The 72,089-nt window shown below is 34.3% G+C and overlaps 1 protein-coding gene across 1 annotated transcript; it reads left to right on the forward strand.

Annotated features, from left to right (window-relative positions):
* Positions 1-17,559: 17,559 nt before the first annotated feature.
* Positions 17,560-17,967, forward strand: LOC141519269 (endogenous retrovirus group K member 25 Pro protein-like). The gene has a single exon (XM_074231587.1). It carries the CDS (start codon positions 17,560-17,562, stop codon positions 17,965-17,967), a length of 408 nt encoding a protein of 135 aa, XP_074087688.1.
* The last annotated feature ends 54,122 nt before the right edge of the window (positions 17,968-72,089 follow it).

Genomic DNA, 72,089 nt, shown 5'->3' on the forward strand with positions numbered 1-72,089 from the left:
TCATCTAATTGGATTTTGGTGATGTTCTCCAAATCTTCCTTAGCCATAAACTTCTCCCCTTTCCATAGATCTGACAGGCAATCTAGTCCTTGATCTTCTAATTTGCTTATAGTATTGTTTTTTAAGTCTAAGTCCTGTAAACATTTAGAACTTAACTTGGCAAAGGTTGTGAGGTGTTGGTCTAATCAAAGTTTCCATACTAACTTTCAATTATACCAGCAGTTTTTATCAAAGATGGAATTTTTATCCCAATGGCTGGACTCTTTGGGTTTATCAAACAGCACATTACTATAATCATCTCCTGCTTTTACACCTAGTAGATTCCACTGGTCCATCACTCTATTTCTTAACTTGATGACGGATGCTTTATAATATAATTTTAGATCAAGTAGGGCTAAGCCACCTTCTTTTGCATTTTTTTTTCATTAAGCTCCTGGCAATTCTTGACCTTTTATTTCTCCATATGAATTTACTTATAATTTTTTCAAACTCATTAAAGCAATTTTTTGGAATTTTGATTGGTAGGACACGAAACAGATAGTTTAGTTTTGGAAGAAATGTCATTAATATTATACTAGCTCTACCTATCCATGAGCAGTTTATATTTGCCCAGTTATTTAAATCTGATTTAATTTGTGTGAGAAGTGTTTTATAATTGTTTTCAAAAAAATTCTGAATCTGCCTTGGCAAATAGACTCCCAAGTATTTTGTATTGTCTGAGGTTACTTTGAATGGCATTTCTCTTTCTAGCTCTTCCTGCTGTATCTTCCTAAAAATATAAATAGAAAAGTTGAGAATTTATGAGGGTTTATTTTATAACCTGCAACATTGCTAAAATTGCTAATTGTACCCAGTACTTTTTTGGATGATTTCTTGGGATTCTCTAGGTAGACCATCATATCATCTGCAAAGTGAGAGTTTTGTCTCTTCCTTCCCAATTCTAATTCCTTCAATTTCTTTTTCTTCTCTAATTGCTGGTGCTAACATTTCTAATACAATATTGAATAGTAGTGGTGGTAATGGGCACCACTGTTTCATCTCTGATCTTATTGGGAATGCCTCTAGCCTCTCCCCATTGAATATAATGCTTGTTGATGGTTTCAGATAGATACTGCTAATTATTTTAAGGAACAGTCCATTTATTCCTACACTCTCTAGTGCTTTTAATAGGAAGGGATGCTGTATTTTGTCAGAAGTTTTTCAGCATCTGTTGGTATGATCATATGATTTCTGAGAGGTTTGTTGTTGATATAATTGAGTATACTAACAGTTTTCCTGATATTGAACCAACCCTGCATTCCTGGAATAAATCTACTTGATCATAATGTATTATCCTAGTGATAATTTGTTTTGATCATTTTGCTAAGATTTTATTCAAGATTTTTGCATGTATATTCAACAGGGAAATAGGTCTATAATTTATTTCTCTGTTTTAATTCTTCCTGGTTTAGGTAACAGCACAATATTGGTTTCATAGAGTTAGGCAGAATTCCATATTTCCCTATTTTCCCAAAGAGTTTATATAGAATTGGAACCATTTGTTCCTTAAATATTTGGTAGAATTCACTTGTGAGTCCATCAGGCCCTGGAGATTTTTTTTTTAGGGAGTTTAATGATGGCTTGTTGAATTTCTTTTTCTGAGATGGGGTTGTTTAGGTATTTAAACTCTTCTTCATTTAACCTGGGCAAATTATATTTTGTATATATCCATGCAATTTACTTAGATTAACAAATTTATTGACATAGAGTTGGGCAAAATAATTTCAAATTATTACTTTAATTTCCTCCTCATTGGTGGTGAGTTCACCTTTTTTCATTTATGACACTAGCGATTTGGTTTTCTTCTTTGATTTTTAGTCAAACTGACCAGAGTTTTATCAATTTTATTGGTTTTTTCTTAATACAAACTTTGGGTTTATTCATTGTTTCAAAACTTTTTGCTTTCAATTTTATTAATTTAACCTTTAATTTTTAGAATTTCTAATTTGGTATTTAATTTGGGATTTTTGATTTGTTCTTTCTCTAATTTTTTAGTTGCATGTTTAGTTCATTGATTTCCTCTTTTGCCAATTTGTTCATGTAAGCATTTAAAGCTATAATATATCCCCTGAGAGTGGCTTTGAATGCATCCCATAGGTTTTGGTATGTCGTTTCATTATTATCATTATCTAGGATAAAATGGTAATTCTTTCTATAATTTGTTTTTTTGTTCCACTCATTTTTTGAAATGATGCTATTCAGTTCCCAATTTGTTCTGAGTCTATATCTCCTTGGCCCAGTATTGCATATGACTTTTATTGCATTGTGATCTGAGAAAGATGTATTCACTATTTCTGCCTTTCTGCAGTTGATCATTAGGTTTTTATGTCCTAGTACATGGTCAATTTTTGTATAAATTCCATGTACTGCAGAGAAAAAGGTATATTCCTTTTTATCCCCATACAGTTTCCTCCATATCTAATTTTTCTAACAATCTATTTACCTCCTTAACTTTCTTGTTTATTTTATGATTCGATTTATCTACATCTGATAGCGGGAGGTTGAGGTCTCCCACTAGTAGAGTTTTGCTGTATGTCTTCCTGTATTTCTTTCAGCTTCTCCTCTAAGGATTTGGGTGCTGTCTCACTGGGTGCATATATAGTCAGTATTGAAATGACTTGATTATCTATGGTACCTTTAAGGAGGATAAAATTTCCTTCCTTATCTCTTTTAAGGCTATCTATTTTTGCTGCTGCTTTGTCTGAGATAAGGATTGCTACCCCTGCTTTTTTTTTTTTATTCCAGCTGAAGCCAAATATATTTTGCTCCAATCTTTTACTGTTACTCTCTCTATATATATCTCTCTGCTTCAAATTAGTTTCTTGTAAGCAACACATTGTAGGATTCTGGTTTTTAATCCACTCTGCTATTTGCTCATGTTTTAAGGGAGAGTTCATCCCATTCACAATCAAAGTTATGATTACTAATACTTTATTGCCCTCCATGCTATCTTCCCTCTGTTGGTATTTCCCCCCTTTCCCCCCCTTATCCATATCCCCCAGTATTTTCTTTCTGAGTACCACCCTCTTCAGTGTTTGCCCTCCTATATCACACCCTCCCCTTTCTTTCCACTTTCCCTTTTCACCTCGCTTGCTTTTGTTATTTCCCCTTATTTCCCCCACTCCCCTTCTCTTTCTCCACCCCCCCATCCACTTTTCCCCTCTTAATACTTAAAAGGTTAGAAGTTTTATAAGTTAACTGTGTAGGTGTAGGTTGACTTTAAGCCAAGTCTGATGAGAAGAAGATTCAGGTCTTTCTCATCTGCTCCCTTCTTCCCCTCTATTACCATAGGTTTTTTTGTACCTCTCAATCCCCTCCCTCCTCCCATCTCTTTCTTCTTCTCCTTTTTAAGGAGGTAGTATTTTTTAGATCATTCTATCTAAGTCATTGAAAATTCTGAGTGTCTGTCCCTTCTAGTTCAGTATATTCTATTGAATAGAGTCAAAATTCCTGAGAGTTATTAGAGTCTTTCTCCCAAGTGGGGTTACAGCAAGTTACATCCCATTAGATAGAAGTCTCATGGATAGGTCATGAATGTCCATCATTTTTGGGTAGGTATACTCTCTCTATTAGAGTTACATTTCTCAAGATTTATGAGAATATTTTCCCCCATGCTGGGATATAGCCAGTTTCAACTTACTGAATAGCCGTTTTTTTCCCTTTTACCACCCCACCTTTTATACCTTTTCATGTGTCTCTTGAACCTCCTGTCTGATGTCCAAATTTTCTGTTTAGCTCTGGTCTTTTCATCAGGAATTTTTGGAATTTTTCCATTTCTTTAAATGTCTATCTTTTTCCCTGGAAGAGAAGGCTCAGCTTTGCGGGAAAGTAGATCCTTGGCTGCATTCAAATCTCCCTTGCTCTTCAAAATATCTTGTTCCAGGCCCTTCGATCCCTTAATGTTGATGCAACCAGGTCCTGCATGATCCTTACTGTGGCTCCTTGATATTTAAATTGTTTCTTTCTGGCCCTTTGCAGGATTTTCTCTTTTATCTGATAGTTCTGGAATTTGGCCACAACATTCCTTGGTGTTTTCATTTTAGGATCTTTTTCTGGTGGGGATCAATGTACTCTTTCAATAACTACCTTGCCCTCCAATTCCATGACATTAGGGCAGTTTTCCATCACTAGATCCTGTAATATTAAGTTCAGGCTTTTTTTTTTCTCTTCAATGTTTTCAGGATGTCCTATGCTCCTTTCTCTATTCTCGAGGTCAGTGGTTTTGTTGATGAGGTATTTTACATTTTCTTCTATTTTTTTCTATTTTTTGATTTTGTTTAACTGACTCTTGCTGTCTCATGGAGTCATTAGTTTCTGTAGATTCCATTCTTTTTTTGGGGGGTGGGGAGTTTTCTTCATTAACCTTTTGCAACACCTTTTCCAATTGGTCAATTCTACTTTTGAAAGAGATTTCCATTTGACCAGTTGAGGTTTTGAGAGAATTATTTTCTTTTTGCATTTGCCCAATTGAAGGTCTGAGAGAATTATTCTCATTTTGTATTTGTCCAATTGATGATGTGAGATATTTATTCTCCTTTTCTATTTGTCTGGTTTTGCTTTCTAAGGATTTGTTTTCTTGTTGCAAGGTATTAATTGTCTCTCCCAAATTTTTAAGCTCCTTCCTTATTTCTTCAAGGAAGTCTTTCTGTGCTGAAGACCAGATCATATTCTCCTCATAGGTTCTAGGTCTTTCTGAGTTAGGGTCTTTCCCTTCCAATAATTCTATGGATCCACTTTTCCTCTGACCTTTCTTCATTTTGCTAAGACCTTGAGTTGGGGAGGGGCTAGTTCACAGGGGCTTGGGATCCCCAAATGATTTACTCACTGAGTGCAATTTCAATAGCTGGCCAGTAGGAGGTGTTGGTTTCTTTCTCTGGAGTGTCTGTGACCTTGATTGAGGCCTTCTCCCTTTGCTTGAAGGGATGAGTTGGAGCTATTGAATTCTTTTGCTTTCAATCAGTGGTGCTCTTTACCCTGGTCTGAGGTCATTTCTCAGCTGGGCTGGTTCTTCTGCTCACACATCTGGGCCTTAGGGAGAATTAGTTTGCATTTGTTTGTTCAGGAAGAGGTCTGAACTGTAATGGGATTCTGAGTTCCTCAGAACAGAGGAGCCCAGGGATGGTGTCTACAGCTCTCCTGCACCAGAACTCTCCTCCCTGCCCTGTCCACAAGGTCCCCGGGGGACAACACCAACACCAGTGCCTCTACTCCCTAGTTGACTCAAGCCCCTGCCATCTAGCCCCACCACTGATCCAGCAGGTCTGGCTCTCAGGCCCTCAGACTCCCGGTTCTAATTCAGCTGTTAATCTGGTTGATTGGGGCTGATCTCCCTCTGATCCCAGACGCACCTGCCCAAATTATTGCAGTGCTGCTGGTGGGGACAAATTCTGAGGTAGATGTTCTTTCTCCTGGCTTTTCTTTCTTTTGTTTTGTGGTTGGGATTTCTTTTAAGAGGTTTGTTTCATATGATATATAGGGGGAAAGATCAGGAGACTTTAGAACTGTGCCTGTCTACTTTCTGCTATCTTGGCCGGAAGTCGACTTTGTGCATTTTTTTTTAAATTGATGTAATCAAAATTATCCAGGTTATTTTTCATAATTATTGCTTCTTTGGTTATATATTACTCCCCTTTCTATAGATCTTACTAGCAAACTATTCCTTTTTCTCTCTAAACTACACCCATTTCAAACTTACCTTGGTAGAGGGGAGTGAGATATTGGTCTATGCTTAGTTTCTACCATAGTGTCTTCCAGTTTTCCCAGCAGTTTTTATCAGAGCAAATTTTATCCAGGAACAGGGACCTTTGGGTACATTAAACAGTAGATTCCAATAATCATTTAATGCTATTTCTTTGGTATTTACTCTATTACATTGATCCAAAACTCTTTTTCTTATCCAGTTACAAAACAATTTTGATAACCTATGTTTTATAATAGAAATTTGGATGTAGTATGGGTAGGCTACCTTCCTTAGCATTTTTCCTAATATTTTCCAAATTACCATGATATTCCTGTCCTTTAGTTCTTCCATATGAGTCTAGTTGTTATTTTTTCTAGTTCTGTGAAGTAATGCTTTGGAAGTTTAATTGGTATAGATAACACTGAATGCACAATTTATTTTATGTAGAATTATCATTTTTATTATATTAGCTTGATTTACCCATGAACATTTGACATTTTCCCATTGATTTAGATCTGATTTTATTTGTGTGAATATGTTTTATAGATGTTTCATAAAGTTCCTGGTTCTGCCAAGGTAGAATCCTGGATCCTGTAATATTAAGTCATTTTATATTGTCTGCAGTTATTTTAAATGAGTTATTCTATTTCTTGCTGCTGCATATTGTTAGTAATACATAGAAATACATAGTATTTCTTACATAGTAATACATAGAAATACTGAGGATTTAGGTGGGATTATTTTATATTCTTGGACTTTGCTGAAGTTGCTAATTTCTTCCAATAGTTTTTAAGATGCTTTTCTAGGTTTCCCTAAGTATACAATCATATCATTTGCAAAGACTGAGAATTTTCTTTCTTCAATACCAATTCAAATTACTTCAATTTATGTTTCATCTTTTATTTCTAAAGTTGACACTTATAATACAATATTGAACAACAATGGTGATGATGGACATACTTGTTTCATCCCTTATCTTAATGGGAATGCTTCTAGCTTATTCCCTACATATGTTAGTTGATGGTTTTAGATAGAAAATTTTTATCATTTCAAGGAACATTCAATTTATTCCTATACTCTGTAATGTTTTTAATAGGAATGAGTGCTGTATGTTGTCAAAATCTTTTTCAGGATCTTTAGAGATAATCATATGTTGTCTTTTAGGTATGGTCAATTAAGCTGATAGTTCTCCTAATGCTACACCGACCCAGACTTCCTGTAATAAATTCTGCTTGGTCACAATGTACTATTCTAATGATAATTTGTTATAATCATGTTGTTGATTTTTATTTAAAATTTTGCATCCATATTCACTAGGAAAATAGTATATAATTTTCTTTCTTTGTTTTGATTCTTGCTGCCTTAAATATAAGTAGAATAATTAATGTCATAGAAAGAATTTTTTTAAAAAAATCTTGCATCACCTCTTTTTAATTGCTTTATATAGATATGGATATAATTGTTACTTGAATATTTAGTGGAATTCACTTGTGAATTATTCTGTCACAGGAAAGTTTTTCTTAGGGAGTTCATTGATGGTTTGTTCATTTTTTTCCAAAATAGGGCAAATCAAGTCTTTAGTTTCCTCTTCTTTTAATCTGAATAGTCTATATTTTTAAAAATATTTATCCATTTCACTTAGATTTTGAAATTTATTGGCATACAGTTGGATAAAAAAATACTGAATTAATATTTTAATTTCCCGCTTATTGGTGAAGAATTCACATTTTCATTTTTGACACTGGTTCTTTGGTTTTCCTCTTTTTAAAATCAAATTAATTAAAGGTTTATCCATTTTATTGTTTTTTCATAAAACCAATTCTTGTTTTTGTTTATTAGCTCAATAGTTTTCCTTCTTATGATTTTATTAATTTCATGGTTAATTTCCAGAATTTTCAATTAGGTATTTAATTGGGAAAATTTAATTTGTTCTTTCTCTAAAATTTATAGTTGCATGTTCAGTTAATTGATCTTTTTCTCTATTTTATTCCTGTAAGTATTTAGAGACATAACATTTATCTTAAAAAGTGCTTTGGTTATTTCTCATAAATTTGGTATGCTGCCTCATTATTGTCATTGTCTTGAATAAATTATTAAATCTTTCTGTGACACATTTTTTATCCACTCATTTTACAAAACTGAGGTATTTAAGTTTTCAATTACTTTTAGGCAATCTCTTCATGGCCTTTATTGCACATGATTTTTAGTATATCATAAAATAATTGTATCTGAAAAAAGATGCACCCCTTTTTATTTTTGATACTTTGTTGCTCCAGATGAATTTCATTACTATTTTTTTCTAGTTCTGTAAACTAGGTATTTAATAGTTTGACTGGTTTGCTATTGAATATGAAACTTATTTTTTAGCAGAATTGTCATTTTTTATTATATTAGTTTGACCTAGCAATGATCAATTAACAGTTTTTCCTAATTATTTACATCTGACTTTATTTGTGTGAAAAATATTTTGTATGAGTGTTCATACAGTTTCTGGTTTTGTCTTGGGAGGTAGATTTCCAAGTATTTCATTCTGTCTGCAGTTACTTTATTTTTATTTTATTTTATTTTTTTTAGTTTTTTTGCAAGGCAAATGGGGTTAAGTGGCTTGTCCAAGGCCACACAGCTAGGTAATTATTAAGTGTCTGAGACCTGATGTGAACCCAGGTACTCCTGACTCCAAGGCCGGTGCTTTATCCACTAGGACACCTAGCCGCCCCCCATTACTCTATTTCTTAACCTGTATCAGGCAGTTTTGATGACTACTACTTTATAGAATAGTTTTAAATCTCTTAGAGCTAGGCCACCTTGCTCTACTTTTTTTTTCAACAGTTCCCTTGCTATTCTTGCCCTTTTGTTACTCCAGATGAATTTACTTTTTTATAGTTTGGTAAAGTAGTTATTTTGATAGTTAGATTGGGATGGAACTGAATAAATAATTTAATTTGGGTAGAATTTTCATTTTTATTACTTTAACTCAATGTGTCCATAAGCATTTGACATTTTCCCCATTATTTAGACCTGATTGTATTGGGGGGGGGGGGGCTTTATACTTCAGTATTCAATGTTGTCTACTGTTATTTGTTGTCTACAGAATTTCTCTATCTCTTGTACTTGAGCTTTGTTGTTCCATATAGAAATGCTGATGATTTTTGTGGGCTTATTTTATTTCCTGCTACATTGTTGAAGTTGTTACTTGGTGCAAGCAGTGTTTTAGATGATATTCTCAGATTCTCTAGGTAAACCATCGTATTATCTGCAAAGAGTGAAAATTTGGCTTCCTCATTGCCTATTTTGATTTCTTCAATTTTGTTTTCTTCTCTTATTGCTAATGCTAGTATTTCTAATATTATATTGAATAGTAATGGTAATAATGGACATCCTTTGTCCCCCCCTGAATTTACTGAAAATGCTCTGAGTTTATTCCCATTAAATATAATATTTGTTGATGCTTTTAAATTGAGCCTATTCATTATTTTAACTAAAATTCCATTTATTCATATACTTTCTAGTGTTTACAATAGGAATGGATTTTGTATTATATCAAAGGCTTTTTCAGCATCTATAGAGATAATCATATGATTTCTGTTGGTTTATATTGTTGATATGTTTAATTATGTTGAGTGTTTTCCTGATGTTAAACCATCCCTCCTTGCCTGGTGTAAAATCAACCTGTTCATGGTGTATTATCTTGGTAATGCCTTACGCTAGTCTCATTGCTAAAAATTTATTTAAGATTTTTGCATCAATATTCATTAGAGAAATTAGTCTATAATTCTTTTTTTTTTGTTCTGGTTCTTCCTCATTTAGGTATCAGCACCATGCTGGTGTGATAAAAGGAATTTGCCAGAACTCCTTATTCCCCAATTTTTTAAACAGTTTATGTAGAATAATAATTAATTGTTCCTTAAATGTTTGGTAGAATTCACTTGTAAATCCATCTGAATCTGGAGACATTTTCTTGGGGAGTTTATTGATGGTTTCTTCAATTTCTTTTTTTGAAATGGGGTGATTTAGGCAACTCATTCCCACTTCTGTTAATTTGGATAGTTTATATTTTTGTAAATATTCATCCATTTCACTCAAGTTGTCCAATTTATCAACATACAGGTTGGCAAATCACCTCCCAAATTATTTCTTTAAATTCCTCCTCATTAGTGGTTAGTTCACCATTTTCATTTTTGATACTGTTAATTTCCTTATATTTTCTCTTTATTTTAAATCTGATTAAGCTGAGGTCCGTCTACTTTATTGGCTTTTTTCATAAAACCAACTCTTAGATTTATTTATGAGATCAATAGGCTTTTTCTTTCTATTTTATTTATGTTTCCCTTGATTTTCAGAATTTCTAATTTGGTATTTAATTGGGTATGTTTAATTTGCTCTTTTTCTACCTTTTTATTTACCTACACAATTCACTAATTTCCTCTATCTCTATTTTATTCATGTAGGAATTTAGAGATACAAAGTTTCCCCTCAAAACGGTCTTGGCTACATCTTATAAATTTAAGTATGATGTCACATTATTATCATTTTGTTTGATATAATTATTTATTTCCATTATTTGCTGTTTGATCCAACCATTATTTAAGATAAAGTTATTTAGTTTCCAATTAGTTTTTGGTTTCCTTGACCCTTTATTACCTGTAATTTTTATTGCTTTGTGATCTGAGAAGTATACATTTCTTATTTCTGCCTTTCTGCATTTGATTTTAAGTTTTTTTGTGTCATAGTACCTTGTCAATTTTGGTGAAGTTGCCATGTACTACCGAGAAAAAAGTATATTCTTTTCTATCTAGAGGTCTATCATATCTAAGTCTTCTAAGATTTCTTTCACCTTCTTTACTTCCTTTTTTAAATTTTTTTCTTAGATTTATCTAGGAGAGAGAGAGAGAGAGAGAGAGAGAGAGAGAGAGAGAGAGAGAGAGAGAGAGAGAGAGTTGTGGCCTCCCAATATTAAAGTTTTTCTGTCTATTTCTCCTTGTAATTCACTTGGCTTTTCCTCTAAGAATCTAGCTTCTATCCCATTAGGTACATACATGTTTAGTAATGATATAGCTTCATTTCTAATGGTGCCTTTTAAGAAGATGTCATTTCCTTTTCCTTTTTAATGAGATTGATTTTTGGTTTTACTTTGAGATTAGAATCACTACCCCAGTTTTTTTTTTTTTTAGTTCTGCTGAGGCATTATTTATTTTCCTCCAGCCTTTTATTTTTACCCTGTGTTTATCTTTCTGCTTCAAATGTGTTTCTTGTAAACAACATATTGTAGGATTCTAGTTTTTAATCCATACTGCTGTCTGTTTCCATTTTATGGGACAGTTCATCCCATTCACATATACAGTTAAGATTACTAATTATATATTTCCCTCCATGCTATCTTTCTCCATTTATATTCATCTCTTTTCATTTTCTCTTATTCCTCCTCACCAAAATTGACTACCTTTCCCCCTTTGTTTTTTTTCTTTTAAAAATTTAAATTTCAATTTGTTTTCAGGTATACCTTGCCTTCCATTTTATCAGTCCCTTCTTCCCTTTCCCAGCCCCCCCCCCCAATCCCTGTTGATTAAGTTAGATTTTTAAACCCAAGTGGGAATGTATCTTATTCCCTAACTGGGCAAAATCTATTGAATGGAATTTACTCAGCATTCACACTCTCCCTTCTTTCGCTCTAAAATTATAGATCTCTGTGCCTCTTCCCTTCATTCTCTAATATTACTAATCAGGTATTATCAATCAAAGTTCGATTATTTGATTGCTTGACAAGCTCCTTTTTTATCAAGATGTCATCACTGACTGTTTATTGTTTGATAAGGAGCATTGACTCAAATTGTATCAAATTATAATTATAATCATTTTTTTACCTTACTCCCTTTTCAAGTATCTTCCAAGTGCACTCCATCTTCCTCACAAGCCAAAGTATTCCAAGGCAATATTATTTCTTGGACTATTTGTGCCCCTCCCCCCAGACCAATTGTCTTTCACATTTTTACCTTCCTCCCTTCCTAGTCAGAGTACTTAACTCCTTGTTAATGAAGCACCTGTTAACTCAAACCCTGACCTAATTAGCTGAAAGAATCTTGAAGATCTCTAAGTACTGAGAGGCTCTGGAGGTCTCATCTGAGAACTTTATAAATGATTTTAAATAAGAGAGACACTATCTTAGGCCCTTGCAGTCAATGATGCCCTCATTAGACATGATGCTTAGCACCTTATGATTAAAGTGAGTCAAAATAAAATGAGAAATTTAACTTAACGTTAACAGTCCTGCTTTTTTTTAGGGCTTTTTGTCACAAACATAGTGATGTGATCTTGGACCTCTTAAATTGAGAGACAAGACCCCATTTCTGCCCATATCCTTTAGGTTCATTCCCTTCAATTATATTATACCCTCTAATTATCCTTAGAGAGGTAAAGTTCTAAAGTATTAGAAGTGCTATATCTCCCCTTTTAGGATCGTATACAATTTGATAGTTGACTAGCATTTGTTTAAAACAGTTTTGCTTGTTCAGGACACTTTTTGTTTTCCCTTTTTTATGCAACTCAGTCTTGTGTTCAGCAATTGAATTCTTTGTTCAGTTCTGCCTTTGTGACAGGAAATTCTGGAAGCCCTGTAATTCATTGAACATTCATGATTTTCCCTGACAGTAAATGATGAATTTGGTAGGGTATTACATCCTGGGTTGTAATTCCAGGTCCTTAGCTCTCTGAAATATGTTATTCCAATACTTCTGTTCCTTCAATGGTGAGGCTGATAGGTTCTGTGCTAGTCTGTTTCTTTTATTTGAATTGCTTTCTTTTTGCTGATTGCAGTATTCTCTCTTTTAATTGAGGGTTCTGGAATTTATCCAAACAATCCTAGTAGTTTATATCCTGGAGACTCTTTCTGGAGGGGTCCTCTGGCTTCTTTCAATAGTTATATTGTTATCTTATTCAAGTAGATTGGGGAAGTTTTCTCTTATAATTACCTGCATGTTGTTTTCCACATTCTTTTGTTGGTCCAGGCTTTCTGATAGTCCCATGAGTCATAGGCTGTCTTTCCTGGATTTATGCTCCAGGTCATTTGTTTTCTCTATAAGGTACTTTATATTTTCTTCAATTTTTTATCAGCCTTTTTATTTTGTTTGATGGAATCTTATAGTCTTATATATTCATTGATTTCTAACTGTTCAATTCTGGGTTTTAGGATTTTATTTTCTTCAATTGTCTTTTGTGTTTCCTTTTTCTAGTTGGTTATTTTTACTTTTAACAGAATTGATTTGTTTGGTCAACTTGTCACAATTTTCCTGCATGATTCTCATTTCCTTTTTCCATTTTTCTTCTTCCTGTTTTCCTCTTCTTTCCATTCTTTCTTCTTCCTTTAAATTCCTTTTTAAAGCTCTTCGATGAGCTTTTGTATTTGAGTCAAATTTAGAGATAATTTTGATACTTTCCCTGTGAGTGGATTTTTCACTGATATTTTCTTGACATGGCATTGCTGTCTTCTTTTTCTCTAAAGTAGATTCCAATAGACATTACTCTTTTATCTATTTTGGTCATCTTTGTTGTTGTAGTTCTGGTCCTTCACTTAAGATCCTCCATGATGTCTGCAGTTGAAAACTTCTTTAAATCTTTTTTTCTTGGTGGAATCTGTAGTGTGAGTGTAAGAGTAGAGGCTTCATTTGTCTTTGGTAAGGAAAGGCTGGATCAGTATGTTATCTACATGATACTATCTTGGCTGTACCCTGGAAGTCTCTTATCTCTCAATTAAAGAGGTCCAAGATGACATCCCTATATTTGAGACTAAAAGCCCTGAAGAAATGTCTGGCTGTTACCTTTAAACTTCAGTGTCTCATTATCCTTTGACCCACTTTAATTCTACTGTACTTTGAACTTTATCTAATGAAGGCATCGTAGTCCTGAGTCAGTGTCTCCCAAACTTACAATCATTTGTAAAGTTCTCAGGTGAGACCTCCAGAATCTCCCATTCCTTAGAACCCTTTAAGCATCAAATCAATGTCACTGTAAATTACAAACTTTTGCAAATTTCTCAGGTGAGGCCTCCAGAGCCACCCAGTACATAGAGCCCTTGAAGCATCATAAACTTCAAAGTGCTGAGTTAGTGTCTCTGTAACTTATATCATTTCAAAAGTTCTCAGGTGAGACCTTCAAAGATCTTTAAGATTTTTGCAGTAAATTGAAACAGGGTTTGACTTATCCAGTGTTTCACTTAATAAGGGATTAACGACCCTGGGTGAGAAGTGGGGGAAAGTGTGGGAGAGAGAATAGGCCTTGTTATACTTAATACACATGTTGCTGTTAGGGCGTACAATGTTTTTCTGGTTCTGCTAATCTTGCTCAGATTCAGTTCATACAAATCTTTCCAGGATTCCTTGAATTCCCATGCCTCCTGGATTCTAATAGAACAATAGTGTTCCATGACATACATATACAACAGTTTGTTAAGCCATTCCCCAACTGATGGACATTCAATTAATTTCCAATTTTTTGTCACTACAAACAGGGCTGCTTCAAAAATTTTTGTACAAGTTATGTTTTTACCCTTTTTTATCATCTTTGCAAGGTATAGACCCAGTAGTGGTATTGCTGGGTCAAAGGGCATGCACATTATTGTTGCCCTTTGGGCATAATCCCAAATTGCTCTCCTGAAAGGTTGGATGAGTTCACAGCTCCACCAGAAATGTGTTAGTGTCCCAGATTTCCTGCATCCCGTCCAACATTGATCATTGTCCTTTCTGGTCCTACTGACCAGTCTGAGAGGTGTGAGGTGGTATCTCAGAGATTCTTTAATATGCTTCTCTCTAATAAGTAATGATTTGGAGCAATTTTTTATATGGCTATGGAATGCTGTGATTTCCTCAGATGTAAATTGCCTTTGACCATTTGTCAATTGGGGAATGGCTTGTGTTTTTTGACTCAGTTCTCTGAATGTTTTATAAATGAGTCCTTTGTCAGAAATATTAGTTGCAAAAATTGTTTCCAATTCATTACATTTCTTTTGATATTGGTTACAATGATCTGGTCTGTGCAAAAGCTTTTTAATTTAAAGTAGACAAAATTATTTAGTCTCTGTCTCTTCCTTGGTCATAAACTATTTCCCTTTCCAAAGATTTGACAGGTAAACTACTCCCTTGATCTTCTTGTCTGCTTATTAGATAGTTTTTTATGTCTAAATCCTTTATCCATTTGGATCTTATCTTGGTATAGGGTGTGAGGTGTTGGCCTAATTTAACTTTCATCTCTGCTTACTTCCAATTTTCCCAACAGTTTTTTTTGAAAGTTTTTATCACAGTAACAGGACTCTTTGGGTTTATCAAACAGCAGATTTCCATAATCATTTCCTGCTATTGCACCTAGTCTCTTCCACTGATGCTCTGGACCCAGCTCTGGACCTTGGCCACCTATGGGTTAGGAGACACCTGGGGGTGTGAACCCGCCCACATGGGTGCTGGGAACGCCCCAGTAACAGGAGTGGCTCCGCCCATGAGGGAGGAACAGGGGAGGAGCTCGGGGGAGGAACAGAAGACTAGATAAGGGAGGGGACTGGGGAAGAGGAGAGCTTTTTTTCGCTGCTATGTAAGCAATAAAGACCTGCTTGTTAGACTGCAACCGGGTGTTCTGTCCAGTTATTGCCCTCCTTCCCCAAAGGAGGGTCCGTGCGTCCGAAGACTGATGGGTCCGTGACGTCCGAAGACCAGGGAAAGGTATGTATCCAGGCGAAGGCTCGGGATAGTCCCCGAGCAGCTGGCGTCCCGAACAGGGACCAAGGGAATTTCTGCCTGGCCTCCCTTAACAGGGAGAAGAGCTGGACAGCCTCAGATTAACTTGAGATTAATCTGGGCCAAAGTTATGGGGCAGGGAATGGGTTTTCCCCTTATTAGACCCGAAGAAAAGGCAGTTCTAGCTTGTCAGTTATATAAATTAGGCAAGCGGCATCAATTTAAGCCACATATTAAGCAGTGCCGTGAATTTGTAGATAAGGTGTGGGGGTTCTCCCCTTGGTTAGAACATTCAGGGATTATCAAAGAGAACTGGGAGACAGTTGGGCAACAGTTGGCTTCTTTTGATGAGTCATGCCCTGGAATCTTAACTGACCAGGACTTCTCCTTTTATTCTGTCATAAATACAATGTTACAGGGTGCTTCTTGTCCCTGTGGGTGAGAAACAATTGGCACACAAGTGGGAGAATCATTAGGAGAATCTTCTGAGGAGGAGGGTTGTAATAATCCTCCTCCGATTTATCCTTGGGCAGAACTTAGAGAAACTTATAAGAAACATAATAAATATGGAGCTAGGAAGAATATGGAGGAAGTTAGAATCAGGGCTGTGGCGCAGCAGAAATTAAGACCCAGGACTGTGGCGCAGCAAACATTGAGAAAGGAGGAAGTGTTTAGGCCACACCCACAGGCAGAGACAGATGAGGAAGAAGTCTCCACCTCTCTGTCCGCTATGACTCTGAAACACCAAGCCAGTTTCACCTTTGGCTCTTCTAGGGGTCCTGCTCCAGAAAGTCTCATAGCACGCAGTCTTAAAGCGGCTGCTGAAGAAGGGGAAATTGTAGCTTGGGAAGATTGGGGTATTACTCCAACTCTTTGTCCTGTTTTTGATGATGGCTAGGGTGGCAATCGCCGTCATGAGCCAGTTCCTTTTAAAGTATTGAAAGAACTCAAGGAAGCTGTTGCCAAGTACGGCCCCTCTTCGCCATATGTGAAACATTTATTAACTAATGCCACTGCTGCATGGCCCTGGACCCCTTATGTTTGGCAAGAGGTTGCTGGTGCAGTGCTCACCCCAGGACAAGCAGTTACTTTTACTGCCCTTGTAAAGAGAGAGGCAGAACAGTATATAGAGGAGAGAGGTATCACCAACCCTGATGAGGCTTATGAGATGATTACAGGGACAGGAAGATGGAAAAGACCTGGAGACCAAATACATTTACACCCTATGGTATTCGCAGCTATCCAACTCTGCCATGCCAGAGCCTTTGGGAAGCTAGAAGCCCAAGGGGCAGAAAGGGAGAAATTTATTGGTCTTAAACAATGAGCCAATGAAACCCCTACAGATTTTATCAGCAGGGTACAAGAAACAGTCGTACGTGTTTTAGGACACACAGCTGGTTCCAAACTGCTTATTCCGCAGTTGGTAAAAGAGGGTCTTCGCCCTGAATATCAACAGCTCTTGACTGGTTTGGGCGCTAATCCCTCCATAAGTGATATAATCGAGTGCCTCTTAGAGGCCCCCCCTAAAAGTAGAAAACACCAAGCCATGGTGATAGCCATAGCTCAGGGGATTAGTGAAGGCCTTAAACAATGAAAGGGCGTTTGTTTTAATTGTGGAAAAGAAGGGCATTTTATGGCACAGTGTCGTGCAGGTCAAAAGAAGGGCAATAAACAGCCCACCTGCTATTTCTGTGGAAAAGGCAGACATATGGCAAAGTTCTGTAGATCTAAGAAAACATTGGTTCCGGGAAACGGGAGGAGGGGCCCTCCCCATGGGGGCCCCGGCACCAGAGCCTATCCGATCAGAGTAGCTTCAGAGATGCCCATGGGGCCAGACCCGGAACCAAAAGGGTTACAGGAGCGCTATCAGAGGGAACTACAAAATGAAAGGATCTAGGTCAAACTATTCTAACAGTTGCTGAGCAGGGAAAGGAAGAGGATTCATTAATAATCAACCCCTGGAGTACTGCCTCTATAGAAGTGGTCCCTGCCACATTTCCCCGACTAATAGTGGGTGCTACAGGATATTCTCCTGTACTTGTCCACACCCAACTCCTGCCATCTGGTGACACTACTGTATACCTTACCAACCTACACTGCTACCCAGTAACCCTTCCCCCTGGCATGGCTATTGGCCGAGGAATATCTTTGCCATGGATTGAGAGTGAGAGTGTCCCACAAGTAAATTGGTGCACTGAAGTCCGATCACAACGGCCTATTATACAGATAAATATAGAAGGCAAATTAGTGTCAGGAATGATCGACACTGGAGCTGATGTCTCTGTTATTGATTCAGCACAGTGGGACCCCTCTTGGCCACTTATGTCATCTACCACCCCTATTTTGGGGGTGGGAGGCCACCAAGGGGCTAGAAAAGCAGAGCGTCATTTAAGATGGAGTTATGAAGGACAAAGTGGTTTTATTCGTCCCTTAAAGATTACGGGACTAGGCTCTGCCCTGTGGGGTAGAGATTTGTTACATCAGTTACAATTGTATCTTACCACCCCTGAACATTTGGCAACAAACTCCTAGGGGCTACTGTTATGGTGAGCTGCCCAAAGATTACTTGGAGGAGTGATAACCCTGTGTGGGTGGAACAGTGGCCCCTTTCTACTACGGAGAAGCTCACCGCATTAAAAGATATAGTTAAGGAATTATTGTTACAACACAGAATTGAGCCTACCACCAGCCCTTATAATTCTCCAGTATTTGTAATAAAAAAGAAAGCTGGCACCTGGAGAATGCTTATTGACATACGGGCGGTGAATAAAAGAATGGTTCCTATGGGCCCGCTACAGACGGGTCTTCCTTCTCCTGCCTTTATACCCAGGGAATTTGTTATAAAGATAATAGATATTAAGGATTGTTTTTATAGCATTCCCCTTCAATAAATTTGCATTCTCGGTAACATCAAAAAATTTTCAAAGCCCATCAATCAGGTATCAGTTTACTGTATTACCTCAGGGAATGTCCAATAGTCCAACTATGTGCCAAGCATATGTTGCAGCTATTGTTCACCCGCTGCGCAGTAAGTACCCCAAGGCCATCATAATCCATTATATGGATGATATTCTCATGGCTACTAAGCAAGCCACAGAGCTAGAAGGATTAACAAAAGAAATGCTCCTTTCCTTGAGTAAATATGGGCTTCAAGTGGCTCCTCATAAGATACAAGATACTAGCCCTTATCAATACCTTGGTCACACCCTTAGTGAAGGGAGGGCATCTAGAATGCCCCCAAAGGTGAATTTAGAGAAATGTAGTACCCTTAATGATTTCCAGAAACTTATTGGTTCCATACAATGGATACGTTCTACAGTTCCTATTCCTGATGATTTGATGTATCCTCTTTATGATATCCTGAAAGGAGATTCCACATTGACCTCACCCCGGTATTGGACCCCACAAGCCAAAGAGGCCATGACACAGATTTTGTCCAGGTGTCATGAGTCTATAGTTCAATTTGATCCTGAGCAACCTATATTTGCTACCATTTTAAATCAAAGGTCACATATTGGTTGTCTCTATCAAAAGCAAGGTGTCATAGAATGGCAATATTTCCAGAGAAGTAAAAGAAGCATCCCTTGTAAATTTACGATGCTGGCCAATTTATTCCTAGCTATGTCTGATCGTTGTCTTTGTATGTTTGGAAAATATCCTGTTTTAAATATTTGTGCTTCTGAAGGTGCTCTTCATTATTTTACTGACTCTATCCCTGAATGGGCTGCCCTACTTACTTCATGTGATGTCATCAATCTTCCATTAACCCCAACGCTGCGTGGATGGGACAGTCTTTCATTACAACCCCCACCACGAATTATTTCCCCTACCCCTGTTGATGGACCAAATGTGTTCACAGACGCCACCAAAAATAAACGGGCAGCCTTTTACGTCCCACAAAAGCAAATATTGCGGGTTTTTACCACTGAGTATACCTCAGCCCAGAAAAATGAACTCCTTGCTGTTACACGTGCTCTTGCTTATCTTGCCGACGTGCCTGTTAATCTTATCACTGACAGTCTATATTGTGCTACAGCACTTCGAGAACTCCCTAAAGCTTTTATCAAAATCTTCTCCTCTCTCGTCATTGTCCTGTGTTTGTGCTGCACGTCCATTCCCATGTCTCTACTATTGGGGCCATCTACAGTGGAAATGATATGGTAGATCGAGCATTGACAGGGTACACTACTATCTCATAATGCTTCATCAGACATTCATCAGTTAGCCTTATTGCTTCAAGAACTGAGAAATATTTCGACTGATTTTTCAAATCATCAAACTGCTGCCTTTAATATTGCTAATTATCTCAAACATTTACAATTTTTACAGTGGTTATTCAGCTGGATAGGTCCTGTTGCCATATTATTTCTCCTTTGTATTTTTGGCCCCTGCTTGATACGGTTTTTAATATCCCTAATGAAGACTGCCTTGATCAACATCAAGGCAGATACCATGTCTCTTATTCATCGCACTCCTCGTTCAGCACCAATATAAATATTTATTATCCACCGTTTTGCATCTCATCTTTCCTGGTGAAAGCGACTGCAGGCAGCACTTTCTCTAAGGATTGAGGCCTTCTGCCAGAACTGTCCTATATTACTGCAAAATAGAAAGAAGAATGCACATCACCAGTGCTTGTACTTATAACTACATTTTTGTGTGCTAGAATAGTTAAAATTATATTTTATAGAGTTATTTAAGAATGCATTCAAATTTTATATTAATTGGTTATTTAAAAATTCTTAATAAATTTATATAAGAGGTTCCTCAAGACATTCTAATTGATTCTAAAAGTTATTTTTTCTTGACCGGTCTTAATTGGTTCATTAAAAAAAAACAATAATATGTGTAGTTAAACTTCAATGAGACATTTTCACATCTCTCTACTGGCCTGGAGGGATAGGAAAATGTTCCTATATTCTAGGATTGAAGCCGGCCAGGGCATCAATCACAGCTTGGTTAAAAATGATTGTTTTCTGTGAGTTCGTACATATGTCCGTGTATGTGTGCTTAATTCAGATCTGAAATAATTTTATTATTATAGGATATTAAGACTATGATTATTTCTATCCTGCCTCTTTTGCTACATATGCTTGCTGCAAAAATACGCTATCAAAGGCTGACCCTCGTGCTCTTCTCCAGAATCCCAGAGAACGACCAAAAATGGACACTACCCCTGTCTAAACAAAAAGGGGGAATTGCTCTGGACCCAGCTCTGGACCTTGGCCACCTATGGGTTAGGAGACACCTGGGGGTGTGAACCCACCCACATGGGTGCTGGGAACGCCCCAGTAACAGGAGTGGCTCCGCCCATGAGGGAGGAACAGGGGAGGAGCTCCGGGGAGGAACAGAAGACTAGATAAGGGAGGGGACTGGGAAAGAGGAGATCTTTTTTTCGCTGCTATGTAAGCAATAAAGACCTGCTTGTTAGACTGCAACCGGGTGTTCTGTCCAGTTATTGCCCTCCTTCCCCAAAGGAGGGTCCGTGCGTCTGAAGACCGACGGGTCCGAGACGTCCGAAGACCGGGGAAAGGTATGTATCCAGGCAAAGGCTCGGGATAGGTCCCCGAGCACACTGATCCATAACTCTATTTCTTAGACAATACCAGAGAGTTTTGAGGACCAATGCTTTATAATGTAATTTTAGATCTGGTAAGGTTAAGCTACCTTCTTTTGCACTTTTTTTCAGTGAATCCCTTGAAATTCTTGACATTTTATTTCTCCATTTAAATTTGCTTGCAACTTTTTCTAACTCATTAAAGTAATTTTTTTGGAAATTTTGGTTGGAAGGGTGCTAAACAAGTAGTTTAGTTTTGGTAGAATTGTCATTTTTATTATATTTGTTTGACCTAACCATGAAAAGTTAATGTTTGCCCAGGCATTTAAATCTGATTTTATTTGCATGAGAAGGGTTTTGTAATTGTTTATTCTTTTAAGGTTTTGCAAGGCAGTGGGGACAAGTGGCTTGCCCAAGGCCACAAAGCTAGGTAATTATTAAGTGTCTGAGGCCTGACTTGAACTCAGGTACTCCTGACTTCAGGGTCTGTGCTCTATCCACCTTGCCTTTGTAATTGTTTTCAAAAAGTTTTTGAGTTTGCCTTGGCAGATGAACTCCCAGGTATTTTATTTTTTCTGGGATTACTTTTCATGGAACTTCTCTTTCTAGTTCTTTCTGCAGAATTTTGCTAGTTATATATATATATATATGTATATATACATATATATATATATATATATATGAATGTTGAGGATTTATGAGGGTTTATTTTATATCCTACTACTTTGCTAAAGTTGCTAATTATTTCTAGAAGTTTTTATATGACTTTTTGGGGTTCTCTAGGTATACCATCATGTCATCTGCAAAGAGTACGAGTTTTGTCTCCTCCTTCCTATTCTAATTCCTTCATTTTTTTCTTCTCTTATTGTTGAAGCAAACATTTCTAATACAATAATGAATAGCAGTGGTGGTGATAATGGGCATCCTTGTTTCACTACTGATTTTATTGGGAATGCCCCAAGCTTATCCCCATTGAATATAATGCTTGTTGATGGTTTCAGATAGATACTACTTATGATTCTAATGAACCTTCCATTTATTCCTACAGTCTCTCAGGAATGGGTGCTGTATTTTATGAAAAGCTTTTTTCAGCATCTATTGAAATATCACATGATTTCTGATAGGTATATTAATGATATAATTAATAATTCTACCAGTTTTAAGAATATTGAACCAACCCTTCATTCCTGGTATAAATCCTACTTGATCATAATGTATTATTCTTAGTGGTCACTTGTAATCCTTTTGCTAAGATTTTATTTAAGATTTTTGCATCTATATTCATCAGCATCTATATTCATCAGCATCTATATTCATCAGCAAGATAGGTCTATAATTTTCTTTCTCTGCTTTAATTCTTCCTGGTTTAGGTTTCAGCAGCATATTGGTGTCATAGAAAGGGTTAGTCAAATTCCCTCTTCACGTATTTTTCCAAAGAGTTTATATAGAATTAGAACCAATTGTTTTTTAAATTTTGGATAGAATTCACTTGTGAATCCATCTGTCCCTGGAGATTTGTTCTTAGGGAGTTCAATAATGGCTTGTTGAATTTCTTTTTCTGTGCTAGAGTTATTTAGGTTTTTAATTTCCTCTTCATTTAATCTAGGCAATTTATATTTTTGCAAATATTCATCCATTTCACTTACTTTGGCAAATTTATTGGCATAGAGTTGGGCAAAATAATTTTGAATTATTACATTAATTTCTTCCTCATTAGTGGTGATTTGATTTTTGATTTATGATACTAGCAATTTGGTTTACTTCTTTCTTTTTCTAATCAAATTAAGCAGAGTTTTATTTGTTAGTTCAATAGTTTTCTTGGTTTTTATTTTATTAATATCTCCTTTAATTATCAAAATTTCTAATTTGGTATTTAATTGGGGGGTTTAATTTGTTCTTTCTCTAATTTCTTTTAGTTGAATATTAATTTCATTGGTGTCTTCTTTCTGCAATTTATTCATGTAAGCATTTAAAGCTATAATGTATTCCCTGACAGCCACCTTGAGTGTATCCCATAGGTTTTAAAAGGTTACATCATTATTGTCATTATATAGGATGAAATAATTAATGCTTTATATAATTGTTTCATCCACTCACTTTGTTAAATGAGGTTATTTAGTTTCCTATCACTTCTGGGTCTGAATGTCCCTGGCCCAGTATTGCATATAATTTTTATTGCATTATGATCTGAGAAAGATGTATTCACTATTTCTGTCTTTCTGCAACTGATCATTAGGTTTATATGTCCTAGTACATGGTCAGTTTTTGTGTATGTGCCATGTACTGCAGAAAAAAAAGTATATTACTTTCTATCCCCATTCAATTTCCTCTATAAGTCTATCATTTCTAGATTTTCTAACAATCTATTTTAAAACCTTAACTTCCTTCTTGTTTATTTTATAATATGATTTATCTAAATCTGAGAGCAGGAGGTTGAGGTCTCCCACTAGTAGTTTTGCTGTCTATGCATTTATGTAGCTTTTTCAACTTCTCCTCCAAGAATTTGTATGATATGTCCCATTGGTTGCATACATATTTAGTATTGAGATTACTTTATTGTCTATGGTACCTTTTAGAAGGATATAGTTTCCTTCATTATCTCTTTTAATGCTATCTATTGTTACAGCTGCTTTGTCTGAGATAAGGATTGCTACCCCTGCTTTTTTCATTTCAACTGAAATAAAATATATTTAGCTCCAAACCTTTACTTTTACTTTATATGTATTTGTCTGCTTTAAATGAGTTTCTTGTAAGCAGCATATTGTAGGATTCTAGTTTTTAATCCACTCTGTTATTCGCTTATGTTTTAAGGGAGAATTCATCCCATTCACATTCAAAATTATAATTACTAACTTTTTATTGCCCTCCAAACTATCTTCCTTCTATTTTTATTTTTCACCTTTTATCCCTTTTTTCCCATATTCCAAAGTGTTTTGTTTCTGAATACCATCACCTTCAGTGTCTTTGCCCTCTTATATCAACTCCCTTCCCCTTTTTACCCATTTCCATTTTCCCCTTCTTCCCTTCCTTCTGTTAGTTCCCCTTTATCTCCCCCTCCCTATCCGCCTTCTCCTTTTCCCCTTTACCCCATTTACTGCTTGAAAGGTAAGAGAAGTTTCTTAACTTGATTGTGTCTAAGTTAACTTTCTACCATGTCTGATGAGATTACGATTCAGGTGGTTCTCACCTCCTCCCTTCTTCCCCTCCATAACAATAGGTCTTTTGTACCTCTTGATCTATTGAGATTTACCCCATTCAGTCTCCCTACAAACTCCCTTTTGCTTACTACCTGCCTTTTTATGGAAGTATAGTTTTTAAATCATTCTATCTGAATCACAGAAAAGTTATGAGTGTCCATCACTTCTGGCTATGTATATTCTAATAGAATTACAATTCTCAAGAGTTATGAGACTCTTTCTCCCAAGTGGGTATATAACCTGTTTCATCTTATTCTATAGTAGATTTTTTGTAACCTTTTCATGTGTCTCTTGAGCCTCCTGTTTGATGTCCAAATTTTTATTTAGTTCTGGTCTTTTCATTGTGAAATCTTGGAAATCTCCCATTTCATTAAATGTCCATCTTTTTAACTGGAAGAGAAGGTTCCGCTTTGCCTAATAGTGAATTATTGGCAGTACTCCAAGCTCCCTTGCTCTTCAGAATATCTTCTATCCTTTAATGATGCTGTGGCTGGGTCCTGCTTAATCCTTACTGTGACTCCTTGGTGCTTAATTTTTTCTTTCTGGCTTCTTGTAGGATTTTTTCTTTTATCTGATAGTCCTGGAATTTGGACAAAAGGTTCCTTGGTCTTTTCATTTTAAGATCTCTTTCTGGAGGGCATCGATATATACTTTCCATAACTATTTTCCCCTCTGGTTCCATGATACCAGGGCAATTTTCCATCAATAAATCCTGTAATAATAAGTCCAGGCTATTTTTCCCTTCAATGTTTTCAGGAATGCCAATTATTCTCAGTTTGTCCATTCATGATGGGTTCTCATGCTTAGTGGTTTTGCTGATGAGGTATTTTACATTTTTTTCTATTTTTTTCAATCTTTTGTTTTTGTTTAACACAATCTTGTTGTCTCATGAAGTTATTATTTCCACCAATTCCATTCTTCTTTTTAGAAGAGAATATTTTTCTTCATTTATGTTTTGCAACTCCTTTTCCAGTTGGTTAATTCTATTTTTAAGGACTTTTCTATTTGCCCAAGTATAGTTTTGAGAGAATCATTTCCTTTTTGCATTTTCCCATTTGAGGATATGAGAGAATCATTTTGCCTTTTTCACTTGTCCAATTGAGGATTTGAGAGAATCAATTTTTTTGCATTTGCCCAATGAAGATCTGAGTGTTATTCTCATTTTGTATTTGTCCAGTTGTTTTTTCTAAGGATTTGTTTTCTTGTTGCATGATGTTAGTTTTCTCTTACAATGTGTTAATTTTTCTCTTGACTTTCTTTTCACAATTTTTCCGACTGATTTTTAAACTCCTTCCTGATTTCTTCAAGGAAGTCTTTCTGGACTGGTGACCAATTCATATTCTCCTCAGCAGTGTTAGATCTCTCTGGGTTAGAATCTTTCTCTTCTAAGTATTTCTCCATGCCCCCCCCCCCCCTTTTCTCTGGTCTTTTTTCCTTCTTGTGTTGGGGGAAGGGGAGCTGGCTATCAGAGGTTTTCTTTTGAGGATCCTAGAGGCTTTGTTAACTTGGCTTACTAATTCCAAGGGCCAGGCAGTAGGTTGCTTTCTCTGGAGTGAGATCCTCAGCTGCAGGGTCTGAGTTGAAAAGTGGAATGGGCCCTGGGGAAGGGAGTTAATCTCTTTCTGTTGAGTGAGTCCTGTTTCCCTGGGGGGGGGGGGGGGTGTTTATTGTTTGTTCTGGGCAAAGGGCTCCACAGAAAGTATGAAGTTCTGGTCCATGACACAGCTGGTTGTTCTCCAGGCATGTTCTGAAACTCTATGCTGCAACTCACCCTTCTGTAGTTCTTCTGCCCCAGCCAAAGTATCCACAGCTAAAGCTGGATCTTGCTCCCACCACTCTCCAAGGTCTCCAAGTTTCCTACAGTCATGTCCACTATGCCACCTAGCCGCCCTTTGAAACAAAACTCTTAACAGAAATTTGATTGACAAAACTCAGAAAAAGAAACTAGGAGGAGTACATCTACCTCAAGGTTTCATGTATCATGGATGAGCTGGGCACTAAGAAGAGGAGACCCTGCTGGGAGGTGTGAGAGCAGGACTAGCCTAGGATCAGCCACAGAGGCATTGACTGTGGTAGCCCAGGTCCAAAAAACCAACTGGGGTGTGGAGGATTTGACTGTGGGACTGATGGTCTGGGGAACTCCAACAGGGCTGGAGAGCAAGTTCCAGCATGGAGACTTGCAGACATCGATCTGCTAGGCTCCACTGGTCTGGAGGACCTCAGACTTCATACTTTCACTTCAATAGAGTCCTCTTCCCAGAACAAACACAGTAAGAACCCACTCCACTCCTAGGTTCAGGCATTGTCAGCAGAAATCTCTCAGCTGACTAGTAAGAACAATTACCTTGCCTCAGGGCATAGCAGACATTGTTCCAGGATAAGAGTATCCAGCAGCACCACCCACATCCTCCAGGCCAAGGGAAAGGGCCTCAAAGCAAGGTCACAAACACTCCAGAGAAAGCAATCAGCACCCCCTACTGGCCAGCCTACATTTCATTATTAAACTCAGTAAGCAAAGCCCCTAGCTCTCCCTACTGGCCAACCAACTTGGAGTAATTAAACTCAAGGTGTAAATCCTCTAGGATCCTCAACACGAAACTGCTGGCACAAGATCTTAGGAAAATAAAGAAAGGGCAGTGAAAAAGGAGGTCCACAGAAAAATTTTGAAAAAGTAAAGACCCTAACTCAGAGAGATCTAGAACCTCTGAAGGGAATAAAATTTGTTTTTCAGCCCGGAAAGACTTTCTTAAAGAAATCAGGAAGGAGTTTAAAAATCAATTGGAAAACTTTGGAGAGAAAATTAATACCTTGCAAGGAGAAACAAAATCCTTGGAAAATGCAATTGGACCAATATAAAAAGAAAATAATACTCTCAAAACCTCAGTTTGTCAAAAGGAAAGCACTTTGAAAAAATAGAATTGACCAATTGGAAAAGGAGTTGCAGAAAATAAATTAATAAAATTCTTCTCTAAAAAAATTAAGAATGGAGGCTGTGGAAACTAATGACTTTAGGAGACATCAAGAATCTGTAAAACAAAACCAAAACATCAAAAAATAGAAGAAAATGTGAAATACCTATTCGGCAAAACTATGGACATAGAGGATAGAAGTAGGAGGGACAATTTAAGAATCATTGGTTGTCCTGAAAATATTGAAGGGAAAAAAAAGTCTGGACTTAGTATTACATGATTTAATGATGGAAAATTGCCCTGACAACAAGGAAATAGATGGCAAAATAGATATTGAAAGAATACATCAATTGCCTCCAGAAAAGGATAACAAAATGAAAACACTAAGGAATATTGTAGCCAAATTCCAGAACAATCAGATAAAAGAGAAAATCCTGCAAGCAGCCAGAAAGAAACAATTTAGATACCAAGGAGCCACAGTAAGGATTACACAGGACCTGGCTGCATCAACATTAAGGGATCAAAGTACCTGGAATGAGATATTCCAAAAAGCAATGGAGTTTAGAATGTATCCACAAATTCACTTTCTGGCAAAACTGAGTTTTCTCTTCCAGGGGAAAAGATAGACAGACGTTTAACAACATAGGGGACTTCCAACTTCCTGATGAAAAGACCAGAGTTGAATAGAAAATTTGAACTTCCAACAGGAGACACAAGAGACACAAGAAAAGGTATAAAAAAGGTTAAAAAAATTGCTATCCAAAAAGATAACACTGGCTATATCCCTACCTGAGAAAAAGACTTTAATAACTCTTGAGAATTGTAACTCTATTAGAGAGGATATACTTAGTGAGAAGTGATGGACAATCATGAGTTATCCAAGAAACTGCTATCCAATAAGATGAATCTGACTTTATCCATACCTAGGAGAAAGGCTCTAATAACTCTGGAGCATTTTACCTCTATTAGAGAGAATATACTTAGCCAGAAATGATGGACATTCATGAATTTTCTATGACTCAGATAGAATAATTTAAACACAATACCCCCTTAAAACAGGTGACAGTAAAGAGATGGGAGGATGAAAGAGACAGAATAGGGTAAATCTCAATACATTAAGGGGTACAAAGGACCTATTGCAATAGAGGGTAAGAAGAGAGGATGTGAGAATCACCTGAATCTTACACACATCAGATTTGGATTAAAGTTAACATACATGCACTCACTTAGGTTAAGAAACTTTTTTTATCTTTCAAGTATTAAAAGGTGGAAAGGGGAGGGGGGGAAGGGGAACCATCAAAAGGAAGGGAAGGAAAAAGGGGCAAAGGGAAAGGGGAAAAAGGGGAAGGGGGTTGGATATAGGAGGGCAAACATACCAAAGGTGGTGATAGTCAGAAACAAAATACTGGGGAATGTGGATAAAGGGAAAAAAGGGAAAAATTCAGAGAGGGAAGATAAAATGAAGGGCAATAAAGAGTTAGTAATAATAACTTTGAATGTGAATGGGGTGAAGTCTCCCTTAAAACATAAGTGAATAACAGAGTGGATTAAAAACCAAAATCTTACAATAAGCTGCTTAAGAGAAACTTTTTTGAAGAATAGAGATACATAGAGTAAAGGTAAAAGTTTCTAGTATAATACATTATGTACAAGTAGGGTTTAACCCAGGAATACAGAGTTGGCTCAACATTAGGAAATCATATTATTATATCAATAGATGCTGAAAAAGCTTTTGACAAAAATACAGCACCCATTCCTACTAAAAACACTAGACAGTGTGGGAAGAAATGGAATGTTCTTTAGAATAATTAGCAGTATCTATCTGAAACCATCAAGAAGCATTCTATGCAGTTGAGGATAGGCTAGAGATCTTCCAAATAAGATCTGGGGGAAGCAAGGATACCCATTATCACAACTATTATTCAATATTATATTAGAAATGTTAGCTTCAGTAATAAGAGACAAAAAAGAAATTGACAGAATTAGAACTGGGAAGGAAGAGACAAAACTCTCACTCTTTGCAAATGACATGATCATACACCTAGAGAAATTAAACTACTGAATTGGTGTCCTAACATTAAATATTCCAAAAAGGTGCTTTAATGAGTTTGAAAAACTTGTAAGTAAATTCATATGGAGAAATATAAAGTTTTGAATTTCCAGGGATTTAAATTTAAAAAAGTGTAAAAGAGGTGGTTTAACCCTACCAGATAAAAATTATATTATACATCATTAATCATTAAAACTCTGTGGTATTGGCTAGCAAATAGAGTGGAGGAGCAGTGGAACAGACAAGGTGCAATATCAGGAAATGATTATACTAAACTGCTGTTTGATAAACTCAAAGAGTCCTGATATTGGGATAAAAACTCACCCTTCAGTAAAAAAAAAAAGTTGGCAAAATTGGAAATTAGTATGGCAGAAACTTGGATTAGACCAAAACCTTACACCCTATACCAAGATAAGATCAAAATGGATATAGGATTTAGACTTAACAACCAATATTATAAGCAAACTAGGACATCAAGTAATAGTTTACCTGTCAGATGTTTGGAAAGGGAAGCAATTTATGAGCAAGGAAAAGAAAGAGAACATCATTAAAAAAACTGGATAATTTTGATCTTATTAATTTAAAAAGTTTTTGCACAGTCAAAACCACTGTAACGAAGATCAAAAGAAATGTAGTAAATTGGGAAACCACTTTCTGACAAAGGATTCATTTTTAAAATATACAGAGAATGAAGTCAAATTAAAACAAAACAAAACAAAACATGCCATTCCCCATTTGAGAAATGGTAAATGGATATGCAAAAGCAATTTACAAATGAGGAAATCAAAGCAATCCATAGTCATATGAAAAATTGCTTTAAATAACTATTTCTTAGACAAATGCAAGTTAAAACTTTTCTGAGGTACCACCTCATACATCTCATACTGGAAAATATGACCAGAAAGGACAACAATTAATGTTGGAAGGGATATGGGAAACCTGGGACACTAATACATAGTTGGTTGAGCTTTGAACTCATACAAACTTTCTGGAGAACAATTTGGAATTATGCCCAAAGAGCAATAAAAATGTGCATACCCTTTGATCTAACAATACCGCTACTGGGTCTAAACCCCAAAGAGATTATGACAAAGGATAAAAACATCATTTGTACAAAAATATTCATAGCAGCCCTGTTTGTGGTCACAAAGAATTGGAAATTGAGTATATGTTCATCAATTGGGGAATAGCTTAATAAATTGTGGTATATGTATTTTATGGAACACTATTGTTCTAGTAGAAACCAAGAGGAATGGGAACTCAGAGAAGTCTGGAAGGATTTACATGAATTGATGCTGAGTGAGATGAACAGCACCACTAGAACAGTTTACACCATAACAGTAACATGGAGTTGATGATCAATCTTAATTGACTTGCACATTTCATAAAGGCAACAATCAGGCACAATTTTGAGGTATCTGCAATGGAGAATACCATCTGTATCCAGAGAAAGAAGTTTGGAGTTTGAAAAAAAAAAGACCATAGACTATTGCCTTTAATTAAAGAAAAAATTGTTATATTATTATGTAATTTTGCTGTCTCTTATACTCTATTTTTCTTCCTTAAAGATATGATTTTTCTCTCATCATAATCAACTTAGATCATTGTATACCATGCAAACAATTTAAAGACTAACAGACTGCCTTCTGTTGGGGGATGGGGGGAGGGAAACAGAGATTAGGGGAAATATGCAAAATTCAAAATAAATCAATTTTAAAAAGAAAATTAGACATTGTCTCAATAAAAAAATAGGATAATTGAGTTATTATAGATCAATAGCTAAGTTTATGTTCCTTGAATGTTTTCTGAAGAAAACTTGATCAGATGTCTCTAGTAATTCTTGTCAACAGTTATAAAGAGGAAAGAAGAACAGGGATATAATATACTTAGTGCAAATCCAGGTATAATTTCAAGTAAGGAGATAGAAGGAATGGTGAGTAGAAGTTTGACAAATGTAGTAAGATTTATTAAAATAAATGAACATTGGAAAAAGAAAAAAATAAATCTGATAATTTGAATTCAAGAGGATGATCTAGGTGCTAAATCATTGAGTCTAAATAGCTTTTGGTGAACTAATAGCAAGTGGTATTTGTGTAGTACAGAGGAATGATTCTCATTTGGGCAGAACTTAAACAATATCACCAATCTCTAGATCAGGGAAATCTTCACAGATGATGTTGATTTTTGGCCTATATCAGATATGGTATACTTTAATGAATACTGATCTTAGGAAAGAAGACTCGGGATCAAATCATTATTTTTGTGATGTCACATACTTCTTAAAATGATTTCCTCATGGATAAAATGAAAACATCAGCTCTTTCATTAATTGTTTAGAAGGGAACTTACCTACTTTCATTTTTTTTGTCGTGTCCTCTACTAGAAATAGATTTCATCAAAGATCAAGCTCAGCAATTTCTACATTTAACTAGCATGTTCCTCATAAAAATTTGGAAAGTTTTTTAGAGGGAGGCAATAAAATTTGAGATTAGTAAGCAATGCAATTTCTCAAATCTAGGGACAATTAATTTCCATAATTTCTATGCCACCAAATTACCTATGTGTCAGTGAGGCAGGCTGCCTGCACACTTGGGAGGTGATTCATAAGAAATTAGGTGGTATCATGGCAATAGTATTGCCTATATATATATATATATATATATATATATATATATATATACTACTTCCACAAATTCTCAGAAAAGCAATTAGTCAATAACTGACAAAAGAATGTAAACTATAACTGTTCATTGGGTAGTATTACCATGATAGATTTCACTTCACTTCCTAGGGATGCATCTGTCTTCCCCCTAAACTCTACTATTCCCCAATGTCTACAATGAATGCTTGCATACATCTTCTGATCTATTTCCTCTCCTACAGGATGAATAGGAGCAGTTTTCATCATCTTTAGTAGGCAGGATTCAAAATATAGTATTTGGGACAATAAATATCTTACTATTTTCAATTTTAAAGTTATGGAAGGCAATTTAATTCTAGATTTCATCCTGGTTATTTGAGAAAATTGTCTGAATTAAACCATGTTTTATCATTGATTTGTTAGGATAAAAATTGTGGGAAAAGAAAATGGAAAGTGTTTCATATTAGTTTAAGATTTCATGCTTGGTCACACTAGTGGCTGAGGTAACAATTTCAGACAATTTAATCTCTCCTTGTTCTCCAGTCATTGATGTGACTTGTAAAAGCAGATGCCTTGGTTTAATCTCCACTGTGGCTAATTTAATATGTCTTCCCATTCTACTTATGCAGATATTTCACTTCAGTGGAAGACTCAGCAGTCACAAGCTGTCAAAAGTCAATTACTCTTTGTCCTGACAAAACTTCTCACTTTTGATGAGTAAAACCAGAAGAACACTGAACACCCTAACAGCAATATGGTGGTGATGATCAAACTTGTTGGACCTGCTCACTCCATCAGTGCAATAATAAGGGACAATTTTAGGGGATCTGTGATGGAGAATATCATATATATCCAGAGAAAAATTATGGAGTTTAAACAAAGAAAAAAGACTATTTCCTTCAATTTAAATAAAAGTTGTCTTAAAAACTACAAAATTTTGCTGTCTCTAATATTTTATTTCTACTTCAAGTATATGTTTTTTTCTATCAACACATTCAGTGTTGATGAATATATAACATGGATGGGGAAAGGGAAGGCAGGGTGGTGGGAAAATGATAAAATGAAAAAGCCTTACAAAAGTGATAGGTAGAAACTACTATTGCATATAATTGGAAAACAAATGAAATATTTATCTAATAAAAAAGACTTCTCACTCTTTACTTCTATTCTTTCATCCACATGGTGTTAACAGAATAGCAGACTATCTCATATGGATAATGCCAGATCAAAATGTGCATAGAGGAACCGAAGGGGAAGAATTTTGTACTGTATTTCAGTCCCAAAGTTGTAAATACAAATTTTCTAAAAGAGGAAGGAGTTTCCTTATTTAGAGGAGGAGCTGACTCTAATGGCAAATACATGCCCACACAAACACAATCAGAAAAAAGCTATCAAACAAACTTCTTCCTTTCTCCTGACCTCTTAAACAACTTTCTTTGCCTTAAACCCATGTATTTTTACATACCACCTTTGGTAGCTTTTGACTTAATTTTTCTAGGTGCATTTTTCAGAAACTCTTTATATCCTATATAATTATTATATTTGGTTAAGTGCCTGAAAGCAAGTTAACCAGTCAGTCTTTACTATTTAGTGTCTATGAGCTCCTATTCAGGTATTTTGCTTGGAAGTTCAGTTTTACCTTTCCACTGTGCTTATGATTTTTTTTTAACATAACCATGACATAATTTATTGGCCATCAGATGACCCAGGGTAATACAGAAAAAAAGCACTTCTAATCTATGCTTTGCTTCAGTAAACTAGGGTTACAAATTCATAGCATGACTGAATCTATTTATACATTCTATGCACTGTTTCCTTTTTTTTACTTTAAAATCTTTCATCCATAAAATACATTCAACCTCTCCTACTATTTCAGTACTGCTCTCTGGAAGAGTTCCAGAATTCTGTTACCAAATAGTAAACATTGGATAAAATCAGAAAGCTAGTTTTACTGTTTTATTTTAATATGTCATAGTTATAGTATGAATGGTTTACACAAAGTTTTTTATGTAAAGTAGATACTATATTTTGATTATCTTTGAATAGTTTGACTAGTATGAATTTTTCCAATTCAGATCTATATCTATAAAACTATGTAGAAAGGTACTAGACTTGCATTCTAAAGTCCTAAGTTATTTCAAAGCTTTTATACTTAAGAATTGTCGTTCTCTGGGGATGAGTCACTTAAACTTTAATGGTCAGTTCATCATCCTTAAAATCAGATTAGATTTTTAAGTTTTGTAGGATGAATTTTAGATTTGATGTTCAGTTATTGTCTAATTGCATGTAAAAATGTACATAAACCTAATGGGCATTCTACCACTAATTGTCACTCATATTCTATCATCTGTCATAACATAACAATTATAATGTAGTCAGACACTATTGAAAATGAATTAACATCCTTAATTGCTAAATGATCAAAGGATATGAATAGACAGTTTTCAAATGCAGAAACTAAAATTATATATAGTCATATAAAAATATTTCAAATCATTATTGATTAGAGAAATGCAAATTAAAACAACTCTCAGATATCGCCTCACACCTTTCAGACTGACTAAGATGACTAAAAGGGAAAAGGATTAATGTTGGAGAGGTTGAGGGAGGATTGGGCGATTGATGCACTACTGACGCAGTTGTGAATGAATTCAACCTTTCTGGAGAGCAATATGGAACTATGTCCAAAGAGCAATAAAAATGATCATACCCCTTAACCAAGCAATTCCAATTATAGGTCTATATCCAAAAGAAATCATAAAAAATGGAAAACGTCCCACATGTTCCAATATATTCATAGCAATTCTTTTTGTGGTGGCAAAGAATTAGAAACTGAGGGGACATCCATTAATTGGGGAATGGCTAAACAAGTTATGATCTATGAATATTATGGAATTCTATTGTTCTATAGGAAATCATAAATGATTAGACTCTAGAAAAAGCACACAATTACAAAATCTGATGATAAGCCTTATATACTGAGAGAACAATAAACACATTAACAACAACATTATGAGATGATCAATCTTGATGGATGCAGCAGCTCTCAGCAGTTCAGAGAGCTAGGACAATCCTCTTGAACTGGCTATGGACAATGCTATCCCTATCCAGAGGGGGAAAATAAAACAAATCTAAAACAAAATAAAACAAACAGAAAAAGCCTTCATAATCTGAAGAAAACTACATTCAGTTTTTAAAAATATTTCTTATGTATTTATTTCCCTTAAATCTAATTTCTCATACCAAAAATGACTAATATGTAAACATGTTTGAGACAAATGTGTATGTACAATATTAACCTGAGTGTTTCCTGCTGAAGGAAGGAGGGTGAAAAGGATGGGTGGAAGGAAATTTTGCAACTTAAAAATATACATCTACATATTGATGAATGTTGAACAACTTTGATATGTATTTGAAAAAATAAGTATCAATAAAAAAGGAAATAAATGATCAGAATAAAAATTGACAAGTTAATAAGGTTTCACAGTAGACTAAAAAAAGACAATGAATGGCTTCTAGTTCATACCTTATGAAAGTTGTTTAAATATTTTAGTCTAACAAAACATCAAACTTGGAGGGGGCATTTTATCTGCCTTTAAGTATCTGAAGGACTGTCACATGGAAGGAAAATGAGATTTTTTAATATCAGAGTGTAGATGAAAAACAAAGAATGCAAATTATCAATGATCAAATTTACATTTGAAGATTAATAGAAAGATGCAAAGTTAAATAGATAAATAGATAAAATGACACACAGATAGATTATCAGATAGGTTGAGGCAAAGAAAGTTAAGTGACTTAATCAGGATTATACAGAAAATAACTATTTAATGTCTGATTTGAACTCAGGAATATGAATGTTTCTGACTCCAGGTCCAGCATTCCATTGACTTTAACTCTTAATTACCCCTTAGAAATGATAACTGCCACAATAAATGATGATGATGATACCTGGGTTCTGAAAGCAATGCTAGACCTGCATCCTGGTTTCCACAGATTCCAGATTGGCAAAGCTGGATTTCTTGTGCTCTCTGACTAATTCTCATCTATCTTGGTTCCATCCCAGAAGTCCCTCCCAGACTAATTCTCAAGAGGAAATGTGGCAAAATAATTTCCATTATTCCTTATATATATCAGCCACATTTTAAAAATTTGCATTTAAAAGCAAGCATTTTGGTAGAATTGGCTCTGATCTGATTATATACTTCTGTGTGTGTGTGTGTATATATATATATATATAATATGTGTGTGTGTGTATGGATATGGAGCTTTTTGTATAACATCAATTAATAATATTATTCGGATGTCAATCAGTAAAGTTATAGAAGGTCAGACCACAACAAAAACCAAAACCAAAACCAAAAAAAGAAACTATTATTTTTTTTAAAAAAATAGTGCTAAACCAAACAGGCATGCTACCTACTAATTCTTAGGATTTTATAATTGAAGATTTAAAAATTATTTTGATGAATTTTACACACACACACACACACACACACACACATATATATATATATATTGGCATATGTTATTTTCATATATAATACAAATGATTCAAATCCTACCACCCCACAATAAAAACCCCAATATAAAAAACATTAGACCATTGACTGACATAGTGACCATTATTATTTAGAGCAGTGGTATCAAACTTATCAAACATTTGGGTCAGTATTAATTTAGTTTTAAAAAGTAATGTTATCTAAAATTTTTATATCTATTAAAAAAAATACTCCAGATATTTGTTCAAGACTTTGGGAAATTTTTAACCTTCCATGTTACAACATCTACAATATCCCAGACCCATTGTTTGACATCTGTTTTAAGGAAAAGAGACAGATGAACATCTTTATACCTTCTTCAAAGTCAATATTGTTTATAACAATTTCCAAGATTTTAAATCGTTCTTCATTTAACAATTAAATTACAATATTATGTGTATTACTTTACTTACATTGTTTTTTTAAGTAAATATCTTTAATTCTTCAGTTTTTGACTTTTTTTTAAATGAAAACTAATGCACATCATTGAAAGTTTAAAAAATCAGCATTTTATCTATATTGATTAGGAGACAAAGCATGTTCTCATAGAAGTTGGATTATTTCTTGAAGATTTATTTGAAAACATTCATAAGATTCACATAAGAAAACTATCAGTGGACAATGATATGAGATCCATAGATTTATTGAAGCAGTGAAATAGTTTGTTTTATAATATTCAATATTATATATTATGCTTCCTAGAAAACTAGTGATTTATAGTTATAGTCCTGTCTGATGATTTTATGCTTACAGAAAACTTAAACTGCTGACAGCGTCATTGAGCAAAATATATATATTTTCCTTTGAGATTTAAATAATAAATGAAAATTATTAGATATTTATTCCAACCTCAATTGGTATGATTTGATAGATAGCAACTCAAGTCCTCATCTGAAATATTTTGATGGCTACTTACTTTTGAACTAAGAAATTCAAAAAGAAAATTACAGATGAATCACGCCAGTGATTCTACATCACAAAGCAAATCATTTCAAATCATTTGTTTTCTCCATTTCTCCATATTCTATGTATTTTCTGAACTTTTCTTTTCTTTGCCTGAGGATACCTTTCTCACACATTTCTCAGCCTTACCTCACCTAGAAGAAGCATAGTTCAAGAAGTGACTTGTATCACAAAGGTCTTAGCTGACAGCTTTCATCACCTCAGTCCCTCTATTACTTTTGTTGAGCTGCCAGGAGTTAGAACCAAAGGTTTTAAGGGCCTTGTATTGTATTAATAAAATTGTGGCTTTATTGGGAGCTAGTTCAATAAAGGAAACTTGTCTGACCTCATTTAACAATGTTTCTGGCAGTGAAATATGATGAAATGACAGCTCTGAAAAGTGAAGTCTATTAAGTTTGTGCAGTACAGATACATCACTAGGGAGAGGTGGGGTGGGAGAAGTGACTAGAAAGTACACTGATTACCTTTGGCCCTTTCACTGTTTTGAGTGGAATCTAAACAAGTGGGGGAGATTATATTTTCAAAAGAAAATTGTATTTTACTTAATTTGCAGAGAGCAAGAAATCTCAGAAAAGAGAAGAAAAATATGATTAATTTTTCAAGAACTACTTTTGCAGATTTGCTATCAAAATTCCTCAAAATTAGAGGCAGGTAACTATCTAAAATGGAGGTGAAGGGAATTTTGTCTTGTAAACACTAGTATTTGAAGTCAATATAAAAGATAAAAGTAAGTTAACAGCTCAGACTTCTATGAGTGACTGACATCTGTTTATAATATTGCTGCCAAAGTATTCAAAGTATTCTGAAGCTTTTTATGAGCAGTAGATATTAAACTTGGGATGGGTGGAATAGCGCAAAAAACAAAGAACAGGAACATGATTCTCAGTGACCAAGAAAATGGCATAAATACATGCATAATAATAATTTTTAATATTTCATTAAAAGAGGAATATTATTATCATTGCTAAAAACAACAATAATAGCCTTTATTACTTTGCTAATTGTCAGATGTAGAGCTTAATGCATTACAGTTAATAACTAATTTGATCCTCATAACAAGTATTGAATGTCATTATCCTCATTTTGTTTTTCACATTTTATTACCCTCATTTTACAAATGAGGAAACTGAGGAAAATAGAGATTTAAATGAAGTTGTGAAGAGTCACATAGTAAATATACATTGATATTTGAACTTAGGACTTTCTGAATTCAAGCCTAGCATTTTATCAACTGTGTCATCAAGCTACCTTTGTTAACTGAATTAATGGAAAACAAATCAACAATAAGAAAACAAAATACAAATAGTTCATTACAAAAATGGACAACTAGGCATATTTTGGAATTAAATGATCTCCTCTCTTACTCAGATATGAGAAGGAGCAGAAAAATTAATCCCACGAGCATTTTCCATGAATTTCCTTCAAATAAGTTCATGTTTTCAATTCAACTACCAAATCTTTCCTTTTGGCTTCATTTCCTCAGCACATATAGTGATAAAAAGGCTCTTCAGCCTGCATTATTAGTGTTCAGTAAAGGCTGGAAACCTCAAGGTCAAAGAAGATGCATAAAACATATGGCACACTATAGAGGGTAAATTACAAATAGAAATAATAATGAGGAAAATGGAAAAACTACATTGACCAATACCACCCTTAGAAACAATGAAGGAAGAAAAACTCTTTTCAAATGACTAATAAGTTAGGGAAAACAACAACAACAACAATAGCAAGGAAGTTAACTACAATTATGACTTTTTTCATTTAAAAGTAGTTAGGGGGTTTAATCTCGTCATTGGAATGCTTGTGATCAGCCTATGTCTATCAATTAGATTAGAATACTTTTTGGCAATCTTTCTGAGATAAATAGCACTTTAATAAGACACAAGACAGGCTGTAGATTTCATGTTCATGACTCTATCAGTAAATAACCTTGACTAGATAATATCTTTGAGACACATATTTTCCAAGATTTTCTATAATATTTATTTTATTTTTCAGTTTTTATTTGACATTTTTGTTGAAGCAACAAAAAATACGTTATCAAAGATATTATACTCCTGATTCTTCTAATTAACTCAATTTCATTCTATTCAATTTTTTCAAATATAAATATTTTCATATGCAAGATGATATTTTAATATCTACTAAATAAGAGAGTTAAAATGAAAATGTTAGCAAAACAATAACTTTCCATAACTGTGGAATAGGAGATGGAAATTTTTCGATTTGCTTTGGATACAAAAATTCACTACTAAAAATTATTTTAGAAAACTAGAAAAATAATAGCTAAATTCATATGGAAGGTCAAGAGATCAAAAATGTCAAGGAAATTAGTGGGAAAAGTGCAAAGAATCTTTGCCTAGTTGTGCCAGATCTAAAAATATTATAAAGCAGCAATTATCAAAATTATTTGATACTGGATAAGAAATTAAGTGGAATAGCTTCAAGACATAGAAAATGTCTAAAATCTACTCTTTGATAAACCCAATAATTCCGGTTTCTGGTAAAAGAATCAGTATTTGACAAAAACTTCTGGGAAAAACGGTTAAATAATGTAGGAGTGGATTTCAGAAATTGTAGACAGAGATCATTATCTCACATTTTATACCAAGATAAAGTCAAAATGGGTATATGTTTTAGACATAAAGAGAAATTCCAAGTGAAATTTGGGAGAGCAAGAAATAGTTTACCTATCACATCTATCTAGAAGGATGAATTTATGATCAAACATGAAATAGAAAATATTATAAAATGCAAAATGGATAATTTTAATTACATTAAATTAAAAATAACTTTTTCATAAGCAAAACAAATACAATCAATATTATAAGGAAAAAGAAGGCTTGGAAACAATTTTTACTTCTTTGTTTCTGAAAAAGACCTCATTATATAAATATAAGAAGCACTGATCCAAATCTATAAGCATACAAATCATTCTGCAGAATATGAAAAGGCAGTTTTCAAATGGAAAAACTAAAATGATTTATAGTTATATGAAAAAACGCTTGAAATCATTATAGATTAAAGAAATGCAAATCAAAAAATCTCTATCTATACCTATCAGCTTAGCAAATATGACAAAAAGAGGAAAATGATAAATATTTATGTTGTAGAAAAATTCAAACATTAATGCATTGTTGGTGGAATTTTGAATTGATTCGAACAATCTGGAGAGCAATTTTGAACTATGCTCAAATGACTATAAAACTGAGCATATCTTTGTTCCGTCAATATTACTACCATTTGTGCATCTGAAAGATATTATGAAAGGAGGTCATGATTCAAATGTACACAAAATATATATAGCACTTCTTTTTTGTGGTGGCAAGAAATTAGAATCTAATCATTTGAGGAAAGGATGAACAAATTGTGGCATTTTAATATAATGTAATACTATTGTAATATAAGAAATTATGAGAAGATTAATTTCAGAAAAATCTGGAAAGACTTACATGAACTGATAATGAGGGAAGTGAGTAGAACCAGGAAAACAGTACATAATAAGAGAAATATTAAGTGATGACAACTATGCTAGATTTATCTGTTCTCAGTAATACAGTGATTCAAGATAATTCCAAAAACCTTATGATATAAAATTCTATCTGCATCCAAAGAATGAATTATAGATTATGAGTACAGATTGAAGCATACTATTTTCATCTTTTTGATTTTTTTCTTTCTCAAACTTTTTTTCCCTTTCACAACATAGCTACTGTGGAAATATGTTTTATATGATTGTACATGTATATTTATATCAGATTAATTTCTGTTTGGGGGAATGGCAGGAGAGAAGTGAAGGAAGGAGAAAAAATTGGAACTCAAAATCTTGCAAAATGAACTATGAAAATTATGCTTACATGTGCTTGGAAAATAAAATCAAGTACTATTAAGTGGGGGAAAATTCATTTTTCAAGTTTCATTATCTTTCTTATTTATTTATGAATTTTATTCTGTATAGATTATATGATCTAAAGTATAATACTTGTTTTCATTCAGTTTTTTCAGTCATGTCTGACTTTTCATGATCCTATTTTAAGGGTTTGTCATTTTATTCTCCATCTCATTTTACAAATGAAAAACATGAGGCAAACAGAATTAAATTAGCTTCCCAGGAGACACAGTTTGCTAATGTATGAAGCCAAATCTAGATTCAGGTATTTCTGACACCCACCATGTTAACTTGAGGCTATATAGTATATATTATAAATAAGAACGTAGTATATAGTTTTAAATAGAATGAAAACTCCTTGAGAAATGACTGATTTTACTTCTTACTTTGTATGTTCAGTTCCTAGATCAGTGATTAGCAAATATCGATCAATTAATGTTTTTTATTATTTGATAATTATACTATCTAACTCATTTTTTTCATTTTACTTTATTTTATGTTTATTCTAATATTTCTAACTAGTTGACAGAATATGGAGTGCTGGGTGTAGTATTAAGAAGATCTGAGGGGCGGCTAGGTGGCACAGTGGATAAAGCACCAGTCCTGGAGTCAAGAGTACCTGTATTCAAATCCCGTCTCAGACACTTAATAATTACGTAGCTGTGTGGTCTTGGCAAGCCACTTAACCCCATTTGCTTTGCAAAAAACTAAAAAAAAAAAAAAAAAAGGTCTGAGACTCCCATTCTTTAATCGTCTATTTTTTTCTGATTGTGATCTTATTTCATCTGACTCCCTATTATCATTATTCATATTATTTAAGTAAAGAGATAGATTTTATCTGCCTCCCAAAAAAGTACATAATCTCTTTGGGATCCCCAAACCTAGAGAAGAGCTAATGAACTATGCTAGCCTTTCCAATATTCTCTTTTGCTTTTCTGGTGACCTTATCTGGTGACCTAAAAATTATCCCAATATTTTTTATTATTTTAGAGGGTAGTTTAATTTCAGAATAAAAATCACAGAATATTTTTTTTCCTAAAATGTTGGTTGATTATTATATTCATTCATCACTTCAGGAGAGTTTATAGCTGATCCTACAGAATATTTTATATGGAAGCTCTCTACAAACATTGGAAAAGATAAAAACAATCAGATTTTTAGACCATAAGGAAAATTTAAGATTCATCCAGAAAATCTTTCCATTTTGCAAATATGGAAACTGAAATTTAGAGAGGTTAACTGTTGCAAATATTATTTGGCAGAGGTAAAAATTCAAATCCAGGCCCAATTCCAGATGCTGATCTTTATCTACTGTACCAAACAAAGTGATTCTTCATATTGTGACTCCCTGTGTATCTCTTCACCTTTTCATATTCTCTCCACTCTTTCTTCCTTCTTTCTTCCCTAATTACTGGAAAATTATAAAACTATACATAATATGAAAGAGAATAGTTTAGAATTGAAACCAGGTCAGTGATTATCAGAAAGAAAGAAAAGTTACTACGAAGTAGATATAAGTAATCAACAAGTTTTGGACTCTAAATTTGGCCTCTAGTTTAAAAATAAAAGGCAAAAAATTAGACCAAGAGCGTTAATGTCTATATGATTTTTAGTGGTTATTGTGTGAATTTTATTTTCAGAGAGTTTATGTTTAAATTAAAATAAGGGAAAAGCATCATTTGTGTCATTGTAGAAAAGGATTTGGGCAGCATGGCTGATACTCATAGTTGCTTTTGCACCAGTTTCAAAAATACACACATGAGGAAATATTGTTGCTTGTTCTGATTCTCTGTCAGGAATAAACCAGATATCTTTCAACAGAAAAACTTAAGAATTTTTCTTAATTCATAATCATTAAATGAACTCAACATAAATAATTAAAATATAAGGCACATAGTACAGTTTAATGTGGTGATTAATTGCCCCAAATGCTCAATAACTAAATTATAGCAATTCACAAATATAATTTCAAAATCTTATTAGAGAACTTTACCTTAAGAAATTTGAATAGACATTAAGAATAAAGTATTTTTTTACCCTTTCTATGTGAATATATATATATATATATGTATGTATTTATGTAACCATGTGGTATGTTTCATATTTTGAGAAACTAGGCAAGCTCAAATGACAGAAAATTCTATAATCTAATTTGCCTCATAAACTGAGGAGCCAGGGTAGAAAATAATGGTGTGTTTTCTGGAAAATGGAAAGACAAACCTGGCTGAAAGGCAATGTGTCTTTCCTAGTCTTCTGTCACAAACCAGTATAAAAGTTGTTCCTGGTTGTTGAGGATAAGCTAAGCCTGGACAGAGAGTTATTTTTCACAAAATTATTAACTCTAGGACATGTACAAGAGAATACATAGCTCATGCCTGCCTGAGGCTGAAAAAAGAAGGAATTGGATAATGTAAAGGAAGCCCTGACTCTTTCTCCTTTGCATACTAATAAAACTGCTAAATACTTGATCCATTTTAATTGATGATGTCAGTAAAGGTGATGGCATGCATGCATACATTTAAGAGAAAAGGAATGTGGCTTAAGTGAATGAGATGTTTACATAATTCTTTAAGAATATTCTAAATATAATGTCTCACAGAAATAACTATAAAGGTTTTTATTTTCTTATAGTTAGATTTATCTAAATCTGAGAGTGGTAGGATGAGGTCTCCCAATAGTAGAGTTTTGCTGTCTATGTCTTCCTGTAACTCCTTCAACTTCTCCATTAAAAATTTGGATGCTATCCCATTGGGTGCATACACATTTAATACTGAAATTACTTTATTGTCTATGGTACCTTTTAGGAGGACATAGTTTCCTGCCTTATCTCTTTAAACCCTATCTATTTTTTCAGGTGATTTGTCTGAGATAAGGATTGCTAACCTTGCTTTTTTCACATCTGTTAAAGCAAAATATATTTTGCGCCAACCTTTTACCTTTACTCTATATGTATCTCTTGGCTTCAGATGAGTTTCTTGTAAGCAACATATTGTATTATTCTGGTTTTGAATGCACACTGCTGTTTACTTATGTTTTAAGGGAAAGTTTATCCCATTCACATTCAAAGTTATAATTACTCTTTATTGCCCTCCATGTTAAGGTTGCTCTGTTTGTATTTTCCCCTTTTTTCCCTTTATCCATATTCCCCAATATTTTACTTCTGAATAACACCACCTTCAATGTGTTTGCCCTCCTATATCCAAGCCCTCTCCCTTCTTCTACCTTTCCCTTTGCCCCTTCTTCCTTCTCTTCTTTCTATTGATTCCCCTTTCCTCTCCCTCTCCTTTCCCCCTTTTAACACGTTAAAAGTAAAATATGTTTCTTAATGTAAGTGAGTTTTGTGTATGTTAACTTTAATCCAATCTAATATAAATAAAATTCAGGTGGTTATCACCTCCTCCCTTTTCCCCTCTATTGCAATAAGTACTTTGTACCTTTTAATGTAATGAGATTTACCAATTTCAGTTTCCTCCATCCTCCCTTCTCTTTACTGTCCTCCTTTTTAAGGAGGGATTTTTGTTAAATCAATATATCTTAGTCAGAGAAATGTCATGAGTGTCCATCACTTCTGCTTATTCTTTCTACTAGAATTACAATTATTGAGAGTTACCAGAGTCTTTCTCCCAGGTAAGGATATATCCAGTTTCATCTTATTGGATAACAGTTTTTCAAATAAGTCATGCATGTCCATCTCTTCTGGCTAATTAAATTCTCCCTAAAAAAATTACAATTCTTGAGAGTTGTTAACGTTTTTTTTTTCCAGGTAGGGATATTGCCAGTTTCATCCTATTTGATAATAGGTTTTTTTCCCCTTCACCCCCTTTTTTTTTAATTTTACCTTTCCATGTGTCTTTTGAGTCTTCTGTTTCAAGTTCATATTTTCTATTAAGCTGTGGTCTTTTCATCAAGCCAGTCTCTGTGATAAGTTCTCCTGATTTTCCTTCATAAACAATATGAAACAAGTATCTTTATGGAAGTTCTAGTGACAAAACCCAGAAAGAGAAGCAAAGAAAAGAACATTTACCACAAGGTCTGTCTTCAGGGATTGGGAGTGTGGGGAATGCAGAGCACAGACAGTCAGTGGGGGTGGGGTAAGAACTGGGATAATCTAAGATCAGCCCAGTGGGCTTTTGTTGTGGGAACCACTTCCCTCCAAGAAACAACCAGAGACTGGAGGTGTGGCTGTGGGACTGATAGTATGGAAATTACAGGAAGGATTCAAGCATAGGTTCCAGCATTGACCTCTCACTAATGTCTGGGAGGAGATAATGCATTCAGTGAGAAAAGCCTCCAACACCTCCTACTAACCTGCTAGAGATATTACACTCAGTAAGCAAAGACTCCAGTACCCCCACATGGCCATCTGGAGATATTACACTCAGTGAGTAAAGCCTCTAAGTATCCCAATACCACACCTCTGTGAACCCGTCCCTCCCCAACACAAGGTCTTAGAAAAATGAAGAAAGACCAGCAAAAAGGGGGAAACCATAGAAAAATTCCTAGAAGGAAAGACCCTAATACAGAAAGATGTAGAACCTCTGAAGAGAATATGATTTGTTCTCCAACACAGAAAGATTTCCTTGAGGAAATCAAGAAAGAGTTTAATAATCAATTGAAAAGAAACCCAAGAGAAGGTTAACTCCTTGAAACAAGAAAACAAATCCATGGAAAATTGAACTGGACAAATGCATAAAAGGAAAATAATTCTCTCAAAACCTCAAATGATCAAAGGGAAAACTTACAAAAATAGAATTGCCCAATTGGAAAACTAGTTGCAAAAGATAAATGAATAAAACTTTTCCCTAAAAAAAAGAATGGAGTCTATGGGAACCAATGACTTCAGGAAACAACAAGAATTTATTAAACAAAACCAAAAAATTTGAAAAAACAGTATAAAATGTTAAATTCCAAATCAGCAAAACCACTGACCTCAGGAATAGATCAAATTATTGCTCTTCCTGAAAACATTGAAGAAAAAAGCCTGGACTCCATAGTACAGGATTTAGTGTTGGAAAACTGCCTTGATATGGAACCAGAGGGCAAAATAGTTATTGTAAAAATACATCGCTCCCCTCTGGAAAAGGATCCCAAAATGAAAACATCAAGGAATATTTTAACCAAATTCCAGAACTATAGATAAAAGAGAAAATCCTACAAACAGTCACAAAGAAACAATTTAAATGCCAAGGAGCCATAGGAAGGATTACACAGGATCTGGCAGCATGAACATTATATTCCAAAAAACAAGGGAGCTTAGAATGCAGCCAAAAGCCCATTACCTGAAAAAACTGAGCCTTCTCTTCCAGGGAAAAAAATAGACTTTTAATGAAATAGGAAAGGTTACTATTTTCCATCATATAAGTATCATTTCCACTAATACATGTATTTTTTTCTAAATATATTTCTAAATTATCAATAAACTAGTTGCCTTATTCAAAGCTGAGGCAATTAAATATATATTAAGTAACTAAGCAGAAATATTTTGCTATAGGTACATAAAACTATTAAACTCCAATACAGGATATTTCTGTAACTAAATAATTCTATGACCTTTTATTGATAACATTATCATTTATATTCATTATTGTCAAAGATCCTCCTGACTTAGATAGGAACCAAAGTAGTTGTCTCTCTAAGCCCAGAATTACTGCTGAGAAAGTGTCAATGATTTCCAACTCTCCATAGTTATAAAGTGGTTCTAGTCTTTATTTTACTAAATTTCTTTAGTAAAAATAATCATCAGAGGAACATGATATATTTTCTATTTTCTAATACTTCATTGTTTTTGGTTTTTAGAATTACAGTTTCTTGGACTTGACAGATGAGGTGTGTTTTAAAGTTACATACAAAGGAGAAGAAAAAAGAATAGAAAGAGAAGGACAAAAGAGAAAAGTAGAACAGATTGAGAGAGAGGGAGAGAGAGAGAGACAGAAAAATACAGAGATAGAGAGACAGAGAAAGAGAGACAGAAAGACAGACAGAGAGAGAGAGGCAGAGACAGAGAGAAAGAGAGAGAGATAGGCAGACATAAATTGGGATTCTGTTAAAGAATTAGAACAACTGTGAAAAGTGATAACATTCATTGTTTAATAACAATGTTTGTGCCTGAAGAGGAATAGATAAATAAATCATGAGATATCAGATGTTATAATCAAGAAATCAGAAGAACCATCAATTTGAGTGAAGTCTAATAGAAGAACAAGTGTTGCAGAGAAGATGGAGAGAGTTCCTTAAGAAAATGACACTTGGGCAATTTTAATTTATTGTAATTCAAAGGAAGAAAGATCATTGGGTGATGGGGGGTAAAAAGACAGTGAATGTGACAGCACGGATGGAAAAACTTTGCATCATTTCCTCTGGGACAAGTGGGTAAGGTATACTCAAGTTTCAAAGGATAGCTGATCATAAATGATGCCAATTAGTAATCCAGAAAAGTTATTCCCATAATCTGCCTGGAAGACTCTAGGAAACTAAAATCTTTAGGAGCATGGTTGATGGTCTGACATGCAAGTTCACACTGATGATTAGCTTGGATGTGTCAGGTTGTCATAATCCCAGTGTTGCTAAAATGTTATGTTGTTTTGATGATTTGTGGAGAAAAGTAGTATTGATGATTACTGCAGCAAGAAACAGGTTAGCATGTACTGTAGCGTCATCATTCTGTCCCCAGATACCAAATACTAACTGTTTGTCTGGAGTTGTTGGAGCATGAGGTGCCTCACTGATCCCATTGAATAACAAATGCAAAGGTCATCCCTTACTATAAAAAAACACTATATTCAAATAATGTCATCATTAATTTGTTTGGCATCATCCTCTTTGAAATCAAAAGGCAACTGTTATTACTATTTTTTATATATCATATCATCATCATCCTCATCCTCATCCTCATCCTCATCCTCATCATAATCAGATAAAGGACATATGAGAGAGACCCAGAATGAAGAAATTTGTATGCCTTGAAATGGGAGTTAAAGTAGGGACAGTGAGAACAGTGCATATCATTCAAGGGAACATAGAAGAGAATTAAAAACAATCATATTGAGAGCCTGAAAGTTGGAATTCAACTACAGTTTATTACTATATGTTTATGGTTACTTATTAAAAGAGAAATAAGGAACAGAACCAAGATGGCATAGTAAATGCAGGAACTCACCTAATTGCCTCCAATAAATTAAATTAACTTTAAATAATGACTTAAACTAATTCTAGAGCAGGGAAAAAACACACAAATAGCAAAAACGATAAAATTTTTCCAACATATGATAATTTAGAAGTGTAGCAGGAAAGGTTTGTTACGGTACATTGAGAAGCTCAGTACAGTATGGGCTACATCTGTGAAGATAGAGCTAGTAAAGACCACTCCCCAGCAAGCCAGGAGCAGTCCTTGGGATTACTGAATTTATGGCAGTAATGTTAGTTTCCAAACTTTTCAGTCTAGAAACACCAAAGACAACTTAGAAAATTGGCAGAAAAGTCTGTGGTCCCTGGGTGAGAGATGATCACAGTCCAGCACACTTCTGGCCCTAGCAAAAAAAGAGTAGGTATTAGTAATGAATGAATCAATGCCAGTAGCTTCTGCTTCAGGAGCTCACAGATAGTGAAAGGTAAATAGGTAAAGGGTAAAAAGATAAGCAACCAATCAGGATGAGACAACAAGACATTATAAAAAATAGCATAGCCATCCATTTTTCAAGAAACAAAGGAAAACTACCCTAATATTCTAGAACTAGAGTGTACAATAGATACTGATCTCCTCTTGAAAGAGATATTAGAATGAAAACTTAGAAGAATACTATAGTCAAATCGCAGAGCTTGTAATTCATGGAGGAAATATTGAAAACAGTCAGAAAGAAACAATTCAGGTATCATGGAGTCACAGTCCAAATAGCCCAGGAATTAGTTTCTACATTAAAGAATCAAAGGGCTTAAGACATGATATTCCAAAAGGCAAAAAATGGAATGCCAATCAGCTAGGGAAAGACTTAACAAATTGGGGTGAACATATTATGTAATTATGATGGAATAATATTATGCTATGAGAAATGATGAACAGGATGCTCTCAGAAAAACCTAGAAAAAGTTATATGAACTGATTCAAACTGAAATGTACTATGAACAAAGTAATAGTAGTACTGCAAGATGCTCAACTGTGAATGACTTAGTGGTTTTTTTTTTTTTTTTAGGTTTTTGCAAGGCAAATGGGGTTAAGTGGCTTGCCCAAGGCCACACAGCTAGGTAATTGTTAAGTGTCTGAGACCGGAATTGAAGCCAGGTACTCCTGACTCCAAGGCTGGAGCTTTATCCACTAGCCACCTAGCCACCCCGACTTAGTTTTTCTCAGCATAAAATGATCTAAGACTACTCTGAAGAAATTATGATGATCGATCACCAGAGAGGACTTCATAGACTTTTTTTTTTAGTTCTTTTTGTTTTAAGTTTTTGCAAGGCAGTGGGGTTAAGTGGCTTGCCCAAGGCCACACAGCTAGGTAATTATTAAGTGTCTGAGGCTGGATTTGAACTCAGGTACTCCTGACTTCAAGGCCAGTTCTCTATCCACTGCACCACCTAGCTGCCCAATTTTTTTTGACTTTCAATAAAGATTGAAGCATATTTTATTTTTATTTTATTTTTCTTGAGATTTTTGGGGAAGGTCTAGTTTTTTTTTACATTATGACTGAATTTGTTATAGTTAATATATTTTGTATGACTACATATGGATACCTTATATCAAAGTGCTTGACTTCTTGGGGGAGTGGTGGTGAGGGAAGAAGGGAAAGAATTTGGAACTCAAAGTTTAAAAGAAACAAAATTTTTGAATTGCTTTTACATTTGATTGGAGAAAAAATAAAATACTCTAAAGAAAATAAAAGAGGAATAAGGAAAAAAACAAAAGGTTTTAAATTGTTACTCATAAGAGTAGAAGTAAATAGCCAGTGAAGCAACTGTTTCTATGAAATTGGGTTCTAAGTCAGACGGTCACTATATAAAATTTTATCTTCTCCCATGTGCCTTGGAATTACCATTTGTTATCTCATCAGTATATGCAAGCTCTGGGCCTTGCACATGACTGGAGATATTTATAAAATTGATTTAGTTCTGGAAACCAGAAACCAGTGAAATGTACTATGAGGAAAAACAGCCTCTTTTATATCCTCAGTCTTAAATTCTAAGGTTTGAGGTTTTGTGTGAGGTGAATATTTGTTTTTGGTTCTTTGCATCTTATTTCAACATTTCAAAGACTGAACTCATCTTTAAGAAAATCATGCTTTCTTCCTCAGATCCCTATTGCTATTGTGGAAACATCTTCCTCCCATTTACCTAGGTTTACAATCTGAAAATTTTATTTAACACCTTATTCTTAGTCTCCAAATAAAATGCTTATAAAGTCCATAATTTCATTTTCTTTGTTAATATTTTATTTATTTTTCTAAATACATGAAAATATAATTTTTGTGTCATTTATTAACTATTTAATGAAATAAAATATCATGAGTAATGTACAGTGGGGAAAAAAGATGTATTAGATCCCAGTAACTGCATTTTTTTGCTTTAATTTATTTTTGAGTTTTATAATTTTACCCCTAAACTCTCTTCCTTCCTCCCCACCCCCACACAGAAGGCAGTATGTTATTCTTTGCATTGTTTCCATAGTATACATTGATCTAAGTTGAATGTGATGAAAGAGAAATCATATCCATAAGGGAAAAAAAATAAAGGATAAGAGAAAGCAAAATTACACAATAAGATACTGTTTTTTTCTAAATTGAAGGTAATAGTTTTTGGTCTTTGTTCCAACTCCACAATTCTTTCTCTGGATACAGATGATATTCTCCATTTCAGATAGCCCAAAATTGTCCTCTATTGTTATGATAATTTGGAATTATTTCGCCCAGCTCTATGCCAATAAATTTAACAATCTAAGTGAAATGCCCTAATATTTAGAAAAATATAAATTGCTCAGGTTAAATGAAGAGGAGATTAAATACCTAAACAACACTATCTTAGAAAAAGAAATTCAACAAGTCATTTTTGTACTCCAGGAAGGAAAATGCTGCAAGGCCAGATGGATTCACAAGTGAATTCTATCAAGCATTTAAGGAACAATTGTTTCCAATTCTACATCAACTCTTTGGAACAACAGGGGAAGTCAAAACTCTGCCTAACTCTTTCTATGACACCAACATGGTGTTGATACCTAAAATAGGAAGAGTTAAAACAGAGAAAGAAAATTATAGACCTATCTCTCTGATGAATAAAGATGCAAAAATCTTAAAGTCTTAGAAAAATGACTATCCTAAGGTATCACTAGGATAATACATTATGAGCAAGTAGGATTTATCCCAGAAATGCAGATTTGGTTCAATATTATGAAAATTGTTAGTATAATTAATTATATCAATAGAAAATCTATCAGAAATCATGTGATCATATCAACAGATGCTGAAAAACCTTTTGACAAAATACAACACCCATTTCAGTTTGAATCAGTTCTTATATTTCTGTTTATAAAAAGGTAAAATTTTATCTAGTGACCATCTGTCTTAGAATCCATACTAGAGAGTGTAGGACTAAATGGACTGTTCCTTAGAATAGTAAGTAGTATTTATCTGAAACCATCAATGAGCATTATATTCAATGGGTATATTCTAGAGGTAGTCCCAATAAGATCAGGGATGCAACAAGGATGCCCATTATCACCACTACTATTCAATATTATATTAGAAATTTTAGCTTCAGGAATAAGAGAAGAAAAAGAAATTGAGGGAATAAGAATAAGAAGGAGACAAAACTTGCACTCTTTGCAGATGACATGATGGTATACCTAGAGAATCCCAAAAAATCATCTAAAAACTACTGGAAACAATTATCAACTTTAGAAAAGTAACAGAATATAAAATATACCCTCATAAATCCTCACCTTTTCTTTATATGACTAGTGAGATAAAGCAGAAAGAGTTAAAAAGAGAAATTCCATTCAAAGTAACCTCAGGAAATATAAAATACCTGGAAGTCTATTTGCCTAGGCAGACTCAGGAACTTTTTGTAAATAATTACAAATCATTTCTCACAAAAATAAAATCATATTTAAATACCTGTGCAAACATCAACTGTTCATGGATAAGTTGAGCTAATTTAATAAAAATGAGAATTCTACCAAAACTAAACTACATGTTTAGTGCCCTACCAATTAAAATTCCAAAAAGATTCCTTAATGAGTTAAAGAAACTTGTGAGTAAATTCATATGGAGAAATAAAATGTCAAGAATTTCCAGGGATTCAATGAAAAGAAGTGCAAAAGAAAGTGGCTTACCCTTAGCAAGCCTTAGATCTAAAATAATCTTATAAAACATTAATCATCAAAACTGTCTGCTATTGGATAAGAAATAAAGTGGTGGACAAGTTGAATAGACTAAGTGCAAAAGCAAGAAATGATTATAATATTCTGTTATTTGATAAACCCAAAGAGTACAGCTATTGGGATAAAAATTCTGTCTTAGATACAAACTGCTTGAAAAATTGGAAGTTAGTATGGCAGAAACTTAGATTAAGCCAATACTTCACGCCCTATACCAAGATCAGATTCAAATGGACACAGGATTTAGATGTATAAAACAATATTATGAGCAAAATAGAAGATCAAAGAGTAGTTTACCTGCCAGATCTATGGAAAAGAAAGCAGTTTATGACCAAAGAATAGATGGAGAAATCACTAAAAACAAACTAGATGATTTTGATTACATAAAATTAAAAAAGCTTTATCACAGACCAAACTAATGTAACAACGAGCAAAAAAAAAATGTAGGAAACTGGGAAAAATATTTACAAGTAGTATTTCTGATAAAGCATTCATTTCTAAATTATACAGAAAATTGAATCAAATTTAAGTCATTCCCCAATTTAGAACTGGTCAAAGGGTATGCAAAAGCAATTTACAGATGAGGAAATCAAAGCAATCCATAGTCATATGACAAATTGCTCTAAATCATTACTTATTAAATAAATGCAAATTAAAGCATCTCTGAGGTACCACCTCACACCTCTGTGACTGGCCAATATAACCAGAAAGGACAATGATCAATGTTGGAAGGGATGTAGGAAATCTGGGACACTGATACATTGTTGGTGGATGTGTGAACTCATCCATCCTTTCTGGAGAGCAGTTTGGAACTATGCCCAAAAGGCAACAAAAAATGTTCCTACCCTTTGATCCAGTAGTACATTTACTGGGTCTATACCTTGAAGAGATGATGAAAAAGGGTACAAACATCACTTGTACAAAAATATTCACAGCAGCCCTGTTTGTGGTGGCAAAGAATTGGAAATCAAGTAAATGTCCTTCCACTGGGAAATGACTTAAACTGTGGTATATGTATGTCATGGAAAACTATTGTTCTATTAGCAACAAGGAGGAATGGGAATTCTGGGAAGCCTGGAGGGATTTGCTTGAACAGATGCTGAGTGAGATGAGCAGAACCAAAAAAACATTGTACACCTAACAGCAACATGGTGTTGATGATCTACCTTGATGCACTTGCTCATTCCAACAATCTGGGACTATTTGGGGCTATCTGCGTTGGAGAATATCATCTAGATACAGAGAAAGAATTAAGGAATTTGAACAAAGAACAGGGATGATTACCTTTAATTTAGAAATATAAAACTGATATTTTATTATGTAATCTTGCTATCTCTTATACTTTATTTTTCTTCAATAAGGTTATGATTTCTCTCTCTTCACATTCAATTTGGATCAACGTATACCATGGAAACAATGAAAAGACTAGCAAATTGCCTTCTGGGGGGGAAGGAAGCAAGATTCGGGGAAAATTGAAAAACTCAAAATAAATAAAATCTTTAAAATATAAAGAAAAAGGAAAAAGAAAACCTACATATGTACAATTAGGATGTGACTGAAATGACTCAATACATTTAGGCAAGATGTTCAAAGGAAATTATCAAACATATTTAATCTTATATCATTTTAAATGTTTAACCTTAGTGGTTTTTACACTTAATACTTTTAATTATATATTTACAACTAATGCCTTTTAATCACTGGAGTAATTTATTCTGTTATTATTATTATTATTATTATTATTATTATTGTAACTTTATTTATATCTCCCCTCTTTTTTTTATATAATCATTCTCCATTCTTGTATTGTTTCTCCTTCCATGCCTGCAATGTTCATCCTACTTCAACAGTCTTGGTTTCAAAAGCTCAATTCAAGTGTTATCTTTTCTTGAGGCTTTCCTTTGTCTACCTATTTATTTGTGCTTCTACCAGTTACATAGGAATATCTTTCAAACTGCTTTGTATTTAGATAGGTGTGTATCATTTCTCCTCCACATACAATCAAATATAAGTTCCTCAAGAGAGGAAATTTCTTCAAAAAATTTACCACAAATATTTAATATAGTGCCTTAAAATATACAATCTAAATATGGCCTAAATGACTGATTTATATAATATTTTACAAGTTGCAAAAGTTTCTGCATATTATCCTATTTGGTTGTTACAATCATATTGCTGAGTTCAGAAAGCTAGGTGATGTTCTCTGAGATTAGGAGGTTATATGACCTAGTTAAGGTCACAAAGTCATTAAGTGGTAATGTCAGGACTTAAATATTATTATTTAATCCACAGAAATCCAGTGTTCTTTCTCTTATATCATGTTTCCTCTATGTCACATGAAGAATGACTGCATCAGCTAGGTAGGTATCTAATGTTCAGAAAGTTTTGATCGAAGTCTAGCTGCTGAATTTAGCTATTTATTTTGAATTTTGAATTGTATAATTTTTCCCCTAATCTAGCTTCCCTCCCTCCAACCCCTCAGAAGGCAATCTGTTAGTTTGTTACATTGTTTCCATGGTATACAATGATCTAAGTTGAATGTGATGAAAGAGGAATCATATCCTTAAGGAAAAAAAAGGTAAATTATAAGAGAAAGCAAAATTACATAATAAGAAAACTTTTTTATTTAAAAATGAAGGTAATAGTCTTTGGTCTTTGTTCAAACTCCACAATTATTTCTCTGGATACAGATGATATTCTACATCGCAGATACCCCCAAATTGTGTCTGATTGTTGCACTGATGGAAGGAGCAATTCATCGAGGTTGATCACCCCCATGTTGCTGTTAGTGGTTACAATGCTATTCTGGTTTTGCTCATCTTGCTCAGCATCACTTCATGCAATCCTTCCAGGATTCCCTGAATTTCCATCCATCCTGATTTCTAATAGAAAAATAGTGTTCCATCACATATGTATACCATAGTTTATTAAGCCATTACCCAATTATGGACATTCACTCAGTTTCCAATTCTTTGCCACCACAAACAGGCTTGCTATTTTATGAATATTTTTGTTCAAGTGATGTTTTTACCCATTACCATGATCTCTTCATGGTATACACCCAGTAGTGGTATTGCTGGATCAAAGGCTATGCACATTTTTGTTGCCCTTTGGGGGTAATTCCAAATTTCTCTCCAGAAATATTGGATAATGAACTTAGTTATATAAAGAGTTATTCATGCAAGAGGGAAATGATTAAATTTATTTTTATCCAAAGGGGCATAAGCAGAAACAAAGGATAGAAGTAATAAGGAGGCACTTAATGATCAATATGAGAGTATTGAAATAGTTAGAGCTGTCCAAAAAATATAATTTCCTGAAATAATGTAGTGATTCCTTCAATCCTAGACATTAAGTGAAGATTTGAAGGTCAACTTTCAGATAAACTATAGAAGGAATGATTTCACTGAAGAGCAGGTTAGATGGAAGCATCTCTAAATCTTTACAAATGTCAAGAATGTTTTAGTTCAAATGATCTCAGGATATGATTCTTTCATTATGTGCTCCTTCCAGACTTATTCCCCACTCCCAGTTTATCTATTTTTAGTCCATATTTGAAATTTCATTCTCAATGCAATATAAATTTGAGATGATATATTTTCTGTCAATCCAATATAAATCAGACAATCAGGATTCTCATAATTAAAAAAAATATGACCACTTAAATTTGGAAAAAAAAGCAAGAAAGTCACTGAAGTGCTTCTATGTAATACAAGTTTATTCTCGGTGTGGGGATTAATTATAAGTATGGAAATAATAGTATTAAAATGAAACAAAGCAGCTTTTTTTTAGGTTTTTGAAAGGCAAATGGGGTTAAGTGGCTTGCCCAAGGCCACATGGCTAGGTAATTATGAAGTGTCTGAGACCAGATTTGAACCCAGGTACTCCTGACTCCAGGGCCAGTGTTTTATCCACTATGCCCCAAAGCAGCTTTCTTTAAAGAAAGATTATGGGTGAAGAAAGGCATTTGTCCTTTCAAAAAAGAAATTTAAACTTAAACTTTTATCATATTTCAGACTGATTTTAAGTAAGATCATATTAAGATTCTTTAGCCCAATATCTCATTATTTGTACTTTGACTTTCTTTAAAAAAAACACTGAAAACTAAAAACAATATCTAGAAACATCAGAAAAAGATAATAAAGAAACTGTTCCTCTTTGTCTTATTGTTCATAGTTGAAAGCTAGGTAAAATCAGTGGGTTCTAAAAATTTAGCCTAACTTCATACTTACTGTATTATAGAATATTACTAAAAAGTAATAAAGTTTTAAAAGCTGAAAAAAATGGTTTATTAGCCTGATAGTGTTCCCAAATTTAGCTAAATTGTTAAACAATGCAAATTTTGAACAACTTATAGTAAAAATGATGTTATATTCCTTAAATGTAAAATTTTGTTATCTTAAAATCAGAATGGAAAAGTTATCCCCTTCTGGAAATGAAAAGTATGAAGACTACTGGATAATTTTTATTTCCAAAATAAAGTATGTTTAATAAGATATCAAGGTGCAAGCATGAACCAGGGGAAACACCTGGAACATTGGTACTATGAGATCTAATGAATTTAGATTCCAAGCTCCTTGAGTGAAGAAACTACATCATATTTTTAAACCATATAGCTTCTAGGACCTTACTAAACCAAAATCCCCAAAACTTTTTTGTTTCCTTTCTTTCTTGTTTGGTTCATTTTATATTGTTGCAATAATCGTGTTATAAGAGTAAACATAAGCCTCCCTCCCCTTCCCACAAGATGAGAAACCTCAAGAATAGAGGGAGAAAAAAATGTACTTCAGTGTTCAGATTTCAATGGCTTTCTCTATCTCTGGGGTGAGTTGCCTTCTTTATCATAAGTTCACCAGAAAAGTTGCTTCATTTTTTTTCCCAACAGTTACTATTGCTAGCTGTATTTCTCTCCAATAGGTTCCTCCCCACTCTCATTTATTCTATTCTCTCCTTTCATCCTCTCCCTGTCCAAAAGTCTATTGCATCTGAGAACCCTCTTCCACAGTCTTCCCCCTCTTCTATCACCTATCTGCCTCTTCCCTCCCCCCCATTCCCCCTTTTCTCATTCCTTTCTTCTCATTTTTTCTCTAGGGTAAGATGGATTTCTATAACCTATTGTGTGTATATTTCTTCTCTGAGGCACCTTCAACCCATTACACTCCATTGAAAATTTTTTTCTTGACTCTTATGTGAAATATCTTAGCTCCTTCTTCCTCTCCTTTCTCTTCCCCCCCAATACTTTCCTTTATCATTCATTGACTCCATCTTTTTACTATATTATACTATTATATTCTGCTCATTCCTGTGCCCTCTCTCTTTCTCTCTCTCTCTCTCTCTCTCTCTCTCTCTAAATATAGATATAGATGTAGATATAGATGTAGATTGATATAGATATAGATGATATAGATGTAGATGATATAGATATTCCTTTTAATAGATCTTATAAATTAGAAAGTTCATGTGAATTATCAGTATCTTCTTCACATGCAGGAATACCAATAGTTCAATATCATTATTGATTTTGATTCAATATCATCATTAGCTGTTCCTCATAGTTAGTCCTTCTTGTCTACCCCCACTATGGTTCCCCAGAGTCCTGTACTTGAAGACGAAACATTCTGTTCATTTCTGGTTGTGTCAATACAAAAGTTTGAAAGTCCCCTGTTTCATTGAAAGTACATCTTTTCTCCTGAAAGAGGATATTCAGTTTTCCTGGGTAGTTGTTTCTTGGTTGTAAAGCAAGATCTTTTGCCTTCCAGAATATCATATTACAATCCCTATGAGCCCTTAATGTAGATGCTACCAGATCCTGTGTAATCCTGACTATAGAGTCATGGTAGTTGAATTGTTGGTTTCCGGCAACTTTTAGTATTTTCTCTTTGACTTGGGAGTTTTGCAATTTGGCTATAATATATCTGGAAGTTTTTCTTTTGGTATGTCTTTCAAGAGGTGACCAGTGAATTTCCACAATTTCTATTTTACCCTCTGCTTCTAGGATCTCAGAACAATTTTGCTGTATTATTATTATTATTATTATTATTATTATTATTATTATTATTTATTATTTTAGTTTTTGCAAGGCAATGGGGTTAAGTGGCTTGTCCAAGGCCACACAACTAGGTAATTATTAAATGTCTGAGGCCGGATTTGAATTCAAATACTCCTGACTCCATGACCGGTGCTCTATCCACTGTGCCACATAGCTTCCCCCTGTTATTATTTCTTGAAAAATGAAGTCTAGAGTATTTTCATGGTCATGACTTTCAGGTAGCCCAATAATTTAAAAACTTTTTCTTCTGGATCTGTTTTCAAGGTTAGTTGTTTTTCCAATGAGATAGTTCACATTTTCTAATTTTTAGATTTTTAGGAAGAGTTTTATTTCTTCCTGATTTCTCAGTTTTATTATCTCATTATTTATTATCAATTTTATTTAGTTTTATTCTGCATTTGAAGGTGTTATTTTCTATAGAGAGCTTTTTTTTTATCTCCTTTTCCAGCTGGCCAATTCTACATTTTAAGGCATGCTTCTCCTCTTTTGACTTTTGTTTTGCTTTTTCCATTTGGCCTAAAGTGGTTTTTAACATATTCTTCAATATTTTTTTGGTTTCTTTCACTGAGCTGCTGATTTGGTTTTCATGATTTAGTTGCATCTCTCTCATTTCTCCTCCCATTTTTCTTCCACCTTCCTTAATTGCTTTTCAGTCTTTTGGGGGCTCATCAATAGCCTGAGTCCATTTTTCTATTTCTCTTAGAGGCTTTGGCTATAGAAGCTTTGAATCTGTCATTTTCTTAATTTTCCATGGAACAAAAGTAATTTTCTATGGTCAGATTCTTCTTTTTATTTGTTTTTTTGCTCATGTCTTCAGCCTAGCACTAATTTACCTCACTTCCAAGACTTTGGGGGTTTTTTAGGACATTTATTACCCTAAAGTCTTATGCTCTCTTGCCTGTGCTTTGATTTTTAGATGAATACAGGTGTGTCCCTCTGCCCTGGGTTGCTATTTGGTTATATTAGTATGGAAACTCAAATTGCAACCTGCATCTGAGTGTGGGAAAACAGTAGAGTCCTGCTTCAGGGAGAACAGAGCTATTTCTTCAGTCTCCCCCACCCCCTTACTGTCTGTGGGCTCTACTCTGGAGGTGCTGCAGATTCTCATCACAAGGTTGCTCTGAAGTCATTGCTCGTCACTCCACCCTTATTCTGATGCAGTAGAGTTCTCTCACTGCCCCTTCAAGCTGTTCCCAGTGATCCTTGGACTGGGCTGTGAAGCACTGTGGCCATGGATTTTTCCAACCACTGGTCCCAGTGAAACACACCTTTCCTACTAATTTTTCTTGGACTGGGAAATTGTATCACTAAGTCTTTCTGTGGGTGCTGCCCTTCTAAATTTTGACTAGAGTCATAATTTGATGGCTTTTGGAGTTTGGGGGGGAAGGAGTTTCTGGGAAATGCTGCTTTCTGTTGCCATCTTGACTTCACTCCCCTCCCCCACCCACAAATCTTGTAAAGTTGAAAACAAAGATAAAAATCACTTAATATTCCTCAACTAGTACAATCTTATTAAAAATACCAGGCATTCCTTATCCATCCCTTTAAAGCATAAATATTATTTCATGGCTATCTTCCAGCGCAAACTTACTGAAATTGGAAAAAAATCTCATTCTACTTAGCTTCAGGTAGGAAAGAAGAAAAATAAACAATTACAAATATTTTGAATTCTCAAAGCAAATTTTTATTAAACATCTCAAATTAATTCCTGGATCTAGAATTTTATACTGACATAGGGGAGAAGATGTTTCTCTGACAAAATTCTAAGTAATCTTAAAGTAGATTGTGCATTTACAAGCAACTGAAACTTTAAAAAAAAATTTTCAAATGTGATATACAGGGGCGGCTAGGTGGCACATACGGGGCATTTAGGTGGCACAGTGGATAGAGCACTGACCCTGGAGTCAGGAGTACCTGAGTTCAACTCTGGTCTCAGACACTTAATAATTACCTAGCTGTGTGGCCTTGGGCAAGCCACTTAAACCCATTGCCTTGCAAAAAAAAAAAAAAAAAACTAAAATAAAATGTGATATACAGAGTATTGTTCATAGGGAAATATTAATGTTACTGAGTAAATGCTGGTCTAAAGGTTCATTACTTACCAACATGTCTAATATGTGGAGCTAAATTTATCTCTCAATATTATTTGAGATATAGTTGTTCCTTTATAGATAGAAAGATAGCAACATTCTCTAACTTTAAAATCATATAACTTAGAAGTTTTTGAAAATTAGGTATACAATGCTTAAAACTTTGCTTAAAAATAAGCAGATATTACACCTTACAAATATGAAAAAAGGTAAGGAACAGTATTTTCTACATATTACCCTATATACTGTTTCTTCAGGGTTGGGAAAATTTCTAAAAATATTTCCTAAGTGCTTTATAGACTACGATCTTTGCCCTGTTTACTTCAATTAATAGTTAATTAGTGCTGCTAGTTATAGATGTTAGTCCTTTGTCTCACAAATGGTATTTAGTAACAATTGGGAAATAGGATATATATTTTTAAGACAGTAGAACAATATTTGTTCAAAATAGCAGTTTAACTGCATTAGTCATCTTATCCAGTAAAAACAAATGTACAAGTTAAAACAGTATAAAAGTATTAAACTGTCTCTTTACACTATGATCAATTTATTTAGCACTCATCTTAATTCCAATATTTCTTCTGGCTTAAAAAGCCACATGGAATGGAAAAAATTATCTCTTTTTATAACTGTCCAATATGTCTAGCCTTCTCTTTGTGTTTCTATTTGAAGGAGAACTAATTTCAAAAAAATTAATTTTGTTTGTAGTTCTGCCTGGTTAAATAAGACCCTACACATCCACACACCAAATTTAGATTTTTTTTTTATGAGACGTTATCTGGAATAGGTCTATGCAATGTTTCCTTCCCTAAGTTTCTGAAGAACTTCTCTCCTTATTTTCCTCTGTCCTAGTGTGTACTGTAGGATAAAGACCAGAAGAGTTCCTACTAATCATCCATAGATTCTTTAATTAATATACTTTTATTTTTTGCCAATTCCATTCTTTAATGTGTATTTAACTGTATTTGTTATTGTAATATTTTTAATTGAACCAAATTTTAATTTTGTATGATATGAAACAAATCTGGTGAAAAGATTGCCCACCCCCCAACCCACACACACTTTACCAGTTGTAAAAATTGAGCTTTTTGGCAAGTAGGATATCTCATTCCTACTTAAATGACTTTGTTTGCCTGTAATTTTTTTATTCTATAGTATAGAATACAGAGTTATTATTATAAGTAATTTAAGAAAGTTATTGCTCACCAAACATCTATAATTAAAAAAATAGATACAATGCTTCTGTGAAATGTTTGTGATTTCAAGTAAGTGAAAGTAATTTTCATGGGCATGTCCTTTTTTTTACAGCATCAAACACAATACTGATTTAACAATATCAAAGACCTCCAAGAATTCCCCATGTTTTCTTTCATAAATGAATGGATTTAAACAGCTATTTTCAACAGTTACTCTGTAATAAGAAAAAAATGAAATTGTTATGGCATATACTACTGCTTTGTTTGTATGAAAGAGATTCATTATTCCCATTTTCCTTTCAATTTTATGATAATAAGTAAGCTGGGTTTGGGACTATAAATAGGGTCGGACAACTAGAACTTTTTCCTAAGACATTCATGTTTAAATAACAATGATAGCTCTATGATTATTCTTTCAGAAATATAGAAAAAAAGAAACAATCATGCTTAGTTAGCAAGAAAATTAGTTTAAAAAATAGGAATCTATCAGACAGAGTCCTTCATTGATCTTATCCAAATAAGTTCTGGCTTCATTGAGGCCTAACATCTAGGGATCCCTCTCTTCTTTCCCTAGACAGGAAAAAAATTCCAATTATAGCAATGAATGAAGAAGAAACTACTAAGCAGAAGTGGTGGCAAATAGGGAAGTCTATGTTTGAGCATTGATATGTCTGCTGTAAATCACAATAAACCAGTTTTCACCAGATGGAGATGACAGAATTTCCAACCAATATCTGTAACTACCTGCAGGACTACTTGGTGAAAATTGTCTACCTTTTCTTAGTTGTGAGTTTTTCAGATAAAAAGTTACAGTGTGTGATTAAGCAGAGACTCAAGATTTCTGTCAGAGTTTTACATAAACTGGGGTAACCTTGACTAGGGACTAGTGGTTTCCTAAAATCTTTGTCTTTTTCTTCAAATAAAACCTGTTTCACAGTATACTTGGATTTAGAACAGGGATTTGTCTTAGTGTGATATTACTTTATACTATGTTTTCTTATTTAAGAATGAGAACTAAGACAAATTTTAAAAAGAAATCCTCAAAACATAACTAGAAACATTTTGCCTTATATCTTTGCTATAAACATTTCATTTGAAATATAAATAAATTAAACAATTCCATGAATTCAAGAGATAACTAATTACACATACCATAAGACTCAAGACAATGAAAACATAAAGGAATATAGCTGGATGATCCCAGAAAATGTTGAGGGTCTTCTTTAAAATAATTTTCTAATCAGTTGTCTCTTTCCTCATGATGTGTCAAGGTTGAGAAACAGTAATAGATGGCTGAAAACTCTCAAACCCTTTATATTAACTGGTTAATTCTGTTCCTGCAGTTTTATAAATAAATGTCCCAGTAGATTGCTCATGCTGCTCATAAAATTGTGGGCATTGTCTTAGGTAAAGTAGAGTTTGACCAGTTGAGAAGCAATTAATGTCATTAAAATTTATTTTTATTCCTTATTTGATAATATGCCCTAGAAGGTTAAAAAAAAATCTTAACAAAGGACAAGTGGGATATTATTGGTCTTTTTTGTCCAGGAAATTTTTCAGAATGTCAGAGCAGAAACTGATAATGGAATTCTATTTTTCTTACTTTGACTATCCAATGACAAAAATACTCAGACACAACATGATTTTATTTATTTATTAGCTCATTTTAAAAACAACTTACTAATTTTAAAAGCCAGGAGGATTTGTGTTTAAACCCTGCACTCACACCTGCTGGGAGAATGGAAGAGGACAAGTAACTGAACTTCAAAAACTTTAGGTAGTTTTTTTCATTAAAAATAGAATTTCAGAAAAGTTGCATATTTGTATTTGTAGAACGAAATACCTCATCCAACAATTCCCTATGTCATCAGAAATCATTGATATCAGAAATATAGAAAAAAGAAACTATCATGCTTAGCTAGCAAGAAAATTTGTTCCAAAAATAGGAATCTATCAGACAGAGTCCTTTATTGATCTTCTCCAAATGAGATCTGGCTTCATTGAGTCATTGATCATATTTAGTATAATTTTGATCCCACTTCAGTTTAACTATATTGGTTATTTGTAATTTGAGGAGGAAATGGAAAGCAATTCCAGTTGGTTGATTTTCACTTTTTCTTTTCAAAGACTAAAGTGACATCACTTTGTTGGGGTCAAAGTACAGTGTTCAACTGTACAATCAAAGCAATAACATATTGGAAGGTTCCACAATTTGTGAAATAAACAAATGTGAATGGAGATGTCTTTAAATTTTCATGCCTCACATTTCTTTGTAATTCAAAATTACTTGTTATTGAAATTTTACTTTGTTGATGGAGTACAAAAGCTCTTTTTAATTTTAAAAAAATTATTTATTTGCAAAAAATATAAATTGCCCAAGTTAAAAGAAAAGGAAATTAAATACCTAAATAACCCTATCTCAGAAAAAGAAACTGAAAAGCCATCAATGAATTACCTAAGAAAAAAATCAGCAGGACCAGATGGATTCACAAGTGAATTCTGTCAAATATTTAAGGAACAATTGGTTCCAATTCCAATATATTCTTTGGTAAAACAGGTAAAGAAGTAACAATGCATAATTTCTTCTATGACACCAATATGCTGATATCTAAACCAGGAAGAGACATAACAGAGAAAGAAAATTATGGACCAATTTACCTAATGAATATGGATCAAAATTCATATGGAATAACAAAAAAGTCAAGAATATGAAAGGATTTAATTAAAAATTGTGTCAAATAAGGTGGCTTAGCCTTACCAGATCAAAAATTATAATATAAAGATTCAGTTATCAAAACTTTCTGGTAGTGGTTAAGAAATAGAGTGATGGATCAATGCAATAGACTAGGATCCAAAAGAGGCATCAGGGAAGGATTATAGTAATCTTCTGTTTGATAAACACAGAGACCAGCTTCTAGGCCAAGAACTCTCTCTTTGATAAAGGCATTGGGAAAATTGGAATTTCGTGTGTTAGAAATTTGGATTAGCCCAGCATCTCACACCCTATACCAAGATAAGATCAAAAATGAGTGCAGGATTTAGATATAAGAGATAATATTATAAGAAAACTAGGAGAAGAAGGAGTAGTTTAAGTCAGATCTCTGGAAAGGGAAGCAGTTTATGTCCAAAAAAAGAGGAGAACACCATTAAAAACAAACTAGATAATGTTGATTATAGTAATTTAAAATGCTTTTGCACAAACAAAACCATAGTAACCAAGTTAAAAAAAATGTAGTAAATTTAGAAACAATTTTTACAACCAGTATTTCTTTTGTTTCTTTTTTAATTTTTTTTTTGGCAAGGCAATGGGGTTAAGTGACTTGCCCAAGGCCACACAGCTAGGTAATTATTAAGTGTGTGAGGCTGTATTTGAACTCAGGTACTTCTGACTCCAGGGCCGGTGCTTTATCTACTGCACCACCTAACCGGCCCTAAAACCAGTATTTCTGACAAAGACTCATTTCTAAAATATAAAGAGAACTAAGTGAAATTACAAAAACAAAAACAAAAAACACGCAATTCCTCAATTGAGAATGGTCAAAGGTTATGCAAAGGCAATTTACAGAAGAAATCAAAGCTATCCATATTCATATGAAAAATTGCTCCAAATCATTACTGATTAGAGAAAGGCAAATTAAAGCATCTCTGAGGTGCAACCTCACACCTCTCAAATTGGCCAATCTGACCAGAAAAGGAAATGAGCAATTGTGGAAAGGTTGTGGGAAACATGGCACACTAATGCATTGTTGGTGGACCTGTGAACTGATCTAACATTTCTGGTGAGCAATTTGGAATTATGACTAAAGGGCAATAACGCTGTGCATACTCTTTGATCCAGCAATCTGACTACTAGGTTTATACCCTGAAAAGAGCATGAAAAAGGGTAAAATATCACTTGTACAAAAATATTCATAGCAGCTCTCTTTGTGGTAGCAAAGAATTGGAACTAGAGGAAATGCCCATCAATTGGGGAATGGCTGCACAAAATATGAAATATGTACATTATGTAACACTATTCTTCTATTAGAAATCAGGAGGGATGGGATTTCAGAGAAGTCTGGAAATACTTGCATGAACTGATGCTGTGAGTTGAGCAGAAGCCAAAGAATATTGTACATTCTAAAAGCAACTTGGGGGTGATGATGAAACTTAATGGATTTGCTCATTCCATCATTGTAATAATCAGGAACAATTTTGCAGTTTCTGTATCATAGAAAGCAATCTGTATCCAGAGAATGAACTGTGGAGTTAAAACAAAGGCCAAAGAATACTACCTTCAACTTTTTTTAAACCAAAAAAAGTTGTCTTATGTAATATATAATTTTGCTATTTCTAATATTTTATTTTTTTCTTCAAGGATATGATTTTTCTCTCTCAATACATTCAATTCTTATCTATGCATAGTATGGAAACAATGTAAAGATTATCAGACTGCCTTCTATGGGGGAATGGAGGGAAGGGGGTAAAATTTTTAAAATTCAAAACCTTTCAAAAATGATAGTAGAAACTTACTATTGTATATAATTTGAAAAGAATTAAAATAGTCAAAAAATAGTTGTCTTATACACTACATAATTCTATCTCTAATTATTTCTTCTTCAGGTATATTTTTTTCTTCTTAACTCATTACATTTTGATTAATGCATAGCATGGAAACAATATAAAGATTATCAATTGCCTTCTGTGAGGGAGGAGAAGGAGGTAAGAGAGATTGGGGAAAAGCTGTAAAATTAAAAACCTAACAAAAATGAAAAGTAGAAACTACTGTTGTATATAACTAGAAAACAAAATATTTTTTAAAAATTTATTTAAGGTAATGGTGCTAAGTGTCTTGTCCAAGGACACACAGTTAAGTAATTATTAAGTGTCTGAGGCCAAATTTGAACTCAGGTCCTTCTGACTCCAGGGCCTGTGCTCTAGCCACTGCTCCACCCTGTTGTCCCCAGCTATGCAATTATTACGTGTCTGAGGCCAGAATTGAACTCAGGTCCTCCTGAGTCCAGGACTGTTGCTCTATGTACTGCACCACTAAGCTTCCCCTTCTTTATGCTACCATGCCATGATGAACAGTCTTTTGACAATGTCTCCCATAGCACACAAACAATTCCAAATTTCTTCAGACTGTCCATGTATCTCTTCTTCTGATCATCATGTGTTTACTCATTTGAGTTCTTCTATTAGAAAAACATTTCACACTTGCACTATATGGCCAACCTATTGAAGTTGTGCTCTCTGCAGCATAGTTTGAATGGTTGACAGTTTAGTTTGAGCAATAATCTTGATGTCTAGTATCTTATCTTGCCAGGTGGTCTCCAGAATCTTCCTTAACACAATTCACATGGAAGATATTTGGTTTCTGTCCAAGTTTCTCAGACATACAACAATGAAATAAACACAATTCTTGGTACACTGTCCTTCAACTTGGCAGGTAGTCTAAAATGGAATCTCTTCCTACTCATACTTTCCTTTGCAAATTCCCAAACTTTCAGCTAGTTCTGGAAAGTGTGTTAGCCTCACCCTCAGTGTACACATTCCAGGAAATTATGTTGTCAAACAAAGTGGTCTTATCCATAGCATTCATAATTTTTCTATTTTCTGTAACTAATGGTTCCATATACAGATATTATTATAGTAATAACTGGTGGAGAAACTCCGCTTACTTGGAATTAATTATCAGATCAAAGTTAGCACAAACAACAGAGAATCATCCATATTTTCTTGTATATCAGGTTCAGAGGGCCCTATCATCTGTGGGAAAAAAAAACAAACAAGCAATTTTCTAAACCACTATTTTTCATTTTAGTTTTGGTTTGTAGTCTTTTCAAGGTAAATAATTTGTCATTAACATGGTTCCTAAAGTTGACACCATTTGTTGAACTTATTTGTCACCATTGTTGAAAACATCTTGCCAAAAAAAGTATAGGAACAAGCACACAGTCCAACATCACTCCATTGATGACCAGAAAAGTGTGAGAATATCATTCTTCAGGAAACCAGATTTTGCCATGATAGGTCTAGACACCTCAAGACTGACAGAATCGAAGACCTTAGTCAGATCAGTGCATATTTTGCACAGACTTCTACTCTGTTCCTGGAATTTAGAGCTGTTTGACAGCAAACATCATATCAACCATTCATCCATTCTTTCTGAAGTCCTACTGCTTCTTGACTAGATAATCAACTACCACATGAAAAATAAACACATAAAGGAGGAATTTGGAAAGAATTTTGTCAGTAATGTCGAAAAGAAAGATCCTCCTCTGTATCTCATAGCACAATCTGTTTCCTTTTCCATTATGGATAATGTGATGATATTTTTTTTCTTTCATTCTCAAAGAAGATCATGACATCAGGGAGTTGATTTCATGGCATGCATATGAAACAGTTTTGAGGGAGGGGGTTCTGGACTAAGTCACCAGTTTCACATTCTCCTCCATAGCCATCTAGATCATGTGGTCAGATATGAATCAGCCTTAAAATCAGATATGAAAATAACCTTGGAGACTTCTGACCAAGATGGCAAAGAGAAGTCAAGCCCATGGTAAGATCTCTTGATCTTCCCTGATATATAATATGAAACAAACCTCTTAATAGAAATTCCATCAACAAAACCCAGAAAGAGAAGGTAGAAGGAGAACACCTACCTCAAGGTCTGTCTTCAGGGAACGTGGGTGTGATGGACACAGAGAAAAGACGGCCAGAGGAGTAGGGAACTAACCTAAGATCAGCCCCAGAGGCTTTCATTGTGGGAACCACTCGAGAAACAACTGGAGAGTGGAGGTGTGGCATTGGGACTGATGGTCTGGGGTTTCACAGAAGGGCTGAAGGTCAAGTTCCAGCCTCTAACAAGCCCTAAAGGCCAAGTGTAGTTATTAAACACTGTGAGAAAAGACTCTAGCATCTCCTACTGACCGGTGCATATGGAGTTACTAAACCCAATACCAAACTTCTGTGAACTGGCCCCTCCCCCAGCACAAGATCTTAGGAAAATGAAGAAAGGACATTTAAAAAGGGTGTTCATAGAAGAATTCTTAGAAGGAAAATAGCCTTGGGGGGCAGTTAGGTGGTGTAGTGGATAAAGCACTGGCCTTGGAGTCAGGAGTACATTGGTTCAAATTTGGTCTCAGACACTTAATAATTACCTACCTGTGTGGCCTTGGGCAAGCCACTTAACCCCATTTGTCTTGCAAAAACCTAAACAATAATAGCCTTGATATAAGGCAATCAAAGTTAAATGACTTGCCCAAGCTCACATAGCTAGTAAGTAATCTAGTCTGGATTTGAAATAAGTTCTTCCTGAATTCAGGACTGATGTTCTACCCACTGCCCCAGGGGGCACCAAGGTGGTATAATGTATAGAGCATCAGCTCTGGGATCAGTAGGAACTCAAATCAAATCCCACCTCAGACATTTGACATTTAAGAGGTATGTGAACCTGAACAAATTACATAACCCCAATTGCTTCAAGAAGAAAAGGAATTCTAAAAAGTGGTCACTTCTCTGAGGACCTTATCTGTTTTGAGGCAGATAGACATTGGCTCTGGAGTTAGAAGAACCTGAATTCAAATTCAGCTTCAAACACTTTACACTTCCTAGCTGTGAGAAACTGGGCAAGTCATTTAACCTTGATTTGCTCACCAAAAAAAAAAAAAAAACCCAAAATGAAAAAATTACCTTTATAGAGATGGACAATGCAGGTATTCTTCATCTTAACTTCTTGCCATATAATCTGAATTTCAATTAGCTTCAGGTGTGTAGACTCCCTGCCTTATATATTTCTGCTAGGATAGAATCAGCATGAGGCACTTTGCCACTCAAGAGCAGTCTCTTGTCATTCAATATCTCTTTTTCAGTTCACATAGAGAGGGATTGAATACAACTAGAGACATATAATGATTTCAAATTTGGTTGAGAATAATCTATTGAGAATGTTATAAAAGTGTTCAGTCCCTCTATCCTTGTCTTTATAACTGATCATGTTCTTCTCACTGTTGTGTGTCTCTATTAGAACATAATAATTGAGTTGCCCCAGAGGGTCTTTGAAAAGTAAACCATCTTTAGGATATTATAGAAATGTTTTAGATTATTGCTTTAAGAATAAAATTTAATGTCATCTACCTTCTTACTGATAAAAGTATCCTGTATCTCTCTAACCATCATTTGTACTATACTTCAACTTAAATGCAGTCTTCTTGGAAATGAATATGTCCTCAGGCAAATCCCAAGGAGTTCTTCTTTCTCATTTTGCAGCTTCTGAATTTCCTCATTATTTCCTTCAAATAATCCTGTTGTTTGTGTGTCATAGTTGACCAAATTCTCTGAAATCTGCCCACTTTTTTTTTCTCCTCCACTGTTTTTACCTGTATGTGCTGACTCAGTTTTCCCTCCAGGTCAGCAAAGAACATGTTTACACAGGGTGAAGCACTCTAATCTTTTGACAGCAATCTTGCCTTGGGCTGTCACTTTTGGTGAATGTGAATCTTTAACTTGGAGAGGATTATCCATCTCTACATAGTCACCCATTGTTGTCACTTTCACATCCTTCCTGTCTCTTCTCTTTACAATGAAACAGTCTATTAAATACCAGAGCTCTCTATATGTGTATCCAAGATATTTTTTTCATTAGATATGTAGCAAACAATAATAGTGAGAATGTCATATGATGCACAAGTCTTTAGTAGCAATCGACCATTTCTATTGCAGTATGCTAAATCCACTACCTCTAATCCCATCATAACTAATAGTTTGTGCTTACTATGACATTGAAGTCACAAAGAATTACAATCTTGTTTTCTTTTAGCACATTAATAATAAAGCTCTCCAGGTCTTAATATATTTTTTAAACTAATCAACATTCCTCACGGTGGGAACATTTATATTAATAACGATGGCATGGCATTTTTCCACCAAATAGCAGTTCCAACTTTGTGATTCTATGGTTCACTCCTATGTGAGGCATACCAGCTGATTAGATAATGCTGATTATAAAACCCAAGTCTACTTCAAGGCACTCCTTATCACAGTGGCTATTCCAGAAAAACAAATAAACTTGCCTTCAAATTCAACTTCACTAAGCTGGTCTTTATTTGCCAGTCTTGCTTCATTCAGGGCTGCTATTTGGATGATTTTCTCTCATAGATCTTCATCTCTCAGATCTACTGAATTTCTTGTTGTTCGTGAATTTATGGACATTTCATGAACTAATGATGAGTGGAATTATCTATGTACAAAAAAAGTATAATTTTTGCATTTTGTTCATAGTGTGGGATCCCTAGCTAATGCAGTAAGCAGATCAGGATAGTGTAAAGCAGACAACTTTCCATTACTGTCATCTTCTTCTTGCCAGCAGATTAGCAGAGCAGTTAGGGAACTATAGAATTCAAAGAGGTGATTTATGCCACAACCGTATTTGATTCCTTGAGGATCCCAAGAGCCTGAAAAGGAAAGGGACAAATAAATATCCCAAGAAGAAGAAAACTATTACCAGATATGACTAAGAAAATCATAAGACACCACCTCTCCAAAATTATATAAAAATAGTCTTCAGCATTTATCTCTATGAAGTTTCATTTTAATTCAATTGACAGATCCTTTTTCAGTAGCTTTTTTAGCTTCCAATATTGTCTTCTAATGTGTCAGTTGTCCCTTATAATTTCAAGTTATCTGCTACTTTGACAAACACCTATTTTTAAGTCATTGAAATAGCAAACAAACAAACCAATAAAAAATTAAGTAAAGAGGTATCATTTTAAATAAATACAACATTCAACAACCAATAAACATCTGGAACCATATTATATAGCACTACAAAGGCATGTTGCTTAAAAAAAGAAATTACAAAAATAATTTTTACTCATTAAGGTTTGAAGACATATTCCAATGTTATTTGGGGAGGGGGCTGAGTACTGTGTTAAGATTACACATTCCAAAGTGTGTAATTGTAATGTTCATAAGAGAAAAAATATATAATTTTTTCTTAAATTTATCTATTGGAGCTCATTGCTCTTTTTAAAATCATTGAAAGGGCAATCTTTAATTTGCTGTCAGACATTTTAACCTGATAGGGCAAAAAATATGCTATGAGAAATCTTTCTGAAGATGTTACTCAGAAGGTTTTTAAAAATGACTTGAAAGAAAGTCAATCTGATTAAATAGAAACTTTTCTGCACAGGTATCTACTAAGAAAATCTTTGTTTGAATAAATCCTCTTCAA

The sequence above is a fragment of the Macrotis lagotis genome, chromosome 3, assembly GCF_037893015.1.
Source record: "Macrotis lagotis isolate mMagLag1 chromosome 3, bilby.v1.9.chrom.fasta, whole genome shotgun sequence".
NCBI lineage: Eukaryota > Metazoa > Chordata > Mammalia > Peramelemorphia > Peramelidae > Macrotis > Macrotis lagotis.

Excerpts from the sequence above, each read along its gene's own strand:
- LOC141519269 (XM_074231587.1), top strand. The coding sequence starts at position 17,560 with ATGGCTATTGGCCGAGGAATATCTTTGCCATGGATTGAGAGTGAGAGT.